The 72089-nt window shown below is 40.1% G+C and overlaps 3 non-coding genes and 1 pseudogene across 3 annotated transcripts; 1 reads left to right on the top strand and 3 right to left on the bottom strand.

Moving 5' to 3' along the window:
- Window positions 1-8758: 8758 nt before the first annotated feature.
- Window positions 8759-8865, bottom strand: LOC148861023 (small nucleolar RNA R71). Its single transcript, XR_016095353.1, has one exon. It is a non-coding gene; the product is annotated as a small nucleolar RNA R71 (small nucleolar RNA).
- A 25836-nt stretch (window positions 8866-34701) lies between these two features.
- Window positions 34702-34808, bottom strand: LOC148861024 (small nucleolar RNA R71). Its single transcript, XR_016095242.1, has one exon. It is a non-coding gene; the product is annotated as a small nucleolar RNA R71 (small nucleolar RNA).
- A 3543-nt stretch (window positions 34809-38351) lies between these two features.
- On the top strand, window positions 38352-48318 carry LOC148861025 (uncharacterized; annotated as a pseudogene).
- Window positions 44774-44880, bottom strand: LOC148861026 (small nucleolar RNA R71). Its single transcript, XR_016095199.1, has one exon. It is a non-coding gene; the product is annotated as a small nucleolar RNA R71 (small nucleolar RNA).
- Window positions 48319-72089: the final 23771 nt, after the last annotated feature.

Genomic DNA, 72089 nt, shown 5'->3' on the forward strand with positions numbered 1-72089 from the left:
TTTGCAGTTTTTGAATTATTTTGTAACATTTGGTCTGTAAAATATATATATTTTTTATTTTTTAGACTGGATGTATAGGTATTTGATATGATGTAATCATTAATAGAAATAGGATTTCTATTTATTTCTTTTTTTTGGACCAAAGATGGCGGCACAGAGAAGGAGATTTCGCAGATGGGAGAATTACAATCTGCGATTTGCAGTTTATGAAACTGCAAATTGTGATCTAACCTCTGTTTTGTAGGATGGATTGTGTGTACAGCCCGGTTTGACTTATTCTTAATTTTCTTTTATCAGTATTTAATTTTAGATTATTTTCTTGAATTAAAGAATTAATTAAAGATCAAACCCTAGACCCATTCAAACCAAGATTGGTTCAAACTGTTTGGACCGAATCTAGGGTTTAATCAAGGCTGAAAGTCAGCCCTATTTTTCCCACTAATGGGCCTAAGGATTGATATTTAGTTAAATGGTTAATTTGGCCCAACCTATAAAGGCCCAGTTTTAAATAGTTAAAACTGCTAAAAGCCCACTTATCAAATAAAGCTATATGGGCTGAACTATTCGACCCATATACCTAAATAATATTAATGGTTAATATTATGAATTTAAAATGGGCTTCAAATGGGCCTTATAGAAGATTAATTGATTGGATCAATTTATCCCTACATAAGATGTATGGATGTGTGATGTGCTACATACATGGGCCATAAGTGCTTGGCCCATGCTCAATCGACAATGGCTCATGCGCACACCATGGCTGAATGCATATCATTGCCATAGTTTCCCTTTATGAAAGTCAGTGGGAGCCACTTTGGTTTGACCTAAAATTAGAATTAGGGCATAATTAACTGTTCCCTCCAGCTAACATGAGTGCATGTGATAGGGAGATTCATATGATGAACTCTCTAAAGGCCTTCCATTACTAGCATGAGGATGGGTCCTTCAGTAATGAGGAAATGCACTAGAAAATGGGCTATCCATTTGTTATTGGGCTTGCCTAAGTGTTTCATAAGATGATAGGGGCGTCATATACTGATGTGGGAGGGGCTTCACCAGAAAATGGGAACTCTCTCACGGTACCTTGGCATTCATGAATATGATGGGCAAGCACTCACTAGATAGAAAGGTTTACCTGAAAACGGCTCTAAACCTTGTTTGACAGAGGCCAAAGGGAAAACTCATATGATGAGTGGATATGATCTTTCATAGAAAGGTGGTGGGGTTATGCAGCTGAAACAGTTGGCTCCATGCACCCTATGTGATTTCCCACATTTCCAGAGACAACCCATTGTCTCCGTCACTAAGAAAGGAGGGAAATGGATGATTTGCAACATTGATCGATGATAACAAGTTGAAGAGCCTAAACTATGCCGACTGGTACAGGAACCTTATGCTGGTCCTAGCTTTTGAAAAACTAGACAAAGTGCCTCGGAGCATCTGGGTGATAGGGCTTCTGAGGCCCGAAGGAGAGACTATCAGGAATGGGAGGAGAAAAACTCCCTTGCCCCGTGTTACATCATTGCCTCCCTGGACAAACCAATATAGAGGCAATTTGATCAGATCGAACTTGCCAAGGATGATGTATGAAGAGCAGAATCGTTATACTCAACAGAAGGTCTTGAAACAGTTCATGACCATACAAATGACCAAGGGCCAACAAGTTCACTACCATTGTATTTAGATGATGGGTTATATCAATGAACTGGAGGCTCTTGGATCTGGGCTAGACCTCATGATCCAGATAGATGCTCTCCTTAATTCTTTGCCTCCTTCCTTTAATCCGTTCATCATGAACTTTAACATGACCAAGTGGAATGTCAGCTTGCAAGATCTCAACAATATGTTGCAAAGAGCTAAAGAACTTATTAGAAAGGACGAGCCTGTAGCTATGCTTGTTGAAGCTAGCAAAATAGGCAAAAGAAAGAGGAAGGCAAAGCCTCAAAAGAAAGCCACTAAGGGAAAGAAGCAGAAGAAAGACAAAGCATTAGAAGTCTGTCACTTCTGCAAGAAAACCGGCCACTGGAAAAAAAACTGTCCTGCCTACCTGGAATCCAAGAAAGGTAATTTTGAAACTTGTGTTATAGAAACCAATCTGTTGGTAGCTTCTGCGTCCTGGTGTATTGACTCCGGGGCTTCAATTCATGCGTGTAACTCACTACAGGGGTTCAAGGTAAGCAAAAGGCTGAGAGAAGGAGAAACCACACTCTACTTGGGGACTACTGCAGTTGTTGCTGCCGCAGCCATAGGAACCGTAGAGTTACTTTTTAGAGAAGGAACTATTGTACTGAGAGATTGTCTTTATGTACAAAATTTAAGAAGAAATTTGATTTCTATCTCAAAACTGTGTGCAGATGGATATACTGTCTTCTTTAGTAATACGATTACTATTAAAAGAAATAACAGATTCATCGCATATGGGGAACTGGAGAATGGTCTCTATGTTCTACATCCTTCTCTAGAAACTAGCATAACCGAAACTACATCGGCAGAAATCCCTAAGAAGAGAGCCGATGATACAGTTAATCCCATGTGTCTGTGGCATTACCAACTTGGCCACATTGGTGTTGACTGAATCACAAGGTTGGTAAAGGATCACACTGATTGGTATATCAAAAACAACCCAATCCGACACATAGTGCAATATCATAATCGAGTCTAGGGGTCGGGTGTAACTTTCTAGTTTTGCCCATCAATCTCCAAGGTCTAGGGCAATACTAGAAATCTGGTCCAATTCAAAGATTCACTTAATCCTACATTGTATGTGCCTAGGGTTTCACCCTGGCAGCTGAGACAGGCCACCCTAATCGACTTGGTGGCACCACAATATTAGCCCTGTCAGGATAGGTCTCCCCAGACCAACCCACTAGCTGTGAACATTCTAAACTAACACAAGTCTCATTAAGTGTGCAGTTTAAGGGTATTACATAGAAACATAGCAAGGGAACATGAATCAAATATGCACTTTTATTCATTTACAATAAACTCATAAAATACATCATCTTGACTGAAGCTAAGGGCATACAAAACTGTCTAACAGCTCCCACTTGCACTTAGGTCCAATCAGGTATTAGCCAGAGTCCCATGCTTTCCACGTGTTTCTCAAACACTTTCTGTGATAGTGGTTTCGTCAATGGGTTTACCACATTCTCCACTGATGCTACCTCTTAACATCATCCTCCCATAGGTCCAGCATTGTCATACAACACTGGAATGAGTGATGTGCTGAATTCTAAATTCAGGACTGAACACCTTCATTCATAAGGCATCCTCACTTATGGCAATGCACTCAGCTTGGGATTGTTGACTATTAATTTGCTACTCAGGACCCCTATTTGTTGACATTCAGGAAATAGCACACGATCCCATTGTGAAAACATATCCAGATGTAGACTTTGTATCATCTAGATCCGATTGGAAATCAGCATTTGTATACCCTTGGATCTGTAGTGAGCTACCATCAAATACTAGACAAAACACTTTTGTCCTTCGAAGGTGTTTAAGTATGTTTTTCAGAGCAGTCCAGTGCTCCTGCCCTGGGTTGGCTTAAAATCTGCTTACTACACTCACTGCCTGAGCAATGTCAGGACGAGTGCACAACAAAGCATACATGATGCTTCCTATGGCAGAGGCATAGGGAATGTCTTTCATGCCATCAATCTCCTCAGAAGTCTTGGGAGACATCTTCTTGGAGAGAGTGACTCAATGCCTGAAAGGAACATTTCTTTTCCTGGAGTTCTCGACGTTGTATCTTTTGAATATTTTGTCAATTTAAGCAGATTGGGATAATCCTATTATCCGCATCGATCTATCTTTATAAAGTCGAAGACCCAGTATATAAGAGGCTTCTCCAAGATCTTTCATAGAGAATTGCTGTGAAAGCCTTACTTTCACCGTAGTTAACATTCCTACATCATTCCCACTGAGTAGCATATCATCTACATACAGAACCAAGAAGGTAACCTTATCTCCACTGTTCTTCCTGTAGACACAGGGTTCATCCGGATTCTGCTCGAAGTCAAACGATTTGACAGCAGAGTCAAAACAGATGTTCCAACTTCTAGAAGCTTGCTTAAGTCCATAAATGGATCTATTAAGTTTACATACCATGTTTTCTTGACCTGCAGCAATGAAGCCTTGCGGCTGCTGCATATAGATATTTTCAGTAAGATCTCCATTTAAGAATGCAGTTTTGACATCCATCTGTCAAATCTCATAATCATGGTATGCTGCTACAGCTAGCATGATCCTAATGGATTTAAGCATGGCCTCAGGCGAAAAGGTTTCCTCATAATCGATGCCCTCTTTTTGAGTGTACGCTTTTGCCACCAGACGAGCTTTGAAGGTTTGAACCCTACCAGCGGGGCCCCCGGAGTGTACGCTTCACCCTCTTGTCTAAACTCTTTGAACTTTTCAAAGGATTCAGACTTTAGTACATGATGCTCCCTGCACTTACTACACTCATTGCCTGGGTTGTAACACTCAGGGACTGTGGGCAGGTGCAAGATTAGCCCATCAGGTATTATCCTCAATGGTCTTACACTTAATCTTTCAGCCCATAATGATCATACACTGCCGGACAAGAGAGGACCTCTCCCTCGGCTGCAAAGACGAGTGTTGCACTCTCTCAAGTATGGATCCCGAGAATTAAAAACTATTTGCAAACATTTCAAAACCATAATATATATATAATTTTATATCTCATATAAAATATATTTTGCAAAACAAATCTCAACGATTGAAATCGGTTGCCGGCAATCTTGGTTTCCATTAGTGAGAGTGCTTCCCCAATCATTACCTTTGTCCGACAAAGGGGCTGATCCTGTAACTATGATCACCCATTCAGATGAATTCTGAGACTATCCCAACATACCCAGGTTTTGACCCCCGCTAAGGATCTCACTGATTGGTACATCAAAGACAGCCCAATCCGACACCTAGTGCAGTATCATAATCGAGTCTAGGGGTCGGATGTAACTTTCCAGTTTTTGCCCATCAATACTGGAAATCTAGTCCAGTTCAAAGATTCAATTAATCCCACATTGTATGTGCCTAGGGTCTCACCTTGGTAGCTGAGACAATTCTCCCCAGACCGACCCACTGGCTGTGAACATTCCAAACTAACACGAGTCTCATTAAGTGTCCAGTTTAAGGGTGTTACATAGAAACATACCAAGAGAACATGAACCAAATATGCACTTTTATTCATTTACAATAAACTCATAAAGTACATCATTTTGATTGAAGCTAAGGGCATACAAAACTGTCTAACAGATCCCACTTGCACTTAGGTCCAATTAGGTACTAGCCGGAGTCCCATGCTTTCCACGTGTTTCTCAAACAATTTTTGTGATAGTGGCTTTGTCAATGGGTCTGCTACATTTTCTGCTGACGCTACCTTCTGAATCAGGACGTCCCCTCTACCAACAATCTCCCTCAGTACATGGTACTTCCTCTCGATGTGCTTCGACTTCGAGTGGGCTCATGGCTCCTTACCCTGAACAATAGCTCCAATGTTGTCAAACAACAATGGGATGGGTGATGTGCTGGATGGAACTACTCCCAACTCGTGAACGAACTTCTTCATCCACACAGCTTCTTTGGCAGCCTCACTTGCGGTAATGTACCCGGCCTCAGTCGTGGAGTCTGTAGTGGACCCCTATTTGTTGCTTTTCTAGCAAATAGCACACGATCCTATCGTGAAAACATATCCAGATGTAGACTTTCTATCATCTGGATCCGACTGGAAATCGGCATCTCTATACCCTTGGATCTATAGTGAGCTACCATTGAATACTAGACAAAACTCTTTTGTCCTTCGAAGGTACTTAAGTATGTTTTTCACAGTAGTCCAGTGCTCCTGCCCTGGGTTGGCCTGAAATCTGCTTACTACACTCACTGCCTGAGCAATGCCAAGACGAGTGCATAGCTTGGCATATATGATGCTCCCTACGGCAGAGGCATAGGAAACTTCTTTCATGCCATCAATCTCCTCAGAAGTCTCGGGAGACATCTTCTTGGAGAGAGTGACTCCGTGCCTGAAAGGAACATTTCCTTTCTTGGAATTTTTCATGCTGTATCTTTTGACTATTTTGTCAATGTAGGCAGATTGGGATAATCCTATTATCCGCTTCGATCTATCTCTATAGAGTCGAAGACCCAGTATATGGGAGGCTTCTCCAAGATCTTTCAAGGATAATTGGTGTGAAAGCCATACTTTCACCGTAGTCAACATTTGTACATCATTCCCAATGAGTAAAATGTCATCTACATATAGAACCAAGAAGGTAACCTTATCTCCACTATACTTCCTATAAACACAGGGTTCATCCGAATTCTGGTCGAAGTCAAACGATCCCGCGTAAGTCACGGGATCCTCCTCACTAGTCAAGGTTTCCACCAGGTAACTATCCTGGTCATAACCATAATGGACTGGGGGCCTGGATACCCGAGTGGATCTTCTAGGTTGGTCACTACCTGGAATTTGTGGAACATCTCCCACTGCTCCTGAGCTCTCCTCATCAAGAACAATTTCCTGATGATGGGTGTCCAGGACGTAATTGGCCTCCGAGAACTGGGCATTTCGACTGCAAAACACTTTCTGCTCACTTGGGTCATAGAAAAGGTAACCTACAGATCCTTTTGGGTAGTTTATAAATAGGCAACGGCTGGTCTTGAACTCCAACTTGTCTGCACTCATTCTTTTAATGTGTGCTGGACAACCCCAAATCTTCAACTATCTAACACTTGTTTTCTTTCCGGTCCAAAGTTCATATGGAGGTTCGGAACCATTTTGGTTGAAACCCGATTCAGCACATAAATCGCAGTCTCTAATGCGTAACCCCAAAAGGATGTGGGTAACTTTGAGTGTATGAGAAGTGACCAGACCATATCCAATAAGGTCCTATTCCTCCTATCTGAAACACCATTGAGTTGTGGTGTAGCAGGAGGAGCTAATTGAGATACTATCCTATTGTCCTTTAAGTAGTCCCTGAATTCATCAGAGAGATATTCACCACCTCGATCAGATCGAAGGGCTTTAATTTCTCTCCCCAATTGTTTCTCGACCTCTTGTCTAAACTCTTTGAACTTTTCAAAGGATTCAGAGTTGTGTCTCATTAGGTACACGTAACCATTTCATGAGAAATCATCTGTGAAGGTGATGAAATACACGTGTTGATTTCGTGTCCTAACACTCAGGGGACCACATACATCAGTATGTATTAGGTCAAGTGTGCCTGTACATCTTTCAGGCTTACCGTTAAATGGCCATTTTGTCATATTGCCTTATAGGCAAGGCTCACAGGTGGGAAGATCTTCTACAGTTAGAAAATCCAAAGGACCATCCTTTACCAACCTTGTGATTCGGTCAACACCGATGTCGCCAAGTCGGTAATGCCACAGACACGTGGGATTAGCTATATCATGGGCTCTCTTCTTGGGGATTTCAGCTGACATAGTTTCGGTTATGTTAGTTTCTAGAGAAGGATGTAGAACATAGAGACTGTATGTGTTATTTCTTTTAATAGTCCAGTTCCCCGTATGTGTTATTTCTTTTAATAGTAATCGTAATACTAAAGAAGATAGAATAAGCATCTGCACACAGTTTTGAAACAGAAATAAATTTCTTCTTAAGTTTTGTACATAAAGGCAATCTTTTAGTACAACTTTTCTTTCTCTAAAAATTAACTTCACGATTCCTATTGCCGCGGCTGCAATATGGCTATCCTAATAAATCTAAGGTTTATTATGGCTATCCTAATAAATCTAAGGTTATTATGGCTATCCTGATAAGTGTTGATCGAATGCTGGGTTTGGTCAACTGAATTAGGAAAACACAACGTTTATTATGGCTATCCTAATAAATCTAAGGTTAAATGCTTGAATTGCAAGAATGCTAAATTGTACCTAGGATCGATGGCCAATCGATTCAACCCGAACCCTTGAACCAGAATTCGGTAAGATTGATTTTCTCTTGTTTGTTTAGTTTGTTATTCTTTTAATTTTAGTTATTTAATATTCCCACACAATTACTTTATCCATTCGGCTAAGAGATTACTGATTTGCTCCCTGTGGGATTCGACCTAGAACCACTTTTATTGCAAATATTTTATTGTGGGACTAGTACTAATTTTGAGGGCTTCGACAAACCCATCAAAATTTTGGCGCCGTTGCCGGGGAGCAACTTTAATTTCTTAGCTATTACCTTCCTCTTGTTAACCTCTTTTGTTTTATGACTCGTGCTTCTCAACGAGGTGAACTCGAGTACAATCCCGAAATTGAGAGGACCACCCATCGTTTAAGAAAGGAGGCGAAGCAAAGGAATGATCGTTCACCAAAGAAGGTGAATTCAGATTGTGATCTTCCCATCTTCGAAGAAGTAGAAAGAATGGCTGACAGAGAGAGGACATTAAGGGAGTTGGCTGCACCAATTATGAACCAACAACCTTTATGCATCACGTACCCCACTCTTGAGGTAGCCTTTGAACTCAAATCTGGTTTGATTCAATTATTACCTCCGTTTCATGGTTTCCCAGGTGAGGACCCTCACAAACATCTAAAGGAATTTCATGTCGTCTGTTCAAGCATGAAACCCCACGGAATGAACGAGGACCAGGTAAAACTCATAGCCTTTCCATTTACTTTAAGAGATAAAGCAAAGGATTGGTTGTATATTCTCCCTCCCGGTTCAGTACGCACATGGGATGAAATGAATAGGATATTTTTAGATAAATATTTTCCTACATCCCGGGCTGCAAATATAAGAAAAGAAATATGTGGAGTTTGGCAGTTTGGTGGTGAGACATTATATGAATATTGGGAAAGGTTTAAGCAACTTGTTGCTAGTTGTCCCCACCACCAAATTCCTGAACAATTGTTAATCCAATACTTCTATGAAGGGCTTCAGTCCATGGATAGAAGTATGGTCGATGCAGCCAGTGGAGGAGCTCTAATGAACAAGACACCCGAAGCGGCTAGGGAATTTCTCCAACATGGCCAAAAATTCACAGCAATTCGGTACAAGGACAGAAGGTACCATTCGAAGGGTTAACGAGGTAAGCCATGCAAATTTAGAAAACCAGATTTCTGATTTAACTGCCTTGGTTAAGCAGCTCGCAGCAGGACAGTTACAAACTGCCAGGGTGTGTGGTATCTGTTCGATCCCTGGACATCCTACGGACATGTGTCCATCATTACAAGATGGCCCGATGCAGCAAGTCAATGCCATGGGAGGATTCCCGGGCCAGCCCCAACAAAAGTATGATCCTTACTCCAACCATTACAATCCGAGGTGGAGAGATCATCCAAACTTAAGCTACGGGACCCAAGGAGGACAGCAGAAATATCAGCCCCAATTTCTCAGTCGACAGCCCCAGTTTTCAACACCCATCATAGCGCAAAGCCAACCCCCGAATTCAGGTATGTCTTTGGATGAAATAGTTAAGGCTCTAGCTACTAATACTCAGCAATTTCAGCAGGAAACAAGAGCTAGCATTCAGAAATTTGGGGAACCAAATTAGCCAACTTGCCACTTCCATCAGCAAGTTGGAGGCGCAAAACTCTGGGAAACTACCCTCACAAACGGTATTTAATCCGAAAGAGAATGCAAGTGCGGTGGTGTTGAGAAGCGGAAGAGAGTTGCAGTCCCAACCAAGTTCACCATCGAAGGCAGCCAAGGAAGAGGAAGGACAAGGGTCAAACGATAGCCCCATTGAGGTAAAATCAGACCCCCCTCTCCCTAAGGTTACTAATGTTGTACCACCTTTTCCTAGCAGGTTGGCAAATTCAAAGAAAGAGGAATATGAACAAGAAGTGTTAGAAACCTTCAGGAAGGTGGAGATCAACATTCCCTTGCTAGATGCAATAAAACAAATCCCTAAATATGCAAAATTTTTGAAAGAGTTATGCACTAACAAGAGGAGGCTGCGAATTGATGAAAAGGTAAGAGTAGGAGAGAACGTTTCAGCCGTGATCAAGAGGACCCTGCCAGAAAAGCGTGTTGATCCAGGTATGTTTACCCTACCCTGTGTGATTGGCAATAAATGAATCGAGCGTGCCATGCTGGACTTAGGTGCATCTATTAATGTCATGCCATACTCGATTTACTGTGCATTGAGACTAGGTCCTTTAAAAGAGACTAGAGTTGTTATTCAATTGGTTGATCGTTCTAATGCATACCCAGAAGGGGTCAGCCCCTCGATTTGCATGCATAGGATCCTAACCGACATAAAAGGGGTCAGCCCCTCGATTTGCATGCATAGGATCCTTTTGGAAGATGATGCTAAACCAGTTAGAGAACCACAAAGAAAACTCAACCCGGTGATGAAAGAGGTAGTAATGAAAGAGGTGCTTAAACCGTTAGATGAAGGGATAATTTATCCAATTTCAGATAGCAAATGGTAAGTCCTATTCATGTTGTGCCTAAGAAAATTGGGATGACTTTAGTAAAAAGTAAAAATAATGAACTAATTCCCATGAGGGTACAAGGTGGCTGGCGAATGGTAATAGATTTTCAAAAACTCAACTTGGCCACTCGAAAGGACCATTTTCCCCTACCCTTCATTGATCAGATGCTAGAGAGACTGGCAGGTAAGGCTTCCTTCTGTTTTCTGGATGGATTCTCCGGGTATTATCAGATTGTTATTGCGCAGGAGGACCAAGAGAAAACGACATTCACTTGTCCATTCGGCACCTTCGCCTACAGATGAATGCCCTTTGGTTTGTGTAACGCTCCGGGCACTTTTCAAAGATGCATGATGAGCATATTTTCTGATTTTATTGAAAAATGCATTGAAGTGTTCATGGATGATTTTACTGTTTATGGTGATTCGTTTGATGATTGTTTGAATAGTTTAAGTAAACTTCTGAATAGGTGTGTGGAAACAAATCTTGTCTTAAACTATGAAAAATGTCATTTTATGGTGAAGGAGGGTATTGTGTTGGGACATGTAGTTTCAGCCAGAGGAATAGAAGTCGACAAGGAAAAAATTGATTTGATTGTGAGTTTACCTTACCCTACAAATGTTAGGGAGGTTCATTATTTTCTTGGACATGCAAGCTTTTATCACAGGTTCATCAAAGATTTTTCAAAAATTGCTCTGCCATTGTCCAGTTTGCTGCAAAAAGATGCGCCTTTCGATTTTGATGATGAGTGCAAGGAAGCTTTTAACAAGCTTAAAAATTTATTAACCATTGCACCCATCATTCAACCACCCGATTGGAACTTGCCCTTTGAGATCATGACAGATGCAAGTAATTATGCAGTAGGGGATGTTCTAGGGCAGCGAATAAATGGGAAGAGCCATGTCATTCACTACGCTTCCAAAATGTTGAATGTTGCACAGAGCAATTACACAACCACTGAAAAAGAGTTATTAGCTATTGTGTTTGCTTTAGACAAATTTAGGTCATATTTGCTTGGCTCTAAAGTGATTGTTTTTTCTGACCATGCAGCTTTGAGATACCTACTAGCAAAGAAGGAGTCAAAACCGAGGCTGATAAGGTGGATACTCTTGCTCCAAGAGTTTGATCTAGAAATCAAGGATCGAAGGGGAGCTGAAAATTCGGTGGCTGATCACCTAAGTAGGTTGGTGAAAGACGAGGACTCCTCTCCCATTTGTGAGTTGTTTCCTGATGAACAGTTGTTTCACATGAGAGGTATGACTCCATGGTATGCTGACATTGTGAATTACTTGGTCACGGGAATTTTGCCTAATAACCTTAGCAGATCCATAAAGAATAAAGTCAAGTATGAGGCAAAATATTATGTATGGGATGAACCCTACCTATGGAAATTTTGTTCTGACCAAATGATTAGGAGATGTGTCCCTGAGGAGGAGCAGATGTCAATTCTAAAGTTTTGTCATAATTATGCTTGTGGGGGCCATTTTGGGCCAAAGAGGACTGCTCGAAAGGTCTTGGATAGTGGGTTGTATTGGGCCACCCTATTTAGAGATGCCTACTTGTTTTGTAAAAACTGTGAAAGATGTCAACAAACAGGTACACTATCTCATAGGAATGAGATGCCCCAAACCCCCATTCTTATATGTGAAATATTTGATGTTTGGGGCATTGATTTCATGGGACCCTTTCCCCGATCTTGTGGTTTTTCTTACATACTTTTGGCAGTCGATTATGTCTCAAAATGGGTGGAAGCCAAAGCCACCAAAACTGATGATTCTAAATGTGTTGTAGGGTTTATAAAGTCTAACATTTTCAGTAGGTTTGGCATTCCTTGAGCCATCATAAGCGATCAAGGGACCCATTTTTGCAATAGAACAGTTGAAGCCTTGTTGAGAAGATATGGGGTGCATCACCGAATTGCCACTGCTTATCATCCCCAGACTAACGGGCAAGCTGAAATTTCCAATAGAGAGGTAAAGTCCATCTTGGAAAAGACCGTGAATCCAGGAAGGAAGGATTGGAACCTACGTCTAGATGATGCTCTCTGGGCATATCGAACAGCTTACAAGACCCCAATAGGTATGTCCCCTTACAGGTTAATTTTTGGCAAATCTTGCCACTTGCCGGTGGAAATTGAACATAGGGCCTATTGGGCAATCAAGCAATGCAACATGAATATGGAAGAAGCATGGAAGGAAAGGAAGCTCCAGTTGCAAGAGCTGGAAGAGTTGAGGTTAGAAGCATACGAGAATTCAAGAATCTACAAAGAAAAGACCAAATCGTTCCATGACAATGCACTCTTACAAAAACAATTTAAAATTGGACAAAAAGTCTTATTGTATAATTCTCGACTTCAACTCATGCCAGGTAAGCTGCGTTCCAGGTGGATGGGACCGTTTACTGTGACTAATGTTTTTCCCTATGGTGTAGTAGAGATAAAAAGTCTTGACACAGGTAAGATCTTCAAGGTGAATGGACATCGATTGAAGATGTTCCATGAGGATGCAAATGTCCCCTCTACGGTAGACATCTCGTTGGACATTCCATGGTATTTATTGGATTAAGGAGAAAAAAAAAGAGGACGTTGAGCATAACGACATTAAACAATTGCGCTTGTGGGAGGCAACCCATTGTGTTTAGTTAATTTTGTTATTTTGTTTGGTTTTGATTTTTGTGTTTAGTAGGAACCCAACAAGACAAACAGGGAAGTACCCCCAAATCCTTCTACTTTATGCATAATCACATACATTGGGGACAATGTATAACTTAAGTGTGGGGGGATTAGGAAAATCTGATGGAAATTTGGGATACATTACCTTCTTGAAATTTCTGCTCCCTGGGAACTTATCCTTGAACGATTTCAACTTATTAGGAATCATGTGCTTAGGCTGAATAGATAAGATAGGATGCAAGTATAACTAACTGAATCTTTCTTGGCTGCATATGGTACCTCATGATTTTAATCGATCAATAGGAAAGATGCATAAGGGTTTGATTGATTTTCACATAATTATCTGTCAAACATGGGTTGATTATTCTAGAACTTGCTGTGTTAGGCATATAGAGACCACGATCAATGAATTCATGGATCAGGCGGTGAAACCCTGTGATTCTTGTGAAAAAAAAAAAAAAAAAGAGAAAGGGAGTTTGAAACTAAAATCGTGACTAATGTGAGATGGAGCATAAAATGCACTCACATCTAGAAACAAAAAAACAAGTGTGAGACGGAGCATAAAATGCACTCACATTTAGAAATGAAAGCAAGTGTGAGATGGAGCATAAAATGCACTCACATCTTGAAAAGAAGGCAAGGGTGAGATGGAGCATAAAATGCACTCACCCTATAACCCCAACCCCATTCTCACCTTCAGATCCTAGGAATTCACACTAAGTGGTGAATATGTGATACATAGCAAGCTTATGGCAATAAGCACACCTTGTTTTGATTCAAAGGAAAGTAATTGCATCTGGCTGAATTGGTTTGTTAAAAGCAATGAGCACCCGTGCAGTCCATGGAGTTTCAGCCCTGGAAGGCTTGTCTCCTTGACTATCGATTTAACTTGGGACCATGAGGAATGGTGATTTGCGATCACTCTTGGACAAGAAAAAGGGGAGAAAGAGATGAAAAGGGAAAGGTTACCAAGTCTGAACTAAAGCATGAAATGAACCAGGCCTCATGTAGAGAAAAAGAAAGATTGAAAATCAATAGTTAGTCTCTCTTGTGTTACTTGAGTTTTTGCCTTGCCCGAGGACGGGCAAAGTTTAAGTGTGGGGGGATTTGATGAGACCAAAACGAACCCTAATTTTATCCCCTAATATTCATTCTTTTACATTTATTTAGCACTTAAATGGACTCATTACTCTTGTATTTCGATTTAGGGCAATAAAGAAGGCAATTGGAAGAAAACAGGACAAATCGGGTGATTTTGCACAGTTTCGGCGACAATCAGTAATCTGGGCCTAACTCTCAATTCCGGACACCGAATTGGACAATTCAAGAAGCTTTAGAAAGATGAAAGGAAGGCCCACAATGGCCCGCATCGAGTATGAAAACGAGCCCAATGTTGGAGCAAGTCCGCAGCCAGGCTCATTTCACAACTTAAGCCCAACACGCAGAAGTACCTTGAAGCAGCCCAACTCGAATTCAAGAGTTAAGAGTCCGAATTTCGAATGTAATCTCCAAGGAGAGAGTTTTATCAGATCTAAAGTCTTGAATGTAATCCTAGAGAGATAAAAAGATTGAGATTAGAGCATTAGATAAGAGATAGGATAGGATTAGTTCAAGATAAGATCAAAACTCCCTAAGGACAAGATGATCTCCTAGAAGGAGTTGGAAAACAGCCCTCTCCTTTGGCTATATAAAGAGGGGGGTGAACCAGCTCTAGCAATCACTCATTCCAAGATCCAAGAGATCATCAAGAAGATCAAGAAGCAAGAAGGCAGTTCGGCTATGGAGAAGAAGAGCATGGAGATTGCGCAGATCATGAGTAGCTAAGCTTCTTTTTCTGGTTCAAGGGGGGAGGTTCGATTGTGTCATTGTGAGGTTCTGTAGTTACTTTATTTTCTTTCTTTTTAATTCAAGTATTCATTGGTTCTTGTGCACATTTTTATTGGATGTTAATGTTAATTAGTCTGACAAGCTGAATTAATGTTGATTTTCCTACTGCTATCCATGATTTCGGTGATCCGTAATTGTCAGAATAATGGTACAAGTAGCAATTAGGTTGTTATCTGTTTTGGGTCAATTGTTCGTGACAGCCTTTGACCAATGTTTTAACATGGTTCAACCTAAAAGAATTGATGGAACAAAATTCAGTAATTGCAGCTATCTCAATTATTGTTATTTTGGTTTAACTATTTTCACAAATCTTAATGCTATCACTATTTAACATGGAACGCTATCGTACCCAGTTGAGTGGTGATAAGTGTTGATCGAATGCTGGGTTTGGTCAACTGAATTAGGAAAATACAAGGTTTATTATGGCTATCCTAATAAATCTAAGGTTAAATGCTTGAATTGCAAGAATGCTAAATTGTACCTAGGATCGATGGCCAATCGATTCAACCCGAACCCTTGAACCAGAATTCGGTAAGACTGATTTTCTCTTGTTTGTTTAGTTTGTTATTCTTTTAATTTTAGTTATTTAATATTCCCACACAATTACTTTATCCATTCGGCTAAGAGATTACTGATTTGCTCCCTATGGGATTCGACCTAGAACCACTTTTATTGCAAATATTTTATTGTGGGACTAGTACTAATTTTGAGGGCTTCGACAAACCCATCAAAATTTTGGCGCCGTTGCCGGGGAGCAACTTTAATTTCTTAGCTATTACCTTCCTCTTGTTAACCTCTTTTGTTTTATGACTCGTGCTTCTCAATGAGGTGAACTCGAACTGCCTCTATATTGGGTTGTCCAAGGTCATGAACTTGTTGGCCCTTGGACATTTGAGTGGTCATGAACTATTTCAAGACCTTTTGTCGAGTAGAATGATTATGCTCTTCATACATCGTCCTCAGGCTGTCCAATATGTCCTTGGCAAGTTCGATCTGATCGAACTGCCTCTGTATTGGGTTGTCCAAGGAGGAAATGATGTAACACCGGGCTAGGGGTTCTTTTCCTCCCATTCTTGATAGTCTCTCCTTCAGGCCTCAGAAGCCCTATCTCCCGGACGCTCCGGGGCAGGATTCCTTGCCACTTTGTCCATCTTTTCAGAAGCTAGGACCAGCATAAGGTTCCTGTACCAGTCGACATAGTTTGAGCCTTTAAGCTTGTTGTCGTCAAGAAGCTTTGCAAATGATCCATTTGCCATTTTCTGATAAAAGAACAAACATCCGTCCACAACCTAATTTGATTCATGTTCATTTCATGGATATGGCTTTTAATCTACGATCCATTTCCATTTATTCATCTATGAGATTTCCCTCCTTTCTCAGTGACAGAGACTATGGGTTGTCTCTGGAAATGTGGTAAATCACATAGGGTGCATGCAGCCAATTGTTTCAGCTGCATAACCCCGCCACCTTTTTGTGAAGGATCATATCCACTCATCATATGAGTTTTCCCTTTGGCCCCTGTCAGACAAGGTTCAGAGCCATTTTCAGGTAAACCTTTCTGTCCAGTGAGTGGTTACCCATCATATTCGTGAATGCCAAGATACCATGAGAGATTTTCCATTTTCTGGTGAAGCCCCTCCCACATCGGTCTATGATGCCCCTATCATCTTATGAAACACTCAAACAAGCCCAACTGCAAATGGATAGCCCATTTTCTGGTGCGTTTCCTCATTATTGAAGGACCCATCCTCATGCTAATGATGGAAGGCCTTTAGAGAGTTCATCATATGAATCTCCCTATCACTTGCACTCATATTAACTGGAGGGAACAAATAATTACGCCCTAGTTTGATTTAGGTCAAACCAAAGTGGCTCCCACTGACTTTCATAAAGTCAGATTTTGGTGGGTCTTTAATCGGCTAGGGTTCCGCACGTAACTTCTTGATGAGGTGTGGGGCCCACCATTGGGGGAGGTCATCCAATGACCAAAAATGGACACCATGGCAATGATGTGCATTCAGCCATGGTGTGTGCAAGAGCCACTGCTGAATGAGCATGGGCCAAGTACTTTTGGCCCATGTATGCAGCACATCACACATCCATACATCTCATGCAGGGATAAATTGATTCAATCAATTAATTATCTGTAAGGCCCATTGGAAGCCCGTTAAAATTCCATAATATTAACCATTAATATTATCTAAGTATATGGGCTGAATTAGGGTTACCCAGTTCGACCCATATAGCTTTATCCTTTAAATTGGGCCTTTTGTAGTTTTAATTATTTAAAACTGGGCCTTTACAGGTTGGGCCGAATTAACCATTTAACTAAATATCAATCCTCAGGCCCATTAGTGGGAAAATTAGGGCTGACTTTCAGCATTGATTAAACCCTAGATTTGGTCCAAACAGTTTGAACCAATCTTGGTTCGAATGGGTCTAGGGTTTGATTTTTAATTAAATCCTTAATTCAAGAAAATAATCTGAAATTAAATAACTGATAAAAGAAAAACAAGAATTAGTTAATCCAGGCTGTTCGCACACTCCATCCTGCAAAACAGAGGTTAGATCACAGATTGCAATTTCTTAAACTACAAATCGCAGATAGCAAATCTTGAGTCTAAAAGTAGAAATCCTATTTCTATTAATTATTACATCAGATTGAATGCCTATACATTGAGTCTAAAAATAAAAAAAATATATTTACAGACCAAATGTAATAAATAAATTCAATAAACTGCAAATCTTGCAGTTCTCCCTACACAAACCAAGAGTTCGATCTCCTCTTGTACGAACAGCCAATAAATAAAGAAAATTATAAAGAACTATTCTAAATAATAATCAGATTTATTTATAATTAATTTTAGTTTATTTGCCCATCTATTTTGGGAACAAATTTCCCAAAACCCATATCTACGCAAATTGGGTAGAACGCCTTCTCTCTATTTGTGCAAGTTCAGAACTGAAACAGAATGGTTCAAGATTTGAACCATGGCTCTGATACCACTGAAGGGATACGAAATCCATCATATGGATGCCCAAAGATTGCGGAATAAAGGGGGCGAATTTCAAAAAAATTTCTTTCCCTTCAACTGGGAATCAAATTCCCTATTTAGAAAATCTTATTTTCAAGGATCATTCTTGAACCATGAACTGAACCAGATCTGAAGCAAAAGGAGTAGGGAGAGATAATTCCGGATACAGAGAAACAATATCTCTTAATGAAGGTGTTCACGCCCAAGTTAGGATCCAAAATCTGCTCCCACTGAAGATGGTGCAGTGCAAGGTGGAGCAGAATCAACAGTGTTCTTCCAAAAGAACTTCATCCTTCTCAAGAATCACCTAGATGACTTGTGAATAAAACTCCCACCAATCTTTTCTCCAAAAGGCTGGAATCAAGATCCAATCTTGATTTCTCCCAACCAATGGAGATAGAACTATTGTAGGCAGTGGCTGCAAGAAGGAGGCGGCTAAAGAGTATTTGCAGGGTGCAGAATTCTCTCTTCTGTGATCTCAGCTCTGAAGACAAGACTGTTGGTTGTCTGCTGTGTTGTGTCTAAAGGCTGCCACCCCTTCTTCCTTTTATAGACTTAAAGGGATCAGCTCCTAATCCCATTAGGAGTTGCTAACCCAAATCATATCTGGATTAGAAGTCCCTTTAAGATAAGGGATAACATTTATCTTATCTGCAGATTAGATCAGCCATCTCCTAATCTAATTAGGAAGTTTCCAGATCTAAATCTCATTTAGATCTTGGACTCTCTGAGTTGATAGGGTGTGGGCCCAATCCTATCAGTTGATCTTATCTCAGAATTCGCCCCTTAATGACTAATCAAATTAGCCCAACTCGAAATGGGCTTAAGGCCCATTTAGGGTTATGTATTCATTTAGCCGTCCAAAATGCTACCCAGTTGGGCTTCCTTGTATGGCATGGGACCCAAACATTGATCTACACATCAGCCACATGGGTTCAGCCAGCCTTTGTTACAAGGCTTGGCTGAATACACTGTTATGGACAGTGCACCCTCTGAAACCCATCAGATGGGCTCTATGGGCCCAACACTTACCCTAAGTGGTCCTTGGGCCAAACCACCTAGTAACACCTAGGGACTGTGGGTAGATGCAAGATTAGCCCATCAGGTATTATCCTCAATGGTCTTACACTGAACCTCTCAGCCCATACTGATCATACACTACCCGACAGGAGAGGACCTCTCCCTCAGCTGCAAGGAACAGTGTTGCACTCTCTCAAGTATGGATCCCAGGAATTAAAACCTATTTGCAAACATTTCAAAACCATATTATATATATATATACTTTTATATCTCATATAAAATATATTTTGCAAAACAAATCTCAAGATTGAAATCAGCTGCCGGCAGTCTTGGTTTCCATCAGTGAGAGTGCATCCTCGATCATTACCTTTGTCCGACAAAGGGGATGATCCTATCACTATGATCACCCACTCAGATGAATTCTCAGACTGTCCCAACATACCCAAGTTTTGACCCTCGCTAAGGATCTCACTGATTGGTACATCAAAGACAGCCCAATCCAACACCTAGTGCAGTATCATAATCGAGTCTAGGGGTCGGGTGTAACTTTCTAGTTTTTGCCCATCAATCTCCAAGGTCCAAGGCAATACTATAAATTTGGTCCAGTTCAAAGATTCAATTAATCCCACATTGTATGTGCCTAGGGTCTCACCCTGGTAGCTGAGACAAGCCACCCCAACCGACTTGGTGGCACCACAGTGTCATCCTTGTCATGATAGGTCTCCCCAGACTGACCCACTGGCTGTTAACATTATAAACTAACACAAGTCTCATTAAGTGTCCAGTTTAAGGGTATTACACAGAAACATACCAAGGGAACATGAATCAAATATGCACTTTTATTCATTTACAATAAACTCATAAAGTACATCATTTTGATTGAAACTATGGGCAAACAAAACTGTCTAGCAGAAATACACGTGTTGATTCAGTGTCCTAACACTCAGTGGACCACATACATCAGTATGTACTAGGTCAAGTGTGCCTATACATCTTTCAGGCTTACCATTAAATGGCCATTTCGTCATCTTGCCATGTAGGCAAGGCTCACAAGTGGGATGATCTTCTACAGTTAGAAAATCCAAATGACCATCCTTTACCAACCTTGTGATTCAGTCATCACCGATGTGAACAAGTCGGTAATGCCACAGACATGTGGGATTAATTGTATCATGGGCTCTCTTCTTGGGGATTTCAGCTGACGTAGTTTCAGTTATGTTTGTTTCTAGAGAAGGATGTAGAACATAGAGACTATTCTCTAGTTCCCCGTATGCGATGAATCTATTTCTTTTAATAGTAATCGTAATACTAAAGAAGACAGAGTAACCATCTGCACATAGTTTTGAGACACAAATCAAATTTCTAATTAAATTTTGTACATAAAGACAATCTTTTAGTACAATTGTTCCTTCTCTAAAAATTAACTCCATGGTTCTTATGGCCGCGCCTGCAATAGTTGTAGTAGTCCCCAAGTAGAGTATGACTTCTCTTTCACTCAGCCTTCTGCTTACCTTGTACCCTTGTAGTGAGTTACACGCATGAGTTGAAGCCCCGGAGTCAATACACCAGGATGTAGAAGCTACCAATAAATTGGTTTCTATAACACATGTTTCGAGATTACCTTTCTTGGATTCCAGGTAGGCATGACAGTTCCTTTTCTAGTGGTCGGTCTTCTTGCAGAAATGTCAGGCATCCGATGCTTTGTCTTTCTTCTGCTTCTTGGGTTCGACAACCTTCTTCTGGGGCTTTCTCTTTGCCTTCCTTTTCTTGCCTGATTTTTTAGTTTCAACAAGCATGGCAATGGGTTCATCTTTCTTAATCAGTTCTTCGCCCTCTGCAACATATTGTTGAGTTCCTGCAAGCTGACGTTCAGCTTGTTCATGTTGTAGTTCATGATGAATGGATTAAAGGATGGAGGCAGAGAGTTGAGAATAGCATCGATCTGTGTTACCAGATCTAGCCTGGGTCCAAGTGAAGGGATAGGAAATCCATCTCATGGATGCCCAAAGATTGGGGAATAAGGGAGCGAATTTCAAAAATTTTTCTCTCCCTTCAACTGGAAATCGAATTCCTTATTTAGAAAATCATATTTTCAAAGATCATTCTTGAACCATAAACTGAACCAGATCTGAACCAAAAGGAGTAGGGAGAGATAATACCTGATACAGAAAAATAATATCTCTCAATGGAGGTGTTCACGCCCAAGGTAGGATCCAAAATCTGATCCCACTGAAGATGGCACAATGCAGAGTGGAGCAGAATCAGCAATGTTCTTACAAAAGAACTTGATCCTTCTCAAGAATCACCTGGATGGATTGTGAATACAACTCCTACCAATCTTTTCTCCAAAAGATTGGAATCAAGATCCAATCTGGATTTCTCCCAAGAAATGGAGATCGAACTGCTATAGGCGGCGGCTGCAGGAAGGAGGCGGCCAGAGAGTATTTGCAGGGTGCAGAATTCTATCTTCTGTGATCTCAGCTCTAAAGACAAGACAGTTGCTGGTGATTGTGTTGGATGTGTCTAAAGGCTGCTGCCCCTACTTCCTTTTATAGACTTAAAGGGATCAGCTCCTAATCCTATTAGGAGTTGCTAACCCAAATCATATATGGATTAGAAGTCCCGTTAAGATAGGGGATAATCCTTATCTTATCTGTAGATTAGATCAGCCAGCTCCTAATATAATTAGGAAGTTTCCAAATTTAAATCTCATTTAGATCATGGAATCTCTAAGTGGATAGGGTGTGGGCCCAATCCTATCAGCTAATCGTATCTCAGAATTCTCCCCTTAAAGACTAATCAAATTAGCCCATTTCGAAATGGGCTTAAGGCCCATTTAAGGTTATATATTCATTTAGCCTTCCAAACTGCTGCCCAGTTGGGCTTCCTTGTATGGTGTGGCACCCAAACATTGATCTATACATCAGCCACATGGGTTCAGCCCAGCCTTTGTTACAAGGCCTAGCTGAATACCCTGTTATGGACAGTGCACCCCCTGAAACCCATCAGATGGGCTCTATGGGCCCAACACTTACCCTAAGTGGTCCGTGGGCCAAACCACCTTCTAACACCCAGGGACAGTGGGCAGATGCAAGATTAGCCCATTAGGCTACAAGGAACAGTGTTGCACTCTCTCAAGTATGGATATCGGGAATTAAAACTAATGCAAATCATTTGAAACCATAATTTATATACTTTTATATCTCATATAAAATATATTTTGCAAAACAAATCTCAACGATTGAAATCGGCTACCGGCAGTCTTGGTTTCCATCAGTGAGAGTGCATCCCCGATCATTACCTTTGTCCGACAAAGGGGCTGATCCTGTCACTATGATCACCCACTCAGATGAATTCTCAAACTGTCCCAACATACCCAGGTTTTGACCCCCGCTAAGGATCTCACTGATTGGTACATCAAAGATAGCCCAATCCGACACCTAGTGTAGTTTCATAATCGAGTCTAGGGGTCGGGTGTAAATTTCCAGTTTTGCCCATCAATCTCCAAGGTCCAGGGCGATACTGGAAATCTGGTCCAGTTCAAAGATTCAATTAATCCCACATTGTATGTGCCTAGGATCTCACCCCGGTAGCTGAGACAAGCCACCCTAACCGACTTGGTGGCACCACAGTGTCAGCCTTGTCAGGATAGGTCTCCACAAACCGACCCACTAGCTGTGAACATTCTAATCTACACGAGTCTCATTAAGTGTCCAGTTTAAGGGTATTACACAGAAACATACCAAGGTCCCACTGTCTAACAGCTCCCACTTGCACTTAGGTCCAATCAGGTACTAGCTGGAGTCCCATGCTTTCCACGTGTTTCTCAAACACTTTCTGTAATAGTGGCTTTGTCATTGGATCTGCTACATTTTCCGCTGACGCTACCTTCTGAATCAGGACGTCCCTTCTACCAACAATCTCCCTCGGTACATGGTACTTCCTCTCGATGTGCTTTGACTTCGAGTGGGCTCGTGGCTCCTTAGCCTGAGCAATAGCTCCATTGTTGTCACACAACAATGGGATGGGTGATGTGCTGGATGGAACTACTCCCAACTCGTGAACGAACTTCTTCATCCACACAACTTCTTTGGCAGCCTCACTTGCGGCAATGTACCCGGCCTCGGTCGTGGAGTCTGTAATGGACCCCTATTTGTTGCTTTTCTAGCAAACAGCACACGATCCTATCGTGAAAACATATCCAGATGTAGACTTTCTATCATCTGGATCCGACTGGAAATCGGCATCTCTATACCCTTGGATCTATAGTGAGCTACCATTGAATACTAGACAAAACTCTTTTGTCCTTCGAAGGTACTTAAGTATATTTTTCACAGCAGTCCAGTGCTCCTGCCCTGGGTTGGCCTGAAATCTGCTTACTACACTCACTGCCTGAGCAATGTCAGGGCGAGTGCACAGCATGGCATACATGATGCTCCCTACGGCAGAGGCATAGGGAACGTCTTTCATGCCATCAATCTCCTCAGAAGTCTTGAGAGACATCTTCTTGGAGAGAGTGACACCGTGCCTGAAAGGAACATTTCCTTTCTTGGAGTTTTCCATGCTTTATCTTTTGACTATTTTGTCAATGTAGGTAGATTGGGATAATCCTATTATCCGCTTCGATCTATCTCTATAGAGTCAAAGACCTAGTATATAGGAGGCATCTCCAAGATCTTTCATGGAGAATTGCTGTGAAAGCCACACTTTCACCACAATCTGCAATTCTACATCATTCCCAATGAGTAGAATGTCATCTACATACAGTACCAAGAAGGTAACCTTATCTCCACTGTACTTCCTATAAACACAGGGTTCATCCGAATTCTGCTCGAAGTCAAACAATTTGACAGCAGAGTAAAAACGGATGTTCCAACTTCTAGAACCTTGCTTAAGTCCATAAATAGATCTATTAAGTTAACATACCATGTTTTCCTGACCCGCAGCTATGAGGCCTTGCGGCTGCTGCATATAGATATCTTTAGTAAGATCTCCATTTAGGAATGCAGTTTTGACATCCATTTGCCAAATCTCGTAATCATGGTATGCTGCTACAGCTAATAAGATCCTAATGGATTTAACATGGCCATAGGCGAAAAGGTTTCCTCATAATCGATGCCCTCTTTCTGAGTGTACCCTTTCCCCACCAGACGAGCTTTGAATGTCTCAACCCTACCATCGGGACCCTTCTTCCTCTTGTAAATCCATTTGCAACCGATTGCTTTTACCCCAGAGGGCGGATCTACTAGAGTCCAGACTCCATTGGTCTCCATTGAGTCCATCTCTGCTCTCATAGCCTCCACCCACTTCTGGGAATCTATGTCCAACATAGCTTCTGCGTAAGTCACGGGATCCTCCTCACTAGTCAAGGTTTCCACCAGGTAAGTATCTTGGTCATAACCATAATGGACTGGTGGCCTGGATACCTGAGTGGATCTTCTAGGTTGGTCACTACCTAGAACTTGTGGGACATCTCCCACTGCTCCTGAGCTCTCCTCATCAAGAACAATTTCCTGACAATGGGTGTCCAGGATGTAATCAGTGTCCAAGAACTGGGCATTTAGACTGCAGAACACTTTCTGCTCACTTGGGTCATAGAAAAGGTAACCTACAGAGCCTTTTGGGTAGCCTACAAATAGGCAACAACTGGTCTTGGATTCCAACTTGTCTGCACTCATTCTTTTAACGTGTGTTGGACAACCCCAAATCTTCAAGTGTCTGACACTTGGTTGGAACCCGATTCAGAACGTAAATCGTAGTCTCTAAGCGTAACCCTAAGAGGATGTGGGTAACTCTGAGTGTATGAGAAGTGACTAGACCATATCCAATAAGGTCCTATTCCTCATCTCTGAAACACCGTTGAGTTGTGGTGTAGCAGGAGGAGCTAATTGTGATACTACTCCATTGTCCTTTAAGTAGTCCCTGAATTCGTCAGAGAGATACTCGCCACCTCGATCAAATCAAAGGCTTTAATTTCTCTTCCCAACTGTTTCTCGACCTTTTGTCTAAACTCTTTGAACTTTTCAAAGGATTCAGAGTTGTGTCTCATTAGGTACACGTAACCATATCGTGAGAAATCATCTATGAAGGTGATGAAATACACGTGTTGATTTCGTGTCCTAACACTCAGGGGACCACATACATCAGTATGTATTAGGTCAAGTGTGCCTATACATCTTTCAGGCTTACCGTTAAATGGTCGTTTCGTCATCTTGCCTTGTAGGCAAGGCTCACAGGTGGGAAGATCTTCTACAGTTAGAAAATCCAAAGGACCATCCTTTACCAACCTTGTTATTCGGTCAACACCGATGTGGCCATGTCGATAATGCCACAGACACATGGGATTAACTGTATCAGGGGCTCTCTTCTTGAGGATTGCAGCTGACGTAGTTTCTAGAGAAGGATGTAGAACATTGAGACCGTTCTCCAGTTCCCCGTATGCAATGAATCTATTATTTCTTAATAGTAATCGTATTACTAAAGAAGACAGAATAACCATATGCACACAATTTTGAAACAGAAATCAAATTTCTTCTTAAGTTTTGTACATAAAAACAATCTTTCAGTACAACTTTTCCTTCTCTAAAAATTAATTCCACGGTTCCTATTGTCGCGGCTGAAACAGTTGCAATACTCCCCAAGTAGAGAGTGACTTCTCCTTCACTCAGCCTTCTGCTTACCTTGAACCCCTGTAGTGAGTTACACGCATGAGTTGAAGCCTCGGAGTCAATACACTAGGATGCAGAAGCTACCAATAAATTGGTTTCTATAACACAAGTTTTGAAATTAACTTTCTTGGATTCCAGGTAGGCAGGACAATTCCTTTTCTAGTAGCCGGTCTTCTTACAGAAGTGACAGGCATCTAATGCTTTGTGTTTCTTCTACCTTTTCCTCTTAGTTGTTTTCTTATGAGGCTTCTTTGCCTTCCTCTTTCTCTTGCCCGTTTTGCTAGCTTCAACAAGCATAGCTACAGGCTCATCCTTTTTAATCAGTTCTTTAGCTCTTTGCATTATATTGCTGAGCTCTTGCAAGCTGACATTCAGCTTGCTTATGGTATAGTTCATTATGAACAGATTAAAGGAAGGAGGCAAAGAATTAAGGATAGCATCTATCTGGGTTGTGAGGTCCAGCCCAGATCCAAGAGTCTCCAGTTCGTTGATGTAACCCATCATCTGAAGACAATGGTCGTGAACTTGTTGGCCCTTGGACATTTGAGTGATCATGAACTGTTTCAAGAACTTTTGTCGAGTAGAACGATTCTGCTCTTCAAACATCATCCTCAGGTTGTCCAATATGTCATTGGCAAGTTTGATCTGATCAAACTGTCGTTGTATTGGGTTGTCCAAGGGAACATGAATCAAATATGCACTTTTATTCATTTACAATAAACTCATAAAGTACATCATCTTGGTTGAAGCTAAGGGCATACAAAACTATCTAACAGTACAGTGGAGATAAGGTTACCTTCTTGGTTCTGAATGTAGATGACATTCTACTCATTGGCAATGATGTAGAAATGTTAACTACGGTGAAAGTATGGCTTTCACAGCAATTCTCCATGAAAGACCTTGGAGAAGCCTCCTATATACTGGGTTTTCGACTCTATAGAGATAGATCGAAGCGGAAAATAAGATTATCCCAATCTTCTTATATTGACAAAATAATCAAAAGATACAGCATGAAAACTCCAAGAAAGGAAATGTTCCTTTCAGGCATGGAGTCACTCTCTCCAAGAAGATGTCTCCCAAGACTTCTAATGAGATTGATGTCATGAAAGACATTCCCTATCCCTCTACAATAGGGATCATCATGTATGCCATGCTCTGCACTCGTCCTGACATTGCTCAGGAAGTGAGTGTAGTAAACAGATTTTAGGCCAACCAAGGGCAGGAGCACTGGACTGCTGTGAAGAACATACTTAAGTACATTCGAAGGACAAAAGAGTTTTGTCTAGTATTCAACGGTAGCTCACTACAAATCCAAGGGTATACAGATGCCGATTTCCAGTCGGATCCAGATGATAGAAAGTTTACATCTGGATATGTTTTCACAATAGGATCGTGTGTTGTTTGCTAGAAAAGCAGCAAACAGGGGTCCACTGTAGACTCCACGACCGAGGCCGAGTACATTGCCACAAGTGAGGCTGCCAAAGAAGCCATGTGGATGAAGAAGTTCATTCACGAGTTAGGAGTAGTTCCGTCCAGCACATCTCCCATCCCGTTGTTCTATGACAACAACGGAGCCATTGCTCAGGCTAAGGAGCCACGAGCCCACTCGAAGTCAAAGCACATCGAGAGGAAATACAACGTACTACGAGAGATTGTTAGTAGAGGGGATGTCCTGATTCAGAAGGTAGCATCAACGAAAAATGTAGTTGACCCATTGACGAAGCCACTATCATAGAAAGTGTTTGAGAAACACATGGAAAGTATGGGACTCTAGCTTGTACTTGATTGAACCTAAGTGCAAGTGGGAGCTGTTAGATAGTTTTGTATGCCCTTAGCTTCAATCAGAATGATGTACTTTATGAGTTTATTGTAAATGAATAAAAGTGCATGTTTAATTCATGTTCTCTTGGTATGTTTCTGTTTAATCCCCTTAAACTAGACACTTAATGAGACTCGTGTTGGTTTAGAATGTTCACAGCCAGTGGGTCAGTCTTGGGAGACCTATCCTGACAAGGCTGACACTGTGGTGCTACCAAGATGGTTGGGGTGGCCTGTCTCAGTTGCTAGGGTGAGGCCCTAGGCACATGCAGTATAGGATTAATTGAATCTATGAATTAGACCAGATTTCTAGTATTGCCCTGGACCTTGGAGATTGATGGGCAAAACAGGAAAGTTACACCCGACCCCTAGACTCGATTATGATACTGCACTAGGTGTCGGATTGGGCTGCTTTGATGTATTAATCCGTGAGATCCTTAGCGGGGGTCAAAACCTAGGTATGTTGGGATAGTTTGAGAATTCATCTGAGTGGGTGATCATAATGACAGGATCGGCCCCTTTGTCCGACAATGGTAATGATCGGGGATGCACTCTCACTGATAGAAACCAAGACTGCCGACAGGCGATTTCAATCGTTGAGATTTGTTTTGCAAAATATATTTTATATGAGACAAAAAAGAATATATATAATGGTTCCTAAAAAGGTTTGCAAAAGGTTTTAATTCCCAGGATCCATACAAGTAGAGAGTGCAACACTGTTCCTTGCAGCCGAGGGAGAGGTCCTCTCTTGTCGGGCAGTTTATGATCATTATGGGCTCATAGGTCAAGTGTAAGACCATTAAGGATAATATATGATGGGCTAATCTTGTCTCTGCCCATAGTCCCTGGGTGCTACAAGGTGGCTTGGCCCAGGGACCACTTAGGGTAAGTGTTGGGCCCATAGAGCCCATTTGAAGGGTTCCAGGGGGTGCATTGTCCATAATAGTGTATTCGGCCAGGCCTTGTAACAAAGGCTGGGCCGAACCCTTGTGGCTGATGTGTAGATCAATGCTTGGGCCCCACACCATACAAGGAAGTCCAACTGGGCAGCAATTAGGAAGGTTAAGTGAGCACATAAGCTTAATGGGCCCAAAGCCCATTTCGAACTGGGCTATTTAATTAGTTAATTATGGTGTGAATTCTGAGATAGATTAGCAGATAGGATAGGGTCTTGACCCTATCCACTCAGAGAGTCCAGATTTGAATGTGATTCAGATATAGAAACCTCCTAATGTGATTTGGAGAAAGCAAATCTAATCTACAGATAAGATAAGGGTTTATCCTTATCACCTGAAGAGAAGGCTTATCCAAATATGATTTGGATAAGCATCTCCTAATTGGATTAGGAGCTGATCCTTTAGGTTAACAAAAGAAGGAGGGGGTGGTAGACTTTAGATTACACACAATCAGATCCTCTTCAGTGCTGAAATCACAGAGAAGAAAGAATTAAGCAACCCTGCAGAATTCTTTCTTGCCGCCTCCTTGCTCTTGAAGCCCCTATTTACCAGTTCGATCTCCAGTTATGGGAGAAGTCAAGATTCAATCTTGACATCTGTTCTTTGAGAATGAATTGATAGGAAGCTGTGCTCACGTGCCATCCTGCTGATTCTTGCGAAAGACAGAGTTCTTGGAGAATAACATTGCAAATTCTGCTCCATCATTGATGAACTTACAATTTATCTATAATTTTTGAGGACTTTAGCATGGATTTTTATGCCGGTTTTATTAATTTTTGCCTTAATTTAGCTTAATGCTAAGAATAAGTTCAGGGATAATTAATCCAAGAAAAGGAAGAAAAAAGGCAAGAAAAGAAGGTTCAAAAAGACCAATTTCAGTCCAGCCCGGTCGTGGAAGCAAGAGAGAGCACTTCGGCCCAAGAAGAGCAAGTGAATTACTTGAGAAAACCCAAGAAAATAAAGCCTAGCTATGAATAGAATTCGGCCCAGCAAGGAAGGCCCATTCTCAGCCCAAAAGAGCAGCTCAATGTATAGCTATCATGTGCTAAGAGAGAGCCTAAGTGCAGCCCAAATAGCAGCCCTTCAAGAGAGCTCTAGAAAGTTCAAAAAAGGGGTGTAATACACCCCATTCTAGAGGCTTCAAGAAGGGGCAAGAGCCCCCTTGAAAAACTATATAAGGAGGCCTCTAGGAGGGGGGAGAGGTGTTCAATTGCTTGAAAGGAAGGCTCTCCCACTCTTAGAGGTTCGGCCACCTTGAGAGAAGAGAAGAGAAGAAGGCTAGGCGCAAGGAAGAAGAAGAAGAAGGGCTGAAGGAAGTTCAAGACAAGCAAGCTAGAAGAAGAAGGTGAGTTCGAATTGAGGGTTTGTGATTCAAAGATCTTTTGTATTAAATCAATTGTAGTTTCATTCTCTTTTGATTCGAATTCAGTTTCTTTGTTATATTTTCTTTCTTCTTTCTCCTTTTTTCCATTCTTCCTTGATGTATTTCAGCTTGTAAAATTTCAGTTCAGCAATCTAATTCTTTTTGATTCATTCAAATGGTCATGAATTGTACTTGAAGTTTCTTGAATAAGGGTGTTATTGTAGATTAATTTGGCCAACTAACCTTCTAAACTCAGATCTGAATTCTCAGATCTGAGATTGCAAGATCTGAATTGCTTGAAAGAGAATTCAGATCTGCAATTTTCAGATTGGGCGAATTAATCTATAGCTTGGAATTCCTAGAGTGCTTGAGAGAGTCTCTAGGAATTCAGATCTACTATTCAAGAACTGAATTGAGTGCAAGGTTAGAGATAACTTGCACAATTCAGTTGGTGATCAATTCAGATTTGAATTGATGCCTTAGAAGTGTTTGAAGAAATGCATGCATGGGGATTAGATTCTTGCTAGAGATAGAAGAACCGTCACTCATGCATAGGATGAACATGCGCTTGAGAGAGGCTGTTCATGACCTTGGGGTTTCACCAAACCAAAGCTCAATCATGATTTATTTGAATGATCCAAATTGATAGATTGCTGAATTCTGAGATTGACATTTACTGCTTACTCTTCTAACCTGATTTGAAGGCAATTGGGCCAATGATTTAGATAGATTTTAATTTAGGATTTTTTAGCTTTCATTAAAGTTTTGATTTATTTGTTGATCAGATAAGAAGTGCTCAATTTAGTATTGGTAATTGTTTCCTAAATCCTCGTGGGAACGATACTTCACTCACTACTTTATTACTTGAACTGCTAGTTCACTTGCTAGTGTCACAATGAGCCACACATCAAGTTTTTGCCGCCATTGCCGGGGATTTAGGGAAACAATATTAGGAAACATTGAGCATTCTTAATCTCATCTCATTCAGCATTGCATTCATAGTTGGGTTAATTTGCTAACTTTTTCATTTCAGCTTGGACTGCAGATGAACCTACAATTTATCTATATTTTATGAGGTTTTTGCATGGATTTTTATGCCGGTTTTATTAATTTTTGCCTTATTTTAGCTTGATTCCAAGAAAGATTTCAGGGGAAGCCAAATCAACAAAAAGAAGGCAAAAGCAAGAAAAGAAAACCCAAAATTTATCAAGTTCATCCCGGCCCAGCCATGAGAGCAAGAGAATTTCATTCGGCCCAAGAAGAGCAAGTGAAACTCTTTGGAAAATCCAAGGGAAGAAGCCTAGCAAGAAGGAAATTTCGGCCCAGCCCATTTTTAGCCCAAATAACAGCCTAGAGTGTAGCCCACATGAGCTCAAAAGCAAGCTAAGTTGTAGCCCAAATAGCAGCCCAAAGGGAGCTAGGGGCGGCAACTTCTAGGAGTTTCTTGAAGAGAAGGAGGGAGCACTCTAGAAGGTTCATGAAGGGTGTAATACACCCCATTCTAGAGGCTTCAAGAAGGGGCAAGAGCCCCCTTGAAAAACTATATAAGGAGGCCTCTAGGAGGGGAGAAAGTTGTTCAATTGCTTGAGAGGAAGACTCTCCCACTCTTAGAGGTTCGGTCACCTTGAGAGAAGAGAAGAGAAGAAGGCTAGGCGCAAGGAAGAAGAAGAAGAAGGGCTGAAGGAAGTTCAAGACAAGCAAGCTAGAAGAAGAAGGTGAGTTTGAATTGAGGGTTTGTGATTCAAAGATCTTTTGTAATAAGTCATTGTAGTTTCATTCTCTTTTGATTTGAATTCAGTTTCTTAGTTATATTTTTCTTTCTTCTTTCTCCTTGTTTCCATTCTTCCTTGATGTATTTCAGCTTGTAAAATTTCAGTTCAGCAATCTAATTCTTTTTTATTCATTCAAATGATCATGTATTGTACTTGAAGTTTCTTGAATAAGGATGTGATTGCAGAGTAATTCGGCCAACTAGCCTTCAAAACTCAGATCTGAATTCTCAGATCTGAGATTGCAAGATCTGAATTGCTTGAAAGAGAATTCAGATCTGCAATTTTCAGATTGGGCGAATTAATCTACAGCTTGGAATTTCTAGAGTGCTTGAGAGAGACTCTAGGAATTCAGATCTACTATTCAAGAACTGAATTGAGTGCAAGGTTAGAGATAACTTGCACAATTCAGTTGGTGATCAATTCAGATTTGAATTGATGCCTTAGAAGTGTTTGAAGAAATGCATGCATGGGGATTAGATTCTTGCTAGAGATAGAAGAACCGTCACTCATGCATAGGATGAACATGCGCTTGAGAGAGGCTGTTCATGACCTTGGGGTTTCACCAAACCAAGGCTCAATCATGATTTATTTGAATGATCCAAATTGATAGATTGCTGAATTCTGAGATTGACATTTACTGCTTACTCTTCTAACCTGATTTAAAGGCAATTGGACCAATGATTTAGATAAATTTTAATTTAGGATTTCTTAGCTTTCATTAGAGTTTAGATTTATTTGTTGATCAGATAAGAAGTGCTCAATTTAGTATTGGTAATTATTTCCTAAATCCTCGTGGGAACGATACTTCACTCTCTACTTTATTACTTGAACGGCTAGTGCACTTGCTAGTGTCACAATGAGCAACACATCAAGTTTTTGGCGCCGTTGCCGGTGAATTAGAGAAACAATATTAGGAAACATTGAGCATTCCTAATCTGATCTCATTCAGCATTGCATTCATAGTTGGGTTAATTTGCTAACTTTTTCATTTCAGCTTGGACTGCAACTGCTGTACTACTGTAGTTATGTTTCTTCTTTCTTAAGTAGATTACTTTCTTTTTCTGGTTTCAGTTTCATTTTAATAAAGGCATATTTGATTTCTATTCAATCTTAGTGTTGTTCCATTTAAAAAGAAAAAAAAAAGAAAAAAATTCACATAAACATGAGTGTTGCAGATCTGAGTTGCATTCGGCACTCAGATCAGCAGATTTCAGATGTGCAGCACTCAGCTGAAAAGAATTGCTTGTGTTTCAGATTTTATTATTCTTTTCTTTCATTACAAAAAGAAAAAAAAATATATATATATATATAATGAAAAAAAAGGGAGATCTTTTGAACAACCAGAAGAGCAATTGAGAATTCGGATCAGAACTCAGATCTGAGTTCAGATCTGAATTATGCTATTGCAGATCTGCAACAGTTCAGATCTGAGTTCCTCTGAACTCAGACCTGAACTAATGAAATTTTGAGGGGAATTGGGTGTCATCACCACCCCAATTCACCCTAGGGCACTTCTGCTATTCCCCAAAAACAATTTGGTAGCAATAATTGAAGGTAAGGCAATTGATAATTCAGATCCAAACTCAGACTTGAGTTCAGATCTGAATTCTGCTGTTACAGATCTGCTCAGTTCAGATCTGAATTCCTCTGAACTCAGATCAAAACCGATGCAAGTTTGAGGTGAATTGGGTGCCATCACTACCCCAATCCACCCTATGATACATCCAACCTGCCTCAAGGGTGAATGGATAGCAAGGAATGAGAGAAATTCAAATCTGAAATGTAGTTGATATGATGTGAGGACTGAACTGATACAGAGCATACTATGAATTCTGGGTGGACTGAATTCTTGGCTTTACCCACTTGTAATCGAGCTACATTAGCTAAGGAGGTGTATGTTTGGATTGAATAATTGTTATGCCTCAGATATTTAAGAAAAATTAGCACTTTCCAAGTATTTCTATTAGCATTCAGATCTGTAGCAGGGCTGCTATAGTGCAATAGTTAGCAGACCTGATTTCAGATTTCTACAAAAGTTGTATGGACCGAATAGCTTGCAATACCAAACATTGCAGACCCAATTTTCAGGTCTTAGCAAGTGTTTGATATGCATCAGCTATACAGGTTTGAGCTTCAATTGTAATGTTTAAAATCTTTAACCCAAGCCTAACTCAGGACTGGTTTTAGTTTATTTCAGATCCTTTTAAATTTTTTTTTTCAGATCAGATCTGATTTCAGCCCTAAAGCATCACAGAATTGATTCCAACCTTAATGGATGTATATTGTAGTGTATACCAATGAATGTGTATGAGATATCCAGCTCAGATCTGAATTATTATTTATTAATTTCTCTAGACTAACAATACCAAAGACTTGTAGATCTGAACTCAGATCTAAATTGGGTCTGAATTCAGATGTTGCAATCGATGGATGTAGATAAAGGAACCTTGAATAAGATGATTGGTTTAAATCTGCTTTTAGTATAATCGGCTTCATTTATTCATGATAGGATGTAGGTTTTGTATTCCAATACTTCACTTTACATTTTCAGTGTGATAGGATTAGTTATTTATTTTCTTTTGTGAATATTGGCATTTTTATTGCTTTGACTTTAACAGTTTATGACAAGCAGACCTGAACTGGAAGAGATCCTTAACGACCCAGAGATTGAACGGACTCTCCGTGTCCGTTTGAGAGCTGCTAAGCAAGTCAGACAAGAAGCACAAGAAATGGCTGAACAAAGAACTATGATGGATTATGCCAAGCCCACCCTCACTGGGACTGTCTCCAGCATTATCAGGCCAACTATTGCTGCCAATAAGTTCGAAATTAAACCAGCCATAATCCAAATGATATAAAATACGGTTCAGTTTTGTGGTATGGCCCATGAGGATCCGAATGCCCATATTGCTAACTTCTTGGAAATCTATGACACCTTCAAACACAATGGGGTAAGTGATGATGCCATCCGGCTGAGGTTATTCCAATTTTCTTTGAAGGATAAAGCCAAAGCTTGGTTGAACTCATTACCGGCAGGATCTATAGCCACATGGGACGAAATGGCCAGCCGTTTTCTCTCTAAATATTTTCCCCCTTCTAAAACTGCTAAAATGAGGAATGACATCACTACTTTTTTCCAGCAAGAGGGGGAATCTTTATATGACTCATGGGAACGATACAAGGAGCTGTTAAGGAGAGTTCCTCACCATGGCCTCCCCATTTGGCTGTAAGTGCAGACTTTCTATAATGGTCTTACTGACTCAAATAAGACCACATTAGATGCTGCAGCCGGTGGATCCATAAATAATAAAACTCCTGAGGTTGCCCATGCACTTATTGAGGAAATGGCAGCCAACAACTGTCAATGGCATTCGGAAAGAACTCAAACTAGGAAGCAGCAAGGCTTGCATAATGTTGACACTTATACAACACTAGCTGCACAAATAGGAGCACTCAGTAAGAAAATAGATGAAATGCAGATAGCTGCCATGCATGTGCAGCCTCTTAATTGTGAATTGTGTGGGGGAGGCCACATCAGTACAGACTGCTAAGTTGGCAATCAGTTTAGACCATCTACTGAACAAGTTGACTATGTCAGCAATTCGTCAAGACAGCAGGGTTACCAAAGTCACCATACTTTTCATCCAGGATGGAGGGGACATTCAAACCAGTCCTGGCCAAATCAGCATATTTCCAAGCCGTTCCACCAGACTTATCATCAGCCTGAACCGAAATCCAATTTGGAGGAACTGATGACAAAATTTATAGCAGGTGCAGAAACTAGGTTCCAGAACCAGGAAGCCTCAATCAAAAACCTGGAAAACCAAGTGGGGCAATTGGCACAATTAATCTCTTCCAGACTGCCGGGAACTCTTCCAAGCAACACTGAAGTGAATCCACGAGAGCAGGTGCAAGCTATTACCTTAAGAAGTGGAAAAGAGTTGCCTGAGGTAGAAAAGAAGAATTTGGCTGAACCCAAGGCAGAAACAAGCCTTGGGACCAGACAACAGAAGACGGAACAACCAGAAGCACAACAAGGGATGCACCAACAACCACAAGTTCCATTCCCTAACAGGCTGAAGCAACAAAAATTGGAGAAGGAATTTGGTAAGTTTCTTGAAATATTTAAAAGTTTACATATTAATATTCCATTTGCTGATGCTTTAGCCCAGATGCCACACTATGCAAGGTTTTTGAAGGAATTATTGGCAAACAAAAGAAAACTGGGAGATGTGGCTACAATTGCATTAAATGAGGAATGTTCTGCTATCCTTCTGAACAAGCTGCCTCAGAAACTCAAAGATCTAGGGAGTTTCACTATTCCTTGTACCATTGGCAGTTTAAAAATTGAAAAAGCTTTATGTGACCTGGGAGCTAGCATCAATTTAATGCCATATTCTATCTTCAAGAAATTGGGGTTGAATGAACCCCAACCCACTAGAGTGGCATTACAATTGGCTGATAGATCCATTAGACATCCTAGGGGGATCATAGAAGATGTGTTAGTTAAAGTTGACAAATTCATTTTTCTAGTTGATTTCATTGTGTTAGACATGCAAGAAGATGTGGAGGTCCCGCTTATCCTAGGGAGACCATTCCTGGCTACCGAGAAAGCAATGATTGATGTCCAACAAGGACAACTCAGCCTTAGGATACAAGATGAGGAGATAATTTTTAAAATGTCTAATGCTATGAAACATGCACCCTCTAGTGATGATTCTTGTTTTATGATTGATGCCATTGAATTGACAATTGATGAATGCTTCCAGGTAAGTAGAATAACTGATCCTCTTGAACTCTGCCTCCAGCAGGGAGAACTTGAAGAAGCAGATAATGAAAAAATAAACCTCATGATAGCATACCTGAATGATAAGCCTCAATTCAAGGGAAAGGGGTTTCTTAAATTAGAGAACTTAAGAAAATTGCCAGAACCATCAGGTAAGCAATCACCCCAAGAACCCCCCACCCTTGAACTGAAGCAATTACCATCCCATTTAGAGTATGATTTCATTGAGGAACCATCAGATCTCCCCGTGATAATTTCCGCAGTGCAGAATCCCTTACAAAGAGAAAAATTATTAAGAGTGCTGCGGGAACACAAAAATGCTATAGCTTGGAAGGTAGAAGATATCAAAGGCATTAATCCATCAATCTGCACTCACAGAATTTTGATGGAAGAGGACAGCAAGCCTTCCGTTCAGCCCCAAAAGCGCCTGAACCCCAACATGAAAGAAGTGGTAAAGGCTGAAATAATTAAGTTGTTAGATGCTGGGATCATTTATCCTATTTCTGATAGTTCTTGGGTAAGCCCTGTGCAAGTTGTGCCCAAAAAAGGGGGTACGACTGTTGTTCCAAATGAGAAAAATGAACTCATCCCTACTAGAACCATTACCGGATGGCGTGTGTGTATTGACTATAGAAAATTAAATGAAGCCACTCGGAAGGACCATTTCCCTCTCCCATTTATGGATCAAATGTTGGAGAGGCTAGCCGGGCATGAGCATTATTGTTTCTTGGATGGATATTCAGGGTATAACCAGATACCAATTGCATCAGAAGATCAAGAAAAGACCACTTTACTTACCCATATGGAACCTTTGCATACCGAAGGATGCCCTTTGGGTTATGCAATGCCCCAACAACCTTTCAGCGATGTATGATGTCTATATTTTCTGATATGGTTGAAAAATTTATTGAGATCTTCATGGATGATTTTTCAGTTTTTGGATCTTCGTTTGATGCATGTTTGAATAATCTGGAACAGGTGCTTACTAGATGTAAAGAAACACATCTTGTGTTGAATTGGGAGAAATGTCATTTTATGGTGCAAGAAGGCATAGTGCTTGGACACAAGATCTCTCAAAGAGGTATAGAAGTCAACAAGGCCAAGGTGGAGGCAATTGAAAAATTGCCAACCCCAACATCTGTTCGTTCTTTGAGAAGTTTCTTAGGACATGTCGGATTCTATAGAAGGTTTATTAAAGATTTCTCAAATATTTCCAAACCATTATCTACCTTGCTTCAGAAAGAAGTGCCTTTTGAATTTTCAACTGAATGCCTTCATGCTTTCAACATCTTGAAAGACAAATTGATCCATGCACCTATCATGGTAGCACCAGATTGGACCCTCCCATTTGAATTGATGTGTGATGCGAGTGATTTTGCTATAGGAGCTGTTTTAGGACAAAGAATGAACAAACATTTTCAGCCAATTTACTATGCTAGCAGAACCTTGACTGGACCCCAACTCAATTACACCACCACAGAAAAGGAGCTGCTAGCAGTAATATTTGCACTTGATAAGTTTCGTTCATATCTGATATTATCCAAGGTTATTGTCCACACAGATCACTCGGCATTAAGGCACTTGCTTACCAAGCAAAACTCAAAACCAAGACTGATCAGGTGGATCATTTTATTGCAAGAGTTTGACATTGAGATTAGAGACCTGAAGGGTGCTGCAAACCTGGCTGCTGACAATCTTTCCCGGTTGGACACGGTAAGCTCAAAAGAGGAGATAACCAGCAACATTCGAGAAGAATTTCCGGATGAGCAGTTGTACTCAATACAGAAATACTCATATCCTTGGTATGCTGATTTTGCTAATTATCTAGCTGCACAAGTCCTTCCTCCTAACCTTTCATATCAATAGAAAAAGAAAATCTTTTCTGATGTAAAATACTATCTGTGGGAGGAACCCTTTTTGTATAAATTGTGTGCAGATCAGATCATAAGGAGATGTGTCCCCGAGGAGGAGATGGAGTCGGTACTCCAATTTTGCCATGATAAAGAAGCAGGAGGTCATTTTGGTGCTAGTCGCACTGCAGCCAAGGTTTTGCAATCAGGTTTTTATTGGCCCACACTCTTCAAAGATGCCCATCAGTATGTGTCCACATCTGACAAATGCCAAAGATCGGGAAACATTTCCCGACGGAATGAAATGCCCCTTTCCAATATTTTAATCTATGAAATCTTTGATGTTTGGGGTATAGATTTCATGGGACCTTTCCCGAATTCATTTGGGAATAAGTACATCATCGTTGCAGTTGACTATGTATCCAAATGGGTAGAAGCCATGGCTTTACCCACAAATGACTCAAGAAGGGCGTTACACTTCCTAATGAAGCTATTCTCCCGATTTGGCACTCCGCGAGCTATAATTAGTGATAGGGGAACTCACTTCTGCAATAGCCAATTTGAGAGGTTAATGCAGAAATATGGAATTACACATAAATTAGCTACCCCTTATCACCCTCAAACCAGTGGCCAAGTGGAGTTGGCTAATAGGGAACTCAAAAGAATTCTGGAAAAGACCGTAGCATCTGCCAGAAAAGATTGGTCCATCAAATTAGATGATGCATTATGGGCATACAGAACTGCATTTAAGACACCCATTGGCATGTCCCCCTACAGATTGGTCTTTGGTAAAGCATGCCATTTACCAGTTGAATTAGAACACAAGGCCTATTGGGCTCTTAAATTCTTAAATTTTGACATTCAGGCCACAGGGGCTAAAAGGCGGTTGCAATTGAATGAATTGGATGAATTCAGACATACCACCTATGAGAATGCCAAAGTTTATAAAGAAAGAATAAGAAACTGGCATGATAAGAACTTGCTGAGATGGGACTTTTATGTAGGCCAACAGGTATTGTTATATAATTCCCGTCTCCGCTTGTTTCCAGGTAAGCTGAGATCCAGGTGGTCTGAACCCTTTACCATTTCACAGGTTTTTCCCCATGGGGCTATAGAACTCACCCACCCGGTTCAGGGCACGTTTAAAGTAAATGGTCAGCGCCTGAAACCATATTTAATGGGCAGTACTATACCCCCTCCATCCACTGTTTATCTAGATAACCAATAATCTCTTATGCTTGCTCATGAACAAGTTAAGGAATCTTTTTGTCATTTATCTTTTTAGAATATTAGTTAGTAAAATAAAGATCTTTTTCTCAAAATTCCAATTCTTTAAGGACTCAGTTCATCATTTTCTTTTCATCAGTTTACTCTAGCAAGTGTGACTCCCTAACACTACGAACATTGAGGACAATGTTCATCTTAAGTGTGGGGGAGTGAGCCCGAGGCTTGGGTATGGTTGAAACCATGCACCTCATGCACCCCAACACACATATGCAGGCAATGACATAACCTAAAAAAAAGACTGTAACCCCTCAAGTTCATTACTATTTATTTGATGATTTTTTTTAAGAAGGTATTCAATGAGTTGAGGGAAACTGATGTACTTGTTATGTTTTTATTCTTGTGAATGACCCAATTTGATTTATGCATGAAAAAAGGGGAGCTGAATATGCTTTTCAGCATGACTAGCCCTAACTATCTTCATGTGTATGGAAGCCCTTGATTTCATGGTTAATGGTCAAGAGAGCTAGTGCACATCTGAAGTGCTGATTCTTGAGGTTCAATAATTGCAAAGAAGGACAAAAGCCCAAATTGACTCTGCTATTTTGAGCTGAATAGTAAAACTAGCAGCTTAGAACATGAGTCCTACCTCAAGTAAGTGACTAGTCTGAGATGGAGCATTAAATGCACTGACACCAAAAAAAAAAAAAAAAAAAAAAAAAAAAAAGAAAGGTGTGTGAGATGGAGCATAAAATGCTCTCACACCGAAAAAAAAAAAAAAAAAAAAAAAAAAAAAAAAAAAAAAAAAAAAAGGATGAGATGGAGCATAAGATGCACTCACCCCTAGAATTAAGAAATTGTGGTAATAGCTGAGGTTCAAAGGGGCACTCTAAAGTTGAACTCTCATTAAGATTCAGTTACAGATGTGAAACTTAGTGAAATTTGATTATTAACCTTGACAATTAAGGAGCTGATTTATATATGAAGTAGGAGTGAAGGCTAGACTATGATGAAATTCATATTCTCCTTTTCTTGGATCTGATACATATCTTAAATGGTAATTTACAAGAATAAGAGTTGAGCACTTACAAAAGTTCCCCGACTACTCAATGCATTTCTATCTTAAAAAGTTCACCAAGTAAATGGTGAGAACAGAAGGGGGGAATGTTAAGTTTATGGCTGATGTCTTTGCTTGAGGACAAGCAAAAGCTTAAGTGTGGGGGTATTTGATGAACCTACAATTTATCTATATTTTATGAGGTTTTTGCATGGATTTTTATGCCGGTTTTATTAATTTTTGCCTTATTTTAGCTTGATTGCAAAAAGATTTCAGGGGAAGCCAAATCAACAAAAAGAAGGTAAAAGCAAGAAAAGAAAACCCAAAATTTATCAATTTCAGCCCGGCCCAGCTATGAGAGCAAGAGAATTTCATTCGGCCCAAGAAGAGCAAGTGAAACTCTTTGGAAAATCCAAGGGAAGAAGCCTAGCAAGAAGGAAATTTTGGCCCAGCCCATTTTTAGCCCAAATAACAGCCTAGAGTGTAGCCCACATGAGCTCAAAAGCAAGCTAAGTTGTAGCCCAAATAGCAGCCCAAAGGGAGCTAGGGGCGGCAACTTCTAGGAGTTTCTTGAAGAGAAGGAGGGAGCACTCTAGAAGGTTCATGAGGGGTGTAATACACCCCATTCTAGAGGCTTCAAGAAGGGGCAAGAGCCCCCTTGAAAAACTATATAAGGAGGCCTCTAGGAGAGGAGAAAGTTGTTCAATTGCTTGAGAGGAAGGCTCTCCCACTCTTAGAGGTTCGGCCACCTTGAGAGAAGAGAAGAGAAGAAGGCTAGGCGCAAGGAAGAAGAAGAAGAAGGGCTGAAGGAAGTTCAAGACAAGCAAGCTAGAAGAAGAAGGTGAGTTCGAATTGAGGGTTTGTGATTCAAAGATCTTTTGTAATAAGTCATTGTAGTTTCATTCTCTTTTGATTTGAATTCAGTTTCTTAGTTATATTTTTCTTTCTTCTTTCTCCTTGTTTCCATTCTTCCTTGATGTATTTCAGCTTGTAAAATTTCAGTGCACAAATCTAATTCTTTTTTATTCATTCAAATGATCATGTATTGTACTTGAAGTTTCTTGAATAAGGGTGTGATTGCAGAGTAATTCGGCCAACTAACCTTCAAAACTCAGATCTGAATTCTCAGATCTGAGATTATAAGATCTGAATTGCTTGAAAGAGAATTCAGATCTGCAATTTTCAGATTGGGCGAATTAATCTACAGCTTGGAATTTCTAGAGTGCTTGAGAGAGACTCTAGGAATTCAGATCTACTATTCAAGAACTGAATTGAGTGCAAGGTTAGAGATAACTTGCACAATTCAGTTGGTGATCAATTCAGATTTGAATTGATGCCTTAGAAGTGTTTGAAGAAATGCATGCATGGGGATTAGATTCTTGCTAGAGATAGAAGAACTGTCACTCATGCATAGGATGAACATGCGCTTGAGAGAGGCTGTTCATTTCCTTGGGGTTTCACCAAACCAAGGCTCAATCATGATTCATTCGAATGATCCAAATTGATAGATTGCTGAATTCTGAAATTGACATTTACTGCTTACTCTTCTAACCTGAATTGTAGGCAATTGGACCAATGATTTAGATAGATTTTAATTTAGGATTTCTTAGCTTTCATTAGAGTTTAGATTTATTTGTTGATCAGATAAGAAGTGCTCAATTTAGTATTGGTAATTGTTTCCTAAATCCTCGTGGGAACGATACTTCACTCACTACTTTATTACTTGAACGGCTAGTGCACTTGCTAGTGTCACAATGAGCAACACATCAACTGCAACTGCTGTACTACTGTAATTGTGTTTTAGTAGATTACTTTCTCTTCCCTGTTTCAGTTTAATTTTAATAAAAGGAGACCTGTTTTCCTTTCTATCTTGAAGTTATTGTCTTCTAAAAGAAAAAAAAAATTTGAAAACATGAGTGTTGCAGATCTGAGTTGCATTCGGCACTCAGATCTGCTATAGCAGAACTGCAATACTCAGCAAAAAAAAAAAAAAATCTGTTCTCAGCCCTTTATTATTCTTTTCTTTCATTACAAAAAGAAAAAAATATATATATATTTAGATAGTGAAAAAAAAAAGAGAGAGAGAGAACCATATAACCGAAAGAATGGAAACCAAGGATTCGGATCAGAACTCAGATCTGAGTTCAGATCTGAGTTCTGTTGTAGCAGATTTGCAACAGTTCAGATCTGAGTTCCCTTGAACTCAGACCTGAACTGATATAAATTCAAAGGGTAATTGGGGGTTATTTTCACCCCAATACACCCTAAAACAAATCTGCTATCTCTATAAAACAATTGGATAGCATTGGGTAAAGAAATTCAGATCTGAAATCACCCAGATCTGAACTGGGACTATGAACAGAGCAGGATAGAGGGCAGACTTTGCAATGTTAGATAACTTGTACTATGATTTTTTTTTTTGAGCTGATTTGGTTGAGAAAAAGTGTGTTTATTTTGAGGAAAAGAATAGCATGAGAGCTTTCAGATCTGAACTTCAAATCTGACTTTCAGATCTGAAACTCAAATCTAAATTTCTGATCTGAAACTCAAATCTGCTAGATTCAGATCTGAGTTCAGCTAATTGCAGGTCTGCATTCTGCTAGGTTCAGATCTGAGTTCAGATGAACTCAGACCTGAACCTACTCAATTATGACTGATATTTTGATACATCAGACTTGTCTCATGGCTGAAAATGTAGCAAAGAATGAAAGAAATTTGATGTGAACTCAGACTTGGGGTCAGATCTGAGTTCAGTTGGTTGCAAATCTGCTAGGTTCAGATCTGAGTTCATCTGAACTCAGACCTGAACCTACTCAATTCTGATGAGAATTTGGCACCCCATTCACAATGTGAGATATCAGATTAGCTTCAGGGATCAAAGGGTAGCAAGGAATGAAAAATATTTGAAAGAATGATATGTAAGCCTTCAGATCTGAACCTCAGATTTGAGCTCAGATTTGAGCTCAGCTAGTTGCAGATCTGAATGCATGTGGGTACAGATTTGAGTTCATCTGAACTCAAACCTGAACCCACTCTATTCTGATGTGAATTCGGGTAATAACAGCACCATTTGATGCATCAGACTTGCCTCATTGATGAAATATAAGCCATGAATGGTAAAATCAGATCTGAATTACATGAGAATCTGAGGCAGTATGAGTACATGATCTGAAATTTCTTTGAACTTGATGTTTTGTTATCTTTTAAATCTCCTACACCCGATCTGAATTGATGTTTGGATTAGATCTCTTGCAGCAGTTAACAATACCAAACATTGCAGATCTGATTTTTCAGGTCTTAGCAAGTGTTTGATATGCATAAGCTATACAGGTTTGAGCTTCAAATGTTGAGCTTAAAATCCTTAAACCAAGCCTAACTCTGATATCAGCCCTAACGCATCATAGATTTGGTAGATGTATATTACAGTGTATATCAATGAGTGTGTATGAGATATACAGCTCAGATCTAAATTATTATTTGTTAATTTCTCTGGACTAACAATACCAAAGACTTGTAGATCTGAACTCAACTAAATTGGGTCTGAATTCAAATGTTGCATTCGATGGATGTAGATAAAGGAACCTTGAATAAGATGATTGGTTTAAATCTGCTTTTAGTATAATCGGCTTCATTTATTCATGATAGGATGTAGGTTTTTGTATTCCAATAATTCACTTTACATTTTCAGTGTGATAGGATTAGTTATTTATTTTCTTTTGTGAATATTGGCCTTTTTATTGCTTTGACCTTAACAGTTTATGACAAGCAGACCTGAACTGGAAGAGATCCTTTACGACCCGGAGATTGAACAGACTCTCCGTGTCCGTTTAAGAGCTGCTAGGCAAGTCAGAAAAGAAGCACAAGAAGCTCAAGAAGCTCAAGAAATAGCTGAGTAGAGGACTATGACGGACTATGCCAAACCCACACTCACTGGAGCTGCCTCTAGCATTATCAGGCCCAATATTGCTGCTAACAACTTTGAGATCAAACCTGCCATCATACAAATGATTCAAAACATGGTGCAATTCTGTGGATTGGCCCACAAAGATCCCAATGCACACATTTCTAACTTTTTAGAAATTTGTGACACCTTCAAACACAATGGGGTAAGTGATGACGCCATTAGGTTGAGGTTATTCTCATTTTCTTTGAAGGATAAAGCCAAAGCATGGCTGAATTCATTACCGGCAGGATCAATAGCTACGTGGGACGAAATGGCCAGCCGTTTTCTCTCTAAATATTTTCCCCCTTCTAAAACTGCTAAAATGAGGAATGACATCACTACTTTTTTCCAGCAAGAGGGGGAATCTTTATATGAGTCATGGGAATGATACAAGGAGCTGTTAAGGAGAGTTCCTCACCATGGCTTCGCCATTTGGCTGCAAGTGCAGACTTTCTATAATGGTCTTACTGACTCAAATAAGACCATATTAGATGTTGCAACCGGAGGATCCATAAATAATAAAACGCCTGAGGTTGCCCATGCACTTATTAAGGAAATGGCAGCCAACAACTATCAATGGCATTCGAAAAGAACTCAAACTAGGAAGCAGCAAGGCTTGCATAATGTTGACACTTATACAACACTATCTGCACAAATAGGAGCACTCAGTAAACAATAGATGAAATGCAGATAGCTGCCATGCATGTGCAGCCTCCTAATTGTGAATTGTGTGGGGGAGGCCACATCAGTATAGACTGCCAAGTTGGCAATCAGTTCAGACCATCTACTGAACAAGTTGACTATGTCAGCAATTCGTCAAGACAGCAGGGTTACCAGAGTCACCATACTTTTCATCCAGGATGGAGGGGACATTCAAACCAGTCCTGGCCAAATCAGCATACTTCCAAGCCGTTCCACCAGACTTATCATCAGCCTGAACCAAAATCCAATTTGGAAGAACTGATGACAAAATTTATAGCAGGTGCAGAAACTAGGTTCCAGAACCAGGAAGCCTCAATCAAAAACCTGGAAAACCAAGTGGGGCAATTGGCACAATTAATCTCTTCCAGACTGCCGGGAACTCTTCCAAGCAACACTGAAGTGAATCCACGAGAGCAGGTGCAAGCTATTACCTTAAGGAGTGGAAAAGAGTTGCCTGAGGTAGAAAAGAAGAATTGGGATGAACCCAAGGCAGAAACAAGCCTTGGGACCAGACAACAGAAGACGGAACAACCAGAAACACAACAAGGGATGCACCAACAACCACAAGTTCCATTCCCTAACAGGCTGAAGCAACAAAAATTGGAGAAGGAATTTGGTAAGTTTCCTGAAATATTTAAAAGTTTACATATTAATATTCCTTTTGCTGATGCTTTAGCCCAAATGCCACACTATACAAGGTTTTTGAAGGAATTATTGGCAAACAAAAGGAAACTGGGAGATGTGGCTACAGTTGCAATAAATGAGGAATGTTCTGCTATCCTTCTGAACAAGCTGCCTCAGAAACTCAAAGATCCAGGGAGTTTCACTATTCATTGTACCATTGGCAGTTTAAAAATTGAAAAAGCTTTATGAGACCTGGGAGCTAGCATCAATTTAATGCCATATTCTATCTTCAAGAAATTGGGGTTGAATGAACCCCAACCCACTAGAGTGGCATTACAATTGGTTGATAGATCCATTAGACATCCTACGGGGATCATACAAGATGTGTTAGTTAAAGTTGACAAATTCATTTTTCCAGTTGATTTCATTGTGTTAGACATGCAAGAAGATGTGGAGGTCCCGCTTATCCTAGGGAGACCTTTCCTGGCTACCGAGAAAGCAATGATTGAAGTCCAACAAGGACAACTCAGCCTTAGGATACAAGATGAGGAGATAATTTTTAAAATGTCTAATGCTATGAAACATGCACCCTCTAGTGATGATTCTTGTTTTATGATTGATGCCATTGAATTGACAATTGATGAATGCTTCCAGGTAAGTAGAATAACTGATCCTCTTGAACTCTGCCTCCAGCAGGGAGAACTTGAAGAAGGAGAAAATGAAAAAATAAACCTCATGATAGCATACCTGAACGATAAGCCTCATTTCAAGAGAAAGGGGTTTCTTAAATTAGAGAACTTAGGCAAATTGCCTGGACCATCAGGTAAGCCATCACCCCAAGAACCTCCCACCCTTGAACTGAAGCAATTACCATCCCATTTAGAGTATGCTTTCCTTGAGGAACCATCAGATCTCCCCGTGATAATTTCCGCAGCGCTGAATCCCTTACAAAGAGAAAAATTATTAAGAGTGTTGCGGGAACACAAAAATGCTATAGCTTGGAAGGTAGAAGATATCAAAGGCATTAATCCATCAATCTGCACTCATAGAATTTTGATGGAAGAGGACTGCAAGCCATCCGTTCAACCCCAAAGGCGCCTGAACCCCAACATGAAAGAAGTGGTAAAGGCTGAAATAATTAAGTTGTTAGATGCTGGGATCATTTATCCTATTTCTGATAGTTCTTGGGTAAGCCCTGTGCAAGATGTGCCCAAGAAAGGGGGTATGACTGTTGTTCCAAATGAGAAAAATGAACTCATCCCTACTAGAACCGTCACCAGATGATGTGTGTGTATTGACTATAGAAAATTAAATGAAGCCACCCGGAAGGACCATTTCCCTCTCCCATTTATGGATCAAATGTTGGAGAGGCTAGCCGGGCATGAGTATTATTGTTTCTTGGATGGATATTCAGGGTATAACCAGATACCAATTGCACCAGAAGATCAAGAAAAGACCACTTTTACTTGCCCATATGGAACCTTTGCATACCGAAGGATGCCCTTTGGGTTATGCAATGCCCCAGCAACCTTTCAGCGATGTATGATATCTATATTTTCTGATATGGTTGAAAAATTTATTGAGATCTTCATGGATGATTTTTCAGTTTTTGGCTCTTCGTTTGATGCATGTTTGAATAATCTGGAACAGGTGCTTACTAGATGTAAAGAAACACATCTTGTGTTGAATTGGGAGAAATGTCATTTTATGGTGCAAGAAGGCATAGTGCTTGGACACAAGATCTCTCAAAGAAGTATAGAAGTCGACAAGGCCAAGGTGGAGGCAATTGAAAAATTGCCAACCCCAACATCTGTTCGTTCTTTGAGAATTTTCTTAGGACATGTCGGATTCTATAGGAGGTTTATTAAGGATTTCTTAAAAATTTCCAAGCCATTATCTACTTTGCTTCAGAAAGAAGTGCCTTTTGAATTTTCAACTGAATGCCTTCATGCTTTCAACATCTTGAAAGATAAATTGATCCATGCACCTATCATGGTAGCACCAGATTGGACCCTCCCATTTGAATTAATGTGTGATGCGAGTGATTTTGCTATAGGAGCTATTTTAGGACAAAGAATGAACAAACATTTTCAGCCAATTTACTATGCTAGCAGAACCTTGACTGGACCCCAACTCAATTACACCACCACAGAAAAGGAGCTGCTAGCAGTAATATTTGCACTTGATAAGTTTCGTTCATATCTGATATTATCCAAGGTTGTTGTCTACACAGATCACTCGGCATTAAGGCACTTGCTTACCAAGCAAAACTCAAAACCAAGACTGATCAGGTGGATCCTTTTATTGCAAGAGTTTGACATTGAGATTAGAGACATTAAGGGTGCTGCAAACCTGGCTGCTGACCATCTCTCCCGGTTGCACACGGTAAGCTCAAAAGAGGAGATAACCAGCAACATTCGAGAAGAATTTCCAGATGAGCAGTTGTACTCAATACAGAAATACTCATATCCTTGGTATGCTGATTTTGCTAATTATCTAGCTGCACAAGTCCTTCCTCCTAACCTTTCATATCAATAGAAAAAGAAATTCCTTTCTGATGTAAAATACTATCTGTGGGAGGAACCCTTTTTGTATAAATTGTGTGCAGATCAGATCATAAGGAGATGTGTCCCCGAGGAGGATATGGAGTCGGTACTCCAATTTTGCCATGATAAAGAAGCAGGAGGTCATTTTGGAGCTAGTCGCACTACAGCCAAGGTTTTGCAATCAGGATTTTATTGGCCCACACTTTTCAAAGATGCCCATAGGTATGTGTCCACATGTGACAAATGCCAAAGATCGGGAAACATTTCCCGACGGAATGAAATGCCCCTTTCCAATATTTTAATCTGTGAAATCTTTGATGTTTGGGGTATAGATTTCATGGGACCTTTCCCGAATTCTTTTGGGAATAAGTACATCCTCGTTGCAAATGGGTAGAAGCCATGGCTTTACCCACAAATGACTCAAGAAGGGTGGTACACTTCCTAATGAAGCTATTCTCCCGATTTGGCACTCCGCGAGCTATAATTAGTGATAGGGGAACTCACTTCTGCAATAGCCAATTTGAGAGGTTAATGCAGAAATATGGAATTACACATAAATTAGCTACCCTTTATCACCCTCAAACCAGTGGCCAAGTCGAGTTGGCTAACAGGGAACTCAAAAGAATTCTGGAAAAGACCGTAGCATCTGCTAGAAAAGATTGGTCCATCAAATTAGATGATGCATTATGGGCATACAGAACTGCATTTAAGACACCCATTGGCATGTCCCCCTACAGATTGGTCTTTGGTAAAGCATGTCATTTACCAGTTGAATTAGAACACAAGGCCTATTGGGCTCTTAAATTCTTAAATTTTGACATTCAGGCCACAGGGGCTAAAAGGCAGTTGCAATTGAATGAATTGGATGAATTCAGACATACCACCTATGAGAATGCCAAAGCTTATAAAGAAAGAATAAAAAACTGGCATGATAAGAACTTGCTGAGACGGGACTTTTATGTAGGCCAACAGGTATTGTTATATAATTCCCGTCTCCGCTTGTTTCCAGGTAAGCTGAGATCCAGGTGGTCTGAACCCTTTACCATTTCACAGATTTTTCCCCATGGGGCTATAGAACTCACCCACCCGGTTCAGGGCACGTTTAAAGTAAATGGTCAGCGTCTGAAACCATATTTAATGGGCAGTACTGTACCCCCTCCATCCACTATTTATCTTGATAACCAATAATCTTTTATGCTTGCTCATGAACAGGTTAAGGAATCTTTTTGTCATTTATCTTTTTAGAATATTAGTTAGTAAAATAAAGATTTTTTTCTCAAAATTCCAATTCTTTAAGGACTCAGTTCATCCTTTTCTTTTCTTCAGTTTACTCTAGCAAGTGTGATCCCCTAACACTATGAACATTGAGGACAATGTTCATCTTAAGTGTGGGGGAGTGAGCCCGAGGCTAGGGTATGAGGGCTGAAACCATGCACCCCAACACACATATGCAGGCAATGACATAACCAAAAAAGACTGGAACCCCTCAAGTTCATTACTATTTATTTGATGATTTTTTTTTAAGAAGTAATTCAATGAGTTGAGGGAGACTGATGTACTTGTTAAGTTTTTATTCTTGTGAATGACTCAATTTGATATATGCATGAGAAAAGGGGAGCTGAATATGCTTTTCAGCATGACTAGCCCTAACTATCTTCATGTGTATGGAAGCCCTTGATTTCATGGTTAATGGTCAAGAGAGCTAGTGCACATCTGAAGTGTTGATTCTTGAGGTTCAATAATTGCAAAGAAGGACAAAAGCCCAAATTGACTCCGCTATTCTGAGCTGAATAGTAAAATTAGCAGCTTAGAACATGAGTCCTATTTACCTACCTCAAGCAAGTGACCAGTGTGAGATGGAGCATAAGATGCACTCACACCAAAAAAAAAATAAAAAATAAAAAATAAAAAATAAAAGAGAGAGAGAAAAGTGTGTGAGATGGAGCATAAAATGCACTCACACCAAAAAAAAATAAAAATAAATAAAAATAAAAAATAAAAAAAAGAAAAGGGTGAGATGGAGCATAAGATGCACTCACCCTTAGAATTAAGAAATTGTGGTGATAGCTGAGGTTCAAAGGGGCACTCTAAAGTTGAACTCTCATTAATATTTAGTTACAGATGTGAAACTTAGTGAAATTTGATTATTAACCTTGACAATTAAGAAGCTGATTTATATATGAATTAGGAGTGAAGGGTAGACTATGACGAAATTCATATTCTCTTTTCCTTTGATCTTATACATATCTTAAATAGTAATTTTCAAGAATAAGAGTTGAGCACTTACAAAAGTCCCCCGACTACTGAATGAATTTCTATCTTAAAAAGTTCACCAGGTAAATGGTAAGAACAGAAGGGGGGGAATGTTCAGTTTATGGCTGATGTCCTTGTTTGAGGACAAGCAAAAGCTTAAGTGTGGGGGTATTTGATGAACTTACAATTTATCTATAATTTTTGAGGACTTTAGCATGGATTTTTATGCCGGTTTTATTAATTTTTGCCTTAATTTAGCTTAATGCTAAGAATAAGTTCAGGGATAATTAATCCAAAAAAAGGAAGAAAAAAGGCAAGAAAAGAAGGTTCAAAAAGACCAATTTCAGTCCAGCCTGGTCGTGGAAGCAAGAGAGAGCACTTCGGCCCAAGAAGAGCAAGTGAATTTCTTGAGAAAACCGAAGAAAAGAAAGCCTAGCTATGAGTAGAATTCAGCCCAGCAAGGAAGGCCCATTCTCAGCCCAAAAGAGCAGCTCAATGTATAGCTATCATGTGCTAAGAGAGAGCCTAAGTGCAACCCAAATAGCAGCCCTTAGGAGGCTTTCAAGAGAGCTCTAGAAAGTTCAAGAAAGGGGTGTAATACACCCCATTCTAGAGGCTTCAAGAAGGGGCAAGAGCCCCCTTGAAAAACTATATAAGGAGGCCTCTAGGAGGGGGGAGAGGTGTTCAATTGCTTGAGAGGAAGGCTCTCCCACTCTTAGAGGTTCGGCCACCTTGAGAGAAGAGAAGAGAAGAAGGCTAGGTGCAAGGAAGAAGAAGAAGAAGGGGTGAAGGAAGTTTAAGACAAGCAAGCTAGAAGAGAAGGTGAGTTCGAATTGAGGGTTTGTGATTCAAAGATCTTTTGTAATAAATCAATTGTAGTTTCATTCTCTTTTGATTCGAATTCAGTTTCTTTGTTATATTTTCTTTCTTCTTTCTCCTTTTTTCCATTCTTCCTTGATGTATTTCAGTTTGTAAAATTTCAGTTCAGCAATCTAATTTTTTTGATTCATTCAAATGGTCATGAATTGTACTTGAAGTTTCTTGAATAAGGGTGTTATTGTAGATTAATTCGGCCAACTAACCTTCAAAACTCAGATCTGAATTCTCAGATCTGAGATTGCAAGATCTGAATTGCTTGAAAGAGAATTCAGATCTGCAATTTTCAGATTGGCCGAATTAATCTACAGCTTGGAATTCTTAGAGTGCTTGAGAGAGACTCTAGGAATTCAGATCTACTATTCAAGAACTGAATTGAGTGCAAAGTTAGAGATAACTTGCACAATTCAGTTGGTGATCAATTCAGATTTGAATTGATGCCTTAGAAGTGTTTGAAGAAATGCATGCATGGGGATTAGATTCTTGCTAGAGATAGAAGAACCGTCACTCATGCATAGGATGAACATGCGCTTGAGAGAGGCTGTTCATGACCTTGGGGTTTCACCAAACCAAGGCTCAATCATTATTTATTTGAATGATCCAAATTGATAGATTGCTGAATTCTGAGATTGACATTTATTGCTTACTCTTTTAACCTGATTTGAAGGCAATTGGGCCAATGATTTAGATAGATTTTAATTTAGGATTTTTTAGCTTTCATTAAAGTTTTGATTTATTTGTTGATCTGATAAGAAGTGCTCAATTTAGTATTGGAAATTGTTTCCTAAATCCTCGTGGGAACGATACTTCACTCACTACTTTATTACTTGAACGGCTAGTGCACTTGCTAGTGTCACAATGAGCCACACATCAAGTTTTTGGCGCCGTTGCCGGGGATTTAGGGAAACAATATTAGGAAACATTGAGCATTCTTAATCTGATCTCATTCAGCATTGCCTTCATAGTTGGGTTAATTTGCTAACTTTTTCATTTCAGCTTGGACTGCAACTGCTGTACTACTGTAATTGTGTTTTAGTAGATTACTTTCTCTTCCCTGTTTCAGTTTAATTTTAATAAAGGGAGACCTGTTTTCCTTTCTATCTTGAAGTTATTGTCTTCTAAAAGAAAAAAAAAAATTGAAAACATGAGTGTTGCAGATCTGAGTTGCATTCGGCACTCATGGCTGGGCCGGGCTGAACTTGATAAATTTTTGGCTTTCTTTTCTTGCTTTTGCCTTCTTTTTGTTGATTTGGCTCCCCCTAAAATCTTTCTTGCAATCAAGCTAAAATAGGGCAAAATCTAATTAAACCAGCATAAAATTTCATGCAAAAACCTCATAAAATATAGATAAATTGTAGGTTCATCAAGTCTCCTACTAAGAGATGGCGGAGGGCAGAGAGTGATGCCATTTTGGCCCAAATTATGTTGATATCAAGGCATGATAGACAAATCTAGCTTCTCTAATTCATAAAATTTTGGCTAAAACGGGATTTTATTGTTAATTTTTTACTATTTACAAAGTTAGTTTTAGTCATTATTTTTTGTTATTTATTATTTTATAAATAACATTTTTATTGTATTAATTAAATAATATTATTTGTTTTTTATGATTTATTACTTAGTACTTAGTATTTAGTAATTAAGTTGTTAATTTAATAGTTATTAGTATATAAATTTTAATAATTAATTCTAGAATTTATTAATAAAAACTTGTCACTCATTAAGAAAAGTGAAACTTTACTTAAAATTAAAAATACATATAATCATAGCAAACAAGTATGCATTGCTATTGGACCACCGTGAAAAACATATTGAAATACCTTCAAAGGACAAAAGAGTTTTGTCTGGTATTCGATGGTAGTTCACTACAAATCTTTGGGTATATTGATGTCAATTTCTAGTCAGACCTAGATGATAGAAAGTCTACATCTGGATACATCTTTACGATGGGGTCCTATGCAGATTTAGATCTTGAAGCCTCCAATTAGATTAGGAGGTGGCTGATCTGATCTGCAGATAAGATAAGGGTTATCCCTTATCACTTAAAGGGACTTCTTATCCAAATATGATTTGGATCTCCAACTCCTAATGGGATTAGGAGCTGATCCCTGTGAGATTATAAAAGGAGGAGGGGGCAATAGCCTTTAGACAAGTAACTAGCACACTCTTGTCTTCAGAGTTAACATCACAAGAAGAGTGAATTTTGCACCCTACATATACTCTCTTCCTGCCTCCTTCCTACAACCGCTGCCTCTAGCAGTTTGATCTCCAGTTCTTGGGAGAAATCAAGATTTGATCTTGACACCAATCTTTTGGAGAAAATATTGGTTGGAGTTGTATTCACAAACCATCCAGTTGATTCTTGCGAAGGGTCATGTTCTTTTGGAAGAATACTGTTGATTCTACTCCACCCTACACTGCGCCATCTTCAGTGGGAGCAGATTTTGGATCCTTCCTTGGGCATGAACACCTCCATTGGGAGATACTGCTTCTCCATATCAGGTATAATCCCTCCCTACTCCTTTTGGTTCAGATCTTGTTCAGTTTATGGTTCAAGAGTGATCCTTGAAAATATAATTTTCTAAACAGGGAATTCGATTCCCAGTTGAAGGGAGAGAAAAAATTTTGAAATTTGCCCCCTTATTCCGCATTCTTTGGGCATCCATGTGATGGATATCCTATCCCTTCAGAAGACACATTGAAGGTTGCACTTAACAATGGGCCTGATCGACTGCAACGAGCAGAGTAGAAGTTTATGCTGAATTCAGAACTGCAAACTTGCCTCCAGCTCACACAAAACTCCTCCCATCTATTGTGCAGGCCCCTATACCAGATTTGAACCCACCCATGATGGATGAGAGGGGAAAACATAGGAAGTTGCAACTACAAGACCTGGAGGATCTGGTTTATGATTAAAAACAGGGAAGTTTGTTCTTTTCTTGTTTATGCATTTATCGCCTAGTCATTTCCACCTTTTATTAAGTTTTAAGTGTGTGGGGGGTGGGGGAGTACAGGCTTTAACCATTTTATTTCAGTACGAGAAAACAAAAAAAAAAACTAATCTCTTTTGAAATCAATTGAAACAATATATTGGAAAAATTCATGTGGACCTAGTAATGAGGTACAATTAAGGAGTACACGACCTTTCTGAAACCATTCCCTTTTAAGCTAGTCCTAAATTTAGGTTTAAGTAAACAGGGCAATACTTTACCATTGTTACAATTGGTAGGATGGAGCATAAAATGCACCTACCAGCCAAGTAATCCGATGGTAGGATGGAGCATAAAATGCACCTACCAGCCAAGTCATCTAATAGTAGGACAGAGCATAAAATGCACATACTAACTAGTAATTCAAACAGTTGGATGGAGCATAAAATGCACCTACTAACCAAGTAATCCAAAAGTGAGATGGAGCATAAAATGCACTCACTTCTTCAGAAGAGAGAAAAAGAAGAAAATAAAAAGAGAGAGAAGATAAAATGTTTTCCCTAATTTACTACCTGGTTTGCAGTAGCAAAAAATGGATTGACTGATGAATGAGTCGTGTATGACTTGGTTGTGTTGAGTTAATGGTTCACAACAATTAACCTAGAATACTTGTGGAGAAAGATGAAGGAGATTTGAGTTTAAAAATTGGTAGGGTAGCTAGTTTATTCTTGTTCTTTTTTACTTGAATTGTGACTTGCCCGAGGATGGGCAAGGTTTTAAGTGTGGGGAGATTTGATGAGAATAAAATTTGTCATATCTTTATCCCTCAATATTCAGTATTTTACACTTAATTGGTACCTAATTGAACTCATTACTCTTGTATTATGATTCAGGGCAAGCAAGAAGGCGGTTGGAAGAAAACAAGGCTAGTCGGATGATTTTGCACAGTTTCGGCACCGATCAGTGATCTGGCCACAACTCTCAATTCCCTACTCCGATTTGGACAATTCAAGAAGCACTGGAAACATAAGAAAACGGCCCACAACTTTTATGTTCTGGGTTTTGGCAGAATCGGTCAGCATCAAAGATGAATTCGGGCCCAAAGTCATAGAAATTTCGTAGCAAAGCCCATTTTACAAGCTGAAGCCCATTTCACAGAAGAGTTTTGAAGCAAGCCCGAATTGTCAGTTCGAATTCAAGATCCAAGAGCCCATTAGAATAGAAGTTGAATGTAGTCTCAATAAAAGAGTTTTATCAGATTTAAATTCTCAAATTGTAATCCTAGAAAGATAAGAGATAAGAGTTAGGTAGGATAAGTTCAAATTAGACTAGGACTTTCCAGTTTGAGGATAATCTCCTCAAGGGAGTTGGAGAGCAGCCCTCTCCCCAAATCATTATAAAGGGGGGGGGGGGGGCGGACCAGCACCCAAAGCATCAATTCCTCCAAGAGAGCTTCTATCTTCAGAGAGAGAAATCAGCAACCAAGGAGGAAGAAGCAAGAGTTCACCCCCCTTTCTTATATGGAAGCTGCGATTTCATCATGAAGTGTCTGTAAATTTTTATTTCTGGTTGAAGGGTTAGGGAAGCCTTGATTCTTTAAGCATTGTGAGATCTAATTGATTTTTATTTCAGTTCATTGTTTATGGGTATTCATATGTTTTCTGCGAATTAATTGTGTGGATTATTTTTGTTGATTAAGCAAGAAGGGCCCCTTGCTCATTCAATGGAAATAATCTAAGGCCGATTGAACCTCCAATTTCATATATGATTAGTAGGTTCGGTCATGGTGGCAACTAACATAAATTGATTGCAAAAAAGTTTCCAATCTATGTTAGGAAAATATATGATCTAGTTTAAACGATCCAAGTTTGTGAGATCGCTGACCAGAATTGGGTCTCTCCCCTCTTAATGCTATTAATAGGTTAAATCCTAAGAGCTTGTTTAAGACTACCTATTAATAAGGAAAGCAATCAAAGAGCTTGTTTTGGTTGTCGAATAATAAGAGTAGATGCTGGCTGTTAAAGCTTGTTAATAGATATAACCAATTTATTCATAAACATATGAATCTATCTTTGCATCAAAGATCAATACTATGAATCAAAGCTGAACTTGTCCCTTCAACCGGAAGTTTTTCCCATCGATTTAATCTTCTGTTATTTTTTGCTATTTATTAGTTTTCCTTAGCTTTACAACCCCCCTTAATCCATCTACCTGGAAATTAATCCACTCAATCCATGTGGAGAACGACCTTGCTCATCACTATCTACAAATTAGTAACCCAGAGTAAGACTATTTATCTTTGGTTGGGTTCGGCACCTACCATCTTTCTTGAAGAATTGCTGTGAAAGCCACACTTTCACTGTAGTTAACATTCTTATATCATTCCCAATTAGTAGAATGTCATCTACATACAAAACTAGGAATGTAACCTTATCCCCACTAGAATTCCTATAAACATAGGGCTCATCCGGATTTTGCTCAAAGTCAAACTATTTGACGGTAGAGTCAAACTGGATGTTCCAGCTCCTAGAATCTTCTTAAGTCTATATATGGACCGGTTTAGTTTATATATCATGTGTTCCTGACCCGTAGCTATGAAACCTTGCGATTGCTGCATATAGATATCTTTAGTAAGATCTCCATTCAGGAACGCGGTTTTGACATCCATTTGCCAAATCAAGTAATCATGGCATGCTGCTATAGCTAGCAGGAGCCAAACAAATTTAACCATTGCCACAGGCGAAAAGGTTTCTTCATAATCGATTCCTTCTTTCTGAGTGTACCCTTTTGCCACAAGATGAGCCTTGTAGGTCTCAACCTTACCATCGGGGCCCTTCTTCCTCTTATAGATCCATTTGTAACCAATTGCTTTTACCCCAGGGGGTGGATCTATCAGAGTCTAGACTCCATTGGTCTCCATTGAATCCACTTCAGCTCTCTTGGTATCTACCAACTTCAAGGAATCTATGTCCAACATAGCTTCCATATAAGTCACGGGATCCTCCTCACTAGTTGTGGCTTCCACCAAGTAACTTTCTTGTTCATAGTCAAAATGAACTGGAGGCATGGAAACCTAGGTAGATCTCCTAGGTTGATCAATACCCCCGAACTCTCCTCATCAAGAACACCTACTTGATGATGATTGTTCAGGATGTAATCATCTTCCTAGAAATGGGCATTTCGACTACAGAACACCTTCTATTCTCTTGGGTCATAGAATAAGTAACCCATAGAGCCTTTGGGGTAGCCTATGATAGGCAACGACCGGTTTTGGATTTCAATTTGTTAGCACTCATTCTTTTAACATGTGCCAAACAACCCTAAATCTTCAAGTGTCTCACACTTATTTTGTTACCGGTCCATAGCTCATAGGAGTCTTTGGAATGGATTTGGTTGGAACCCGGTTCAGCATGTATATCATAGTCTCCAATGCATAACTCCAAACGGATGTGGGTAACTCTAAGTGAACTTGAAGTGATCGGACCATATCCAATAAAGTCCAATTCCTCCTCTCTGACACACTGTTTAGCTATAATGTAACAGGAGGAGCTAGTTGTGATACTATCCAATTGTTCTTTAAGTAGTCCCTAAATTCATCAGAGAGATACTCAACACTTCAATTTGATCAAAGGGTCTTAATTTCTCTCACTAACTGCTTCTTGATCTCTTGTTTGAACTCTTTGAACTTTTCAAAAGATTCAGACTTGTGTCTCATTAGGTACACATAACCATATCGTGAGTAATCATCGGTAAATGTTATGAAGTAAATGTGTTGGTTACATGTCCTAACATTCATGGGACCACATACATCAGTATGTATAAGGTCAAGTGTGCCTGTTGATCTTTCAGGCTTACCATTAAATGGCCATTTCATCATCTTACCCTAAAGGCAATGTCCAAAAGTTGGAAAATCTTCTATAGTTAGAAAAACCAAATGACCATCCTTTACCAACCTTGTCATATGATCTATGTTAATATGGCAAAGTCGGTAATGGCACAGGCACGTGGGATTAACTGTATCACGGGCTCTTTTCTTGGGGATATCATTCAACGTAGTTTCTATTATATTTGTTTCCAGAGAAGGATGGAGAACATAGGGACCATTCTCAAGTTATCCTCTGCGAGGAATTTGTTATTTCTTTTAATAGTAATCGTATTACCAAAAAGAACAGAATATCCATTCGCACACAGTTTTGAAATAGAAATCAAAATTTTTCTCAAATTTTGATACATAAAGACAATCTTTTAATGTAATTAATCATTCTCTGAAATACAAATCTACAATCTCTATGGCTGTAGCTACAACACTTGTAGAAGTCCCCAAGTAAAGAATCACCTCTCTATGACTCAATCTTCTGCTTGTCCTGAACCCCTGCAACGTATTACATGCATGAGTGGAAGCGAGTCAATACACCAAGAAGTACAAGTTACCAACAAATTGGTTTCTATGACAAAGGATTCTTGTTTCTTGGTTTCTAGGTACTGAGGACAATTCCTCTCCAGTGGCTGACCTATTTGCAGAAGTGACAAGCATCTGATGCTTTATCCTTCCTCTGCCTTTTGGTCTTGCTAACTTTCTTCTAAGGCTTCTTCTTTTCCTTCCTCTTCTTCTTGCCCGATTTGCCAGATTCAACAAGCATGGCAATGGGCTCATCCTTCTTTATCAGTTCCTTGGCCCTCTGCAACATATTGCTGAGTTCCTAGATACTAACATTTAGCTTATTCATGTTGTAGTTCATGATGAACTGATTTTAGGAATGAAGTAAAGAATTTAGGATGGCATCAACCTTGTTGACATGATCAAGCCCGAATCCAAGAGCCTCAAGTTCATTGATGTATCCCATCATTTAAGACAATGGTCATGAACTTGTTGGTTCCTGGACATCTGCGCAGTCATGAACCATTTCATGACCTTCTAACAAATAGAACAATTCTGTTCCTCATACATCATCCTCAGACTATCCAAGATATCCTTGGACAATTCGATTTGATCAAATTGTCGCTGTATCGGATTATCCAAGTAGGCTATGATGTAGCACTGGGCAAGAGAATTTTTCTCTTCCCATTCTTAATAGTCCCTCCTACATGCCTCAGAAGCCCTATCACCTAGATGTTCTAGGGCAAGGTTTTTAGCTACCTTGTCCAATTTCTCAAACATTAGGACCAGCATAAGGTTACGATACCAGTCAGCGTAGTTTGGGTCCTTAAGTTTGTTGTCATCCAACAATTTAGAAAATTGTCTATTTTCCATTTCTGATAAAGGGCAAAGCAAATATTAGTCCATAACCTTATTTGATTCATGTTATCTACATAGATATGACTTTAAATCTATGTTCCATTTCCATTTATTCATCTTTGAAATTTCCCTCCTATCTTAGTGATGGAGACTACGAATTACGTCTCTAGAAATGTGGGAAATCACATAGGGTGCATGGAGCCAACTATTTCAGCTACATAACCCCACCACCTTTCTGTGAAGGGTCATATCCACTAACCTTATGAGCTTTCCCAATGGCCTTTGTTAGACAAGGTTCATTGCCATTTTAGGTTAAACATTTCTGTGTAGTGAGTGCTCACCCACCATATTCGTGAATGCCAAGGTACCGTGAGAGAGTCTTCCATTTTAGGATAGGCTCCTACATCGGTCTATAAGACCCTATCATAAAAAATCCAATAGATCCAACAGCAAATGGATAGCCCAATTTTACGGTGTGTTTCCTCATTACTGAAGGACCCATTTTCATGTTAATGATGGAAGGCCTTTAGAGAGTTCATTATATGAACCTCCCTATCACATGCACTCATATTTTAGTGGAGGGAATGAATGATTATGCCCTAGTTTAATTTAGGTCAAACCAAAGTGGCTCCCGCTGGCTTTCATAAAGCTAGATTTAGATGGGCCCTAAACGGCTAGAGTTCCACACAGTTCCTCTTGTGGAGGAAGCTGGTGTGGGGCCCACCATGAAGGGAGATCATCCAATAATCTTAAAGACACCATGGGAATGATGTGCATTCAGCCATGGTGTGCACAAGAGTCACTATCATATCAGCATGGGCCAAGTACTTATGGCCCATGTACGTTGCACATCACATGCAAGAATATCATAATTGATCCAATAATTGTAAAACCCATAATTAAAGCCCATAAAAAATCCATAATATTACTGATTAATATTATCTAGGTATATCGGATGAATTGCAAAGAGCAGTTCGGCCCATATAGCTTTTATGCTGAAATGGTTTAAAGCAGTTTTAACACATTAAAATTGGGTTCTACAGGTATGGGCTGAATTGCATCTTGCAATTAACCATCAACTCCTGGACCCATGAGTGAAATATTAGGGCTGAGAACAGCCCCCATCGAACCACAGATTCGGTCCAAACAGTTTGGTCCAATATGGTTTGAATGGGTCTAGGGTTTGATTTTTAATTAAAGAACATGATCTGAAATTAAATTATTGAAACAAGACATTCAAGAATCAGTAGGAGGGTTTTTCATAGGACTGCTACCCTGCAAAACAAAAGTTAGATCACAGCATGCAGTTTCCAAAATTGCAAAGCGCAGATGGTCGAACCCTAATCTGCGAAATTCTCCTCCTTGCGCTTTCTGCTTCAACTTTGAATGAAATAAAATAGATAAACTATTTTCTATTAATATTACATCAAAATTGAATTCCTATACATTCAGTCTAAAAATTAAAAATAATTAATTACAGACCCATAATGAAAAAGAACAGCAGTTGCACAAATTTCTTACGCCGTTAAAGATTTCGATCTCCACCATACAAATAGACCAAAAATCAAGAAAAATATGCAAAACAATTTCCAAATATAATTCAGATTTATAAATATTTAATTTCAGATCAATAGCCCAAAATTTGGGAACAAATTTCCCAGAAAAACGCTGATCTGCACAAATCGGGTAGAACGCCTTCTGCCCATTTGTGCAATTCCAAATTTGGTTAATTTTGGTTCAAGATTTAAACCTGGCTCTGATACCAGTGAAGGGATGAGAGATCCATCATTTCGATGGCCGAACCCTATAGGAAGGTTGGGCTAAATTTCAAAAGTTTCTCGCTCTCCCACGTGGGAATCACATTCCCTATTTTAGAAAACTACATTTTCAATGATCAATCTTGAACCTCAACTAGACCAGATTTGAAACCAAAAGGGAGTGGAGGGATATACCTGATACGAAGTAGTAATGACCTCCAGTGAAGGTGTTCATGAAAGAATGGTAGGATCCATCGTATGGATGCCGAAAATGTTGCGGAATGGGTGGGCGAATTTCAAAAATTTCCTACTTTGCATCCAATTGGGAATCGCAGTCCCTTATTTTAGAATCGAATATTCAAGGATCTACTCGAACCAAGCCAGACCAGATCTGAACCAAAGATCATGGGAAGGGTTATACTTGATACGGAGAATCAAAATCTCCCAAGGTTGGTGTTCACGCCAAAAGAAGGATCCAAGATCTACTCCCGCTAAAGATGACACAGCGATAGTGGCGCAGAACCAACAGTGTACGTCTCACATACCGGATTCTTCACAAGAACTCATTGGAGGCTTAGAGCACCGAACCAAATCAGCTTTTCAGAAAAGAATGATATCAAGAACTCATTTCTTGATTCTCCCTTCAATGGAGTTTGAACTATGCAGCAAGGTGGCGGCGACTAGTCGAGATCCTAAGCTAAAAGTGGCGTGAATGTAGTTTTCAGCTTAAGGAGGATGAGATCCTATCTCAGATTGCAGAGAGTGTTTTTTGCTAAATCCTAGGTCGAATTCTTGTAATTCTCTATTAGGGTTTTCACCTTTCTTAGTGATTAAGAAACCTCCTAATCCAATTAGGAGTTATCCCAATCCAAATATGTATTTGGATAGGGATAATCTTAATCCTATCTGTAGATTAGATCATCCCATTCCTGATTTCATCAGGAGTTTAGTCTTAATCCTATTTGCAAATTTGTCCCTTTAAGTGGGTGATCAGATCAGCCCAGTTTCAAATGGACTTTAGGCCCAATAAGAATCAAGTGCTCAATAGTCTTCCAAACTGCTGCCCAGTTGGGCTTCTTTGTATGGAATGTGACCCAAGCATTGATCTACACACCAGCCACATGGGTTCGGCCCAACCTCTATTACAAGGCCTAGCCGAATTCACTAGGAAGCCCAGTGAACCCCTTGAGCCCATCACATGGACCCTATGGGCCCAACACTTACACTAAGTGGCCCTTGGGCCAAGCCATCTTATAAAAACCTAGGGACTGTGGGCAGATGCAAGATTAGCCCATCAAGTATTATCCTAAATGGTCTTACACTTAACCTCTCAGCCCATAATGATCAAGCAGTGCCCGACAGGAGAGGACCTCTCCCTCGGCTGCAAGGAACAGTGCTGCACTCTCTACTCACATGGATTCCAGGAATTAAAACCATTTGCAAACATTTTGAAACCATATATATCTACATATCATATATATAAATTTTGCAAAACAAATTCCAACGATTGAAATCAACTACTGGTAGTTTGGTTTCCATCAGAGAGAGTGCATCCCCGATCATTACCTTTGTCCAACAAAGGGGCTGATTACGTCACTATCTTCAATCACTCATATGAATTCTCAGACTATCCCAACATACCCAGGTTTTGACCCCCACTACTGATTGGCATATCAAAGACAACCCAATACAACACCTAGTGCAGTGCCATAATCGGGTGTAGGGGTCAGGTGTAACTTTCCAGTTTTGCCCATCAATCTCCAAGGTTCAGGGCAATACTAGAAATCTGGTCCGGTTCAAGGGTTCAAGTGATCCTACACTATGTGTGCCTTGGGTCTCACCCTGGCGATAGAGACAAGCCACCCCAACAGTTGGTAGCACACCAATGTCAGCCTTGGTAGGATAAATCTCCCTAGACTTATCCAACGACTGTGAACATTTAAAACCAACACAAGTCTCAATAAGTGTCCAGTTTTAGGGTCTTTAGAAAAGCATATCACACAACATCAATCAAGCATGTACTTCATTTATTTACATTAAATATCAAAAGTACATTAAAATTGATTGATGCTAAGGGCATACAAAAACTGTCCAATAGTTCATGCCTAGGGAAAGATCCAAAGACTACTTTCACCGAAGATGACACGGTGCAAGATGAAGCAGAATCAGCAGAATGGCTCTTCTACAAGAATTTGATGGAAGGCTAGTGAGCACGACTTCAGATTACCTTTTTTGCTAAAAGGTAATATCAAGAACCTTTTCTTGATCACTCCCACAGGTGGAGATCAAATTGGTATGGCGACAAGAGCAGGAGAGAAGGAGACAGGGCAGTCAAATTGTATTGTCTCTCTCTGGAATTCAGCAATTTGATAGATTTCTGTTGTATATTGAGGGTTTGCCCTGCTCTCCTATTTATAGCCTTAAAGAGAGATATCCTAATCTCATTAGGAGTTTTCTAATCCAAATCTTATATTTGGATCTGGACTCTCATTAAGAGATGAGGATAATTGTTAGACAATTTTGTATGCCCTTAGCTTTAATCCATTTTGATGTACTTTTGACATTTAGTGTAAATAAATAAAGTACATGTTTGATTCATGTTGTTTGGTATAATTCTGTGTAAGACCCTAAAACTGGACACTTGCAAAAACTTTTGTTAGTTTTAAATGTTCACAACCATTGGATAAGTCTGGGGAGATTTATCCTACCAAGGCTGATACTAATGTGCCACCAAGTGTTGGGATGGCTTGTTTCGGCCATCAGGGTAAGACCCAAGGCACATGTAGTATGGGATTGCTTGAACCATTGAACCAGAGCAGATTTCCAGTATTGCCCTAGACCTTGGAGACAGATGGGCAAAACTGGAAAGTTACACCTGACCCCTAAACTCGATTATGACACATCATTAGGTGTCAGATCGGGCTTTCATTGATGTGTCCATCAGTGAGATCCTTAGTGGGGGTCAAAACCTGGACATGTTGGGGCAGTCTGAGAATTCATCTGAGTGAGTGATCATAGTGACAGGATCAGCCTCTTTCTCGGGCAATGGTAATGATCGGGAATGCACTCTCTCTGATGGAAACCAAACTGCCAGTAGTTGATTTCAATCATTGGAATTTTGTTTTGCAAAATTAATATATATATATAGGTATATGTACGATTTCAAAAGATTTGCAAAAGGTTTTAATTCCCGGGATCCATGTGAGTAGAGAGTGCGGTACTATTCCTTGCAGCCGAGGGAGAGGTCTTCTCTTGTCAAGCAGTGCTTGATCATTAAGGGATGAGAGGTTAAGTGTAAGACCATTTAGGATAATACTTGATGGGCTAATCTTGCACCTGCCCATAGTCCCTGGGTTTTTATAAGATGGCTTGGCCCAGAGACCACTTAATGTAAGTGTTGGGCCCATAGGGTCCATGTGATGGGATCGAGGGGGTTATTAAGTCTTTCAATGAATTCGGCTAGGCCTTGTAATAAAGGCTGGGCCGAACCCATGTGGCTGGTGTGTAGATCAATGCTTGGGTCCCACACCATACAAAGAAGCCCAACTGGGCAGTAGATTGAAAACTAGTTAAACACTGAACACTTAATGGGCCAAAAGCCCATTTCGAACTGGGCTGATATGATCACCTATTCATGGGGCGAATCTGAGATTAATGTTAGTAAAAGGATTGGGTCTTTAACCTTATCCACTCTAAGAGACCAAATTCAAATTATATTTGAATCTAGTAACCTCCTGATAAGATCAGGAGTCAACTAACTTAATCTACAGATAGGATTAAGATTATCCCCTATCCATGTACTGATTTGGATTGGGATAACTCCCAAAAATTAGGAGGTTTCTTAATCAAGAAGAAAGAGGAGAAAACCCTATCAGAAATATCAGATTTCAAACTAGGGTTTGTATGCAAGAGATACCTCCTGCGAATTGAGATTTGATCTCTCACAAACTCCAGAGAGAAGAGACATAGTTCAGCCCTCTTCATCCCTGGATTTCTCCTCCTCCAATAGCCGCCATTCCCTTTTGCAAGATTGGATCTTTTCAGCATTAGGAAGTCAAGAAATCAGTTCAGTGTTCAAGGTTTCTAGAGGATTCTTGTGAAGAATCCAGTGTGTAGGACGCACCCTGCTGGTTCCGTTCCATCCACAGTTGTATCATCTTCAGCAGGAGCGGATATTGGTTTCCTCTTTGAGCGTGAACACCAATTTTGGGAGATATTGTTACTCCGGATCAGGTATATAATCCTTTCTGTTTCCTTTTGGTTCAGATCTGGTTGGGTTATGATTCAAGTAGAATCCTTGAATATTATATTCTAAATTTAGGGAATATGATTCCCAGTAGGAAGAAGGTAGGAAATTTTTGAAATTCGCCCACCCATTCTGCACCCTTCATGGCATCCATTAGATGGATCCTACAATTCTATCAGTGGTATCAGAGCCATAGGTTCAAATTAGATTTGAATCTGGTAACCTCTTGATAAGATTAGGAGTTAACTAACTTAATCTACAGATAGGATTAAGATTAACCTCTATCCAAATATTGATTTGGATTGGGATAACTCCCAAAATATTGGGAGGTTTCTTAATCAAGAAGAAAGAGGAGAAAACCCTAGCAGAAATATCAGATTTTGAACTAGGGGGTTGGAGTAAGCAAGAAACACATCCTGCAATCTGAGATTTGATCTCTCACAGACTCCAGAGAGAAGAGACAATTCTGCCCTCTTCGTCCCTGGACTTCTCCTCCTTCATCCGCCGCCACTACCTATTGGAAGATAGGATCTTTTCAGCAACAGGAAGTCAAGAAAGTAGTTATTGACAATAGTCTTGCAAGAAAGACACCAGGATTCGGTGTTCAAGGTTTCCAAAGGGTTCTTGTGAAGAATCCAGTGTGTAGGATGCACCCTGCTGGTTCCGTTCCATCCACAGTTGTGTCATCTTTAGCAGGAGCAGATTTTGGTTACTTCTTTGGGCGTGAACACCAACTTTGGAAGATATTATTTCTCCGGATCAGGTATAATCCTTCCTGTTTCCTTTTGGTTCAGATCTGGTTTGTTTATGGTTCAAGTAGGATCCTTGAATAATGTATTCTAAATTTAGGGAATATGATTCCCAGTTGGAAGAAGGTAGGAATTTTTTTTTGAAATTCGCCCCCCATTCCGCACCTTTCTTGGCGTCCATCAGATGGATCCTACCATTCTTTCAGTGGTATCAGAGCCACAGGTTAGAATCTTGAACCAAAAGAAAATCAGATCTGACCCTACGCAGATGAACATAAAATGTTCTGCCAAGATCTGCACAGATTGCTTTCTTTTTTTTTCAAGAAATGGTTTCTTGTTAAGGGCGTTTGATCTGAAATTAATTTTGTTAAATCTAAAAAATTTATCTAGATATGTTCTTTATTTGTTTTTGATTTAATGGACTGTTCGAACCTGGAGATCGCAGTGTAGTTTTGGCGCAGATAGTCTGCGCACCCTTTTTTCTTCCTTTTATTATTATTCGGTCTGTAAATAATTTTTTTTTCTAGACTGAATGTATAGGATTTGATCAAGAATGTAACTAATTAATAGAAATAAGATTTCTGTTTTTTATTTATTTTCTTGATTAAAGAAGAAGGAAGAAGATGGCGGCGCTGCAGATTTGCAGATGGAGAAATCACATACTGCGATTTACAGTTTATGAAACTGTAACTTTTGTGATTAACCTCTGTTTTGCAGGTGGTACAAACAGTCCATATTTTTTATTTGTGATTGGCTAAAATCAAAAATTATTAATTTCAGATCTTTCTTGAATTAATTCTTGAATTGAAAATCAGTTTTGGACCTTTTCGAACTAGATTGGACCAAAATTGTTTGGACCGAATCTGAGATTCGAAGGGGACTATTTTTCAGTCCATATTTCTCACACTGATTATTCCAAATCTGATGTTCAATTATAGGCATTAATTTGGCCCACCTGTAAAGCCTAGTTTTAAAGGGTTAAAATTGCAAAAGCCCATTCTTGTGAGAAAAGCTGTATGGGCCGAACTGCTAACTGTAATTCAGCCCATACACCTAGTAAACATTAATTGTTAATGCTTTAAGTTTTAAATGGGCCATTCGATGGGCTTTACAGTAGTTAATTGATTGGATCAATTCTTCCTTTACATGTGATGTTTGGATGTATGATGTGCTGCGACCATGGGCCATAAGCACTTGGCCCATGTTAACTCGTTAGTGGCTCTTGCGCACACCATGGCTGAATGCACATCATTACCATGGTGTCCCTTAAGGTCATTGAATGACCCCCTCTCTACTTGGTGGGCCCCACAACCCTGAAAAGGGATGCGTACGGAACACCTAGCCGATTGAGGCCCACCAGAAATCTAGCTTTATGAAAACTAGTGGGAGCCACTTTGGTTTGACCTAAATTAGAACTAGGGCGTATTTTTGTTCCCTCCAAGCAAATATGAGTGCGTGTGATAAGGAGATCCATTTGATGAACTCTCTAAAGGCCTTCTGTCATTAGCACAATGATGGGTCCATCAGTAATGAGGAAACGCACCATAAAATTTGGCTATCCATTTGCTGTTGGATTTGTTAGAGTGTTTCATTAGATGATAGGGGCGTCATAGACCGATGTGGGAGGGGCTTCACCAGAAAATAGGAACTCTCACGGTACCTTGGTGTAACCTGAATATGATGGGTGTGCACTCACTGGACAAAAAAGTTTACCTAAAAACGGCTTTGAACCTTGTTTGACAGAGGCTAAAGGGAAACTCATATGATGAGTGGATATGATCCGTCACAGAAAGGTGGTGGGGTTATGTAGCTGAAACAGTTGGCATCACGCACCCTATGTGATTTCCCACATTTCCAAAGACATTCCATCATCTCCGTTACTAAGAAGGGAGGGAGAATCTCAGAAATGAATAAATGGGAATGGAACATAGATTAAAAGCCATATCTATGTAGGTAACATGAATCAAACTAAGGTTGTGGACTAACGTTTTTGCTGTTTTATTAGAAAATGGCAAACGGTCAATTTGCAAAGCTTCTAGATGATAACAAGCTTAAGGGCCCAAACTATGCCGACTGGTACAAAAATCTTATGCTGGTCCTAACTTCTGAAAAGTTAGATAAGGTGGTGAAAAATCCTACCCCGAAATGTCTGGGTGATAGGGCTTTTGAGGCCCATAGGAGGGACTACCAAGATTGGGAGGATAAGAACTCCCTAGCCCGCTGCTTTGTCATTGCCTCATTAGACAACTCAATACAGAGGCAGTTCGATCAGATCGAACTAGCCAATGGCATATTGGACAGTCTAAGAATAATGTATGAAAAGCAGAACCGTTCTACTCGACAGAAGGTCCTGAAATTGTTCATGACCGCGCAGATGTCCAAGGGGCAGAAAGTTCATGACCATTGTCTTCAGATGATGGGATACATTAATGAACTTGAAGCTCTTGGATCCGGGCTAGATCATGGCACGCAAGTGGATGCCATCCTGAATTCATTACCCTCTTCCTTCAATGCGTTCACTATGAACTACAATATGAATAAACTGAATGTCAGCATCCAAGAACTCAACAATATGTTGTAGAGGGCCGAGGATCTTTTAAAGAAGGATGAGCCTGTGGTTATGCTTGCTGAAGCTAACAGATCGGGAAAGAAAAAGAGAAAGGCAAAGAAGCCCTAGAAGAAAGCTGCCAAACCCAAGAAGCAGAAGAAGAACAAGGCATCGGATGTTTGTCACTTCTACAAACAGACCGGCCACTGGAAGAGGAACTGTCCTGCCTACCTGGAATCTAAGAAAGGTAACATCGAAACTTGTGTCATAGAAACTAATATGTTAGTTAATTCTGTGTCCTGGTGTGTTGACTCTGGGACTTCAACTCATGCGTGTAACTCATTGCAGGGGTTCAAGGTTAGCAGAAGATTGAGTGATGGCGAGGTGACACTATTCTTGGGAATGACTGCAAGTGTTGCAGCTGCGGCGATAGGAACCGTAGAATTAGTTTTTAGAGAATGAGTCCTTGTACTTAAAGATTGTCTTTATGTACAGAACTTGAGAAGAAATTTAATTTTTGTTTTTAAACTGAGTGCTGATGGATATATTGTTTATTTTAATAATATGATTACTGTTAAACAGAATAACAAATTGGAATAACAAGTGCAGACAAGTTGGAAACCAAAACCAGTTGTTGCCTATTTATAGGCTACCCAAAGGATTCAGTGGGTTATCTATTCTATGACCCAAGTGAGCAGAAAGTGTTCTATAGTTGAAACGCCCAATTCTTAGAATCTGAATACATCATGGACACTCACCGTCAGGAAATAGTTCTTGATGAGGAGAGCTCAGGAGCAGTGGGAGATGTCCCACAAGTTCCAGGTAGTGCCCAACCTAGAAGGTCCACCTGGGTATCCAGACCACCAGTTCGATATGGTTATGACTAGGATACCTACCTGGTGGAAGCCTTGACTAGTGAAGAGGATCCCGTGACTTGCACGGAAGCTATGTTAGACATAGATACCCAGAAGTGGGTAGAGGCCATGAGAGCTGAGATAGACTCAATGGAGACCAATGGAGTCTGGACTCTAGTGGATCCACCCTCCGGGGTAAAAGCAATTGGTTGCAAATGGATCTACAAGAGGAAGAAGGGCCCCGATGGCAGGATTGAGACTTACAAAGCTCGCTTGGTGGCGAAAGGGTATACTCAGAAAGAAGGCATTGATTATGAGGAAACATTTTTGCCCGTGGCCATGCTTAAATCCATTAGGATCCTGCTAGCTGTAGCAGCATACCATAACTACGAGATTTGGCAAATGGATGTCAAAACCGCATTCCTGAATGGAGATCTTAATGAAGATATCTACGTGCAGCAGCCGCAAGGATTCATTGTTGCTGGTAGGAACACATGGTATGTAAACTCAATAGATTCATATATGGACTTAAGCAGACTTCTAGGAGTTGGAACATCTGTTTTGATTCTGCCTTCAAAACGTTTGACTTTGAGCAGAATCTGGATGAGCCCTGTGTTTACAGGAAGTCCAGTGGAGATAAGATTACTTTTTTAGTATTGTACGTGGACGATATCCTACTCATTGGCAATGATGTAGTATTGTTGACTTCAGTCAAGGTATGGATGTCACAGTAGTTATCCATGAAAGATCTTAGAGAAGCTTCATACATACTGGGTCTTCGACTCTATAGAGATAGATCGAAGCGGATAATTAGATTATCCCAGGTTGCTTACATTAACAAAATTGTCAAAAGGTACAACATGGAAAACTCCAAGAAAGGAAATGTTCCTTTTAAACATGGAGTAACTCTTTCCAAGAAGATGTCTCCCAAGACTTCTGAGGAGATTGAGGACATGAGAGACGTTCCCTATGCCTCAGCCGTAGGGAGCATCATGTATGCCATGTTGTGCACTCGCACGGACATAGCTCAGGTGGTAAGTGTGGTAAGTAGATTCCAGGGCAACCCAGGCCAAGAGCATTGGACTGATGCCGATTTCCAGTCGGATCCAGATGATAGAAAGTCTACATCTGGGTATGTTTTCACGATAGGATCGTGTGCTGTTTGTTGGAAAAGCAGCAAACAGGGGTCCACTGCAGACTCCACAACCGAGGCCGAGTACATTGCCGCAAGTGAAGCTGCCAAGGAAGCCGTGTGGACAAAGAAATTCATACACGAATTGGGAGTGATTCCGTCCAGCACATCACCCATCCCGTTGTTGTGTGACAACAATGGAGTGATCGCCCAAGCTAAAGAGCCTCGGGCCCACTCGAAGTCAAAGCACATCGAGAGGAAGTACCATGTACTATGGGAGATCGTTGGTATAGGGGACGTCCTAATTCAGAAGGTAGCATCAGCGGATAATGTGGAAGACCCATTGACTAAGCCACTGACACAAAAGGTGTTTGAGAAACACATGGAAAGTATGGGACTCCGGCTTGTACCAGATTGGACCTAAGTGCAAGTGGGAGCTGTTAGACAGTCTTGTATGCCTTTAGCTTCAACCGGATTTGATGTACTTTTGTTATTTAGTGTAAATAAATTAAAGTGCATGTTTGATTCATGTTGTTTGGTATAATTCTGTGTAAGACCGTAAAATTGGACACTTATAGAAACTTGTGTTAGTTTTAAATGTTCACAACCATTGGATAAGTCTGGGAGATTTATCCTGCCAAGGCTGACACTAGTGTGCCACCAAGTGTTGGGATGGCTTGTTTTGGCCATCAGGGTAATACCCAAGGCACATGCAGTATGGGATTGCTTGAACCCTTGAACCGGAGCAGATTTCCAGTATTGCCCTAGACCTTGGAGACAGATGGGCAAAACTGGAAAGTTGCACCTGACGCCTAGACTCGATTATGACACATCACTAGGTGTCAGATCGGGCTGTCTTCGATGTGTCAATCAGTGAGATCCTTAATGGGGGTCAAAACCTGGACATGTTGGGGCAGTCTGAGAATTCATCTGAGTGAGTGGTCATAGTGACAGGATCAGCCCCTTTGTTGGACAATGGTAATGATCGGGAATGCACTTTCTCTAATGGAAACCAAACTGCCAGCAGTTGATTTCAATCGTTGGAATTTTGTTTTGCAAAAATAAAATATATATATATATATACATATGTATATTTGTATATGTACGGTTTCAAAAAGATTTGCAAAAGGTTTTAATTCCCAGGATCCATGAGAGTAGAGAGTGCGGCACTGTTCCTTGCAG

The sequence above is a fragment of the Nelumbo lutea genome, chromosome 4, assembly GCF_056320005.1.
Source record: "Nelumbo lutea isolate HS-2025 chromosome 4, American lotus-T2T, whole genome shotgun sequence".
NCBI lineage: Eukaryota > Viridiplantae > Streptophyta > Magnoliopsida > Proteales > Nelumbonaceae > Nelumbo > Nelumbo lutea.